The 72,089-nt window shown below is 42.1% G+C and overlaps 1 protein-coding gene and 1 long non-coding RNA gene across 4 annotated transcripts; both read left to right on the top strand.

Annotated features, from left to right (window-relative positions):
* Positions 1 to 40,359: 40,359 nt before the first annotated feature.
* On the top strand, positions 40,360 to 56,154 carry YPEL5 (yippee like 5). The gene is made up of 3 exons (XM_079720860.1): positions 40,360 to 40,435; positions 52,638 to 52,806; positions 54,248 to 56,154. Exons 2-3 carry the CDS (start codon positions 52,662 to 52,664, stop codon positions 54,466 to 54,468), a joined length of 366 nt encoding a protein of 121 aa, XP_079576986.1. The 5' UTR covers positions 40,360 to 40,435; positions 52,638 to 52,661; the 3' UTR covers positions 54,469 to 56,154.
* Positions 56,155 to 57,003: 849 nt separating this feature from the next.
* LOC307064190 lies at positions 57,004 to 68,458 on the top strand. 3 transcript variants are annotated; one of them, XR_013811280.1, is made up of 5 exons: positions 57,004 to 57,116; positions 60,735 to 60,880; positions 65,105 to 65,340; positions 68,073 to 68,303; positions 68,406 to 68,458. It is a non-coding gene; the product is annotated as an uncharacterized lncRNA (long non-coding RNA). The 3 variants fall into 3 exon arrangements; XR_013811281.1 differs by having other exon boundaries at positions 68,073 to 68,458; XR_013811279.1 differs by lacking the exon at positions 65,105 to 65,340 and having other exon boundaries at positions 68,073 to 68,458.
* The last annotated feature ends 3,631 nt before the right edge of the window (positions 68,459 to 72,089 follow it).

The raw sequence follows: 72,089 nt of genomic DNA, 5'->3' as shown, positions 1-72,089 counted from the left end.
AAGCAGCTATGATAAAAAACCCAGATAGTATTGGAGCTGAATTAGAATCTACCTCTGCTGCCTTTGCCTGAATAGGGAATCAAAACCAATGAAGAGCTTTCACACTGGGGAAAGAGCTGACTTACCAAAAGGCTATGGCTCTAATCCTTTATTTTGTTTTATGATAATAGAGGGAGGTTGAGAAGGAAGTAGTGATTTTTGTCCACAAGCTAATTTTACAAATATCCATGCAAGCTAAACTGGCACCCAGAACAATAAATTGCCTTAATCAAAGGTGTTGACTTGGAGTTAAAAAATAAAATAGGAAAATTTCATAGAAATGTTTCCCTTCTGGAAAAAAAATGTAAAGTGTCTTTGGCCTAATTCAATCTAAACTTTCTCCTGAATCATTAGGTTGTGAAACAGCTATGATTAAAATAGTAACTTTCTTTTTTTTTAAATGAATTTATTTATTTATGGCTGCATTGGGTCTTCGTTGCTGTGCGCAGGTTCTCATTGCGGTGGCTTCTGTTGTTGTGGAACATGGGCTCTAGGCGCGCAGGCTTCAGTAGCTGTGGTTCAAAGGCTCTAGGGCACAGGCTCAGTAGTTGTGGTGCACAGGCTTAGTTGCTCTGTGGCATGTGGGATCTTCCTGTACCAGGGATCGAACCCGTGTCTCCTGCATTGGCAGGCAGATTCTTAACCACTGCGCCACCAGGGAAGCCCAAAATAGTAACTTTCTTTAATCTGCTTCACTGCCTGAAGAATAGTCCCTTTCCCTCACAGTAAAACAGTATCCAAAAGACCAAATTTTAATACTTGCTTTAATGCAGTTTCACTTCCTTTAGATATATATTTGTAACTTAAGACAATTAAAAATGCAGGTACATACATTTTTAAAAACACAATAATTGCCTGATTTTTATCTAGCATAATTTAAAATATGACATTTTAAGGAACATGAAAGCATAAAATTATATTATAAATTGGAAGACTCTGATTTACCAATTCCCATTTCCAATCAGGTTGACCCCTGAGGAAATCTCTTCTGTGTTTCTGTCTCCCCATCTATAAAATGGAGAAAATAATTATTCTCTACTTTTCTCAAAAGGTTGTTGTTTCAAAGGAATGATGTGCATGAAGTGCAAGGTTAACAGAATGCTATGTTAACTTTATTTCATTTCCTTATTTATGCTCCTCTTATTCCACAAAGGAAGAATTAACTAATATTAAATATTTGCTGCTTCAAATTTTATTGAATAAATCTTCCTTCTTGAAGAAAGTCTATCAGAGAAAGTGTGGCAGTCAGTAAGCTGTTTTCTCTTGGCTTTAAACTCATCTTTCTTCCCTGCTTTGTGATGCTGCCACTGCAACCCTACTTTGCCATTAGGCTCTAGCAGTCAGGGACTCTAGAAGGAATCTGCAGGCTGGCAGAGGAAAAGAGGACTGCTCCTTCCTGGCTGCTTCCTGTTTCTGTGAGTATTGCCCAGCTGCACTACTTCACCCTGGCAGCAGCAGTTACTTGCAGCAGCAGCAGCTAAATGCAGCTTGCAGTTCTTCTAGCACTTGGAGAACCAGTCCTATCATGCTGCCTCAGAGACACCAGCACCAGTCCAGTACCAGCCAGTGGCTCTCCCCGCTCAGAGGTGTGGGTCCCAGATCCACTGGAACCCTCCTCCAAGCTCAGAGACTCCAGCACCAGTTGAGCAGTGCCCCTTCCTTTAGCTTCTAAATTTCAATCATCCCAATCTGCTAGAAAGGAGTAGGAGTTAAACAGGAGGGGTGGGATGGGCTCAGGGGGTGAGGTATGAAGTTTCAGTTATGAAAGGTGAATAAGTTCTGGAGATCTGCTGTACAGCATTGTACCTATAGTTAACGATGCTGTATTATACACTTAAAAATCAGTTTAAAGAGTAGCTCTCTCAATATCCTGTGATAAACCATAATGGAAAAGAATATGAAAAGAATGTATATATATGTATAACTGAATCACTTTGCTGTACAGCAGAAATTAACACAACATTGTAAATTCACCATACTCCAATAAAATACATTTTTTAAAAAAGAGTAGATCTCACATTAAGCGGTTTTATCACAATGAACTTAAAAAAAAAAAAAGGTAGAAACATATATATAAAAAGGAACAGTGACCTGAGCAGGGAGACCAGTTTGTGTGAACTTTCAGAAACTAAACACAACAGGTCCCAAAATGGCCAGAAGGGAATTCAGCCTGACCACCACCTATGCTGTGAGGGGAGAGTGGTGAGAGAAAAGCTGGAGTTACAAGAAAGGTCCAGATCTCACGCACCTTGGAAAGCCAGGTAAGAAGTTTGGACATTGGAATAATACAGTCAGATTTGCTTTTTAAAGCAGTTACTCTGCCTGCTGGGAGGAGAAATGACTAGAAGTGACTGGGTAGGAGACATAGATGCCAATTAGGAGAGTGATGATGGTGGCCTGATCTTGGATAGTAACACCTGGATGGAAAGAAGTGTTAACTAGGCAGTGGAGGTGGCAGGACTTGATCAGGTGACTGATTAGCTATATGGGTAAGGAAGAAGGAAGACCTAAGCATGATTCCCAGGTAGATAGTATTGCCAGTTGCTGAGTTGGAGAACCCAGAAGGAGGAGGAGGTTGGAGGTATAGACAATGCATTCTATTTTAGGTGGAAGTTCTAGCAAGATATCCAAGTGTTTCTATGGGTCTAGAGCTCGAGAGAGGGGTCTGGGCCCATTTAAACACTGCCCAGGACTTCCCTGGTGGTCCAGTGGTTAAGGCTCTGCACTTCCACTGCAGGAGACAGGTTCAGTCCCTGGTCGGGGAGCTAAGATCCTGCATGCGATGCAGCACAGCCAAAAAAATAGAAATAAAAGTAGAAAAAAAAAATACTGCCCAGGTGAGAAAGTGCCTAATTTAGGTAGAAACAAAATCCAGTTTGCTGTTATTGCAACTGTGGTTGTCTTAGGGCACCATAATGAAGGTGACTTAAACAACAGACATTTATTTCTCACAGTTCTGAAGGCTGGAAGTCCAAGATCAGGGTGCCAGCGTGGTCTGGTTCTGGTGAGAACTCTCTTCTTGGCCTGCAGATGGCCACTTTCTTGCTGTGTCCTCACATGGCAGAGAGAGAAAGAGATCTTCCTCTTTTTATAAGGCCATAGTCCTATTGGATTAGGGCCCCACCCTTATGACCTTGGTTAACCTTAATTGCTTCCTAAAGACTCTGTCTCCAGGTACAGTCACATTAGGGATTAAGGCTTCAACACATGAATGGTGGGGGGGCACAATTCAGCTCCTAGCAGTGGAGGAATAGGTGGGTTGGGTTATCTCAGCCTAATATCATTAAATATTCAAATGAGACAACTATTTCTCTGTGTCTGGAGTCCATGCTCTCCAGGCCACCTTCTAGTAATCTTGCTTCCAATGGTCTTTAAGGAAAGAAGGCACTGGTCTGGCCAGCACAAAAGCTTAGTATACTTGGTGCACATTAAGCACTATGGCATAATCAGTGTGGGTCAGAAAGCTTGAGACTGAAAAATTCTGGCTCAGCTTTGGACCTACAAAGCTGAGAACCAGATTCTGGACCTTGGTGAATTCATTACAATACGTATAACTGCATGAGGTTTCCTAATGGTCAGCCAGCCTCTCCCAGGAAATATTCTTCTGCACCAACAGCTTCTATCTTGCCTAGCTCATTTAAAAGGAGGAAACAACAAAGCGAAAGGGCTTTGCAGCAGGCCCTCGCAGTCCATGTGAATGAGATCCCCTGGAGTTGTGCAGTGCCCAACCTGTGCTGCTGTACACAGAGGCCCTGTTTGTAGTCACCAAAGCAAAGTTCAAGTGCCAGTGCTTCTACTTACCTACTGCAGAGCCCTAGGCAAGTCACTAACTTACCTACCTTGGAAAGAATATATTAAGAAAAAGTATCCACCTCAGAAAAGTGAATTGAGTGGAAAATGGTATGTGAGCCTTTACCCCAGTACCTCACACTTGGTAGGCAATCAAAACTTATGGCTCTTTTTATTTTTAGAGAGGAAGAAGAATAAGGAGTAATAAAAGTCACAGGTGAGGCATTGCACATTTTGTATCAACATATGATTTTCACTGCTGCCAACCTAATATTGCAATGAAATGGTTATTCAGAACCTTTCCCTAAAATCTGAAGGGGCTGTGGGGCATAAGGGGGACAGCGGTGAATGGAATTGCCCATGAAATGGCGTGGAGTCCACATTTCTGCCCAAAGGGGATCCATTTTCTATTCTGATCACCACTCCCCCAGCAGGAAGATACTCTTCCTGCAAAATGCAACTAAAAATGCCCCCTAATTGGCATGAGGAAACTTCCAGGAATCAGGTATATGTTCATTATCTTGATTGTGGTGATGGTTCTATATATATATATATATGTCAAAACATCAAATTATATGCTTTAAATAGACACAGTCTATTGTATATCAGTTATACTTTAATAAAGCTGTTGTGTTTTTTTTTAACACCCTCAAATCATTGCCACAGTTTGCCAAACACTGATCAAGGTAGAGAATGCCACACGTGGGGCAGGGGTGGGAGGGCAGGGTGTGGTGGGAGATTAGATGCAGGATAAAACGTGCACAGGTTAGAAAGAGATAGTCAGCATTTTGAAGGACGTAGTAAAAGGAATGAATCTCCTGGGAAAATGACTGATGAGGACTGCAGTTAAAATAAACCTGGAACTATTTTTATATGGGATTAAAGGCCTAAAAAGCAAAGTGCCATCTCCCCACAGAATGGGACAGAAATGACATGGGACATGGCAAATCCTTAAGAGGAGTCCTTTCACAGTCTCTCCTAACCCATCCTACATGCTTCTGTCAGAGTCATTTTTCTCAAAGATCATTTTCATGGTGAGCTCTTGCTCTCCCATTTCCCGTGGTCCCGCATGATTTACGTGGACAAGTACAATACCCATCTTTCCTTTCTCCAGCTTTTCTCCTTTACAGTGCAGTCTAATGGGCCCATGGCTCTCCCCGGCACTTCCTCAGCAATCCCCAGGTTACATGGTTCCTTTCCACCCCAAGGCCGCCCTTCCCCCTTTTCCCCTAGAATGCAAGCTGCCCATCCTTTTAGACCCAACTTAATTTCACATCCTCTGCAAATCCATTCTTGGCTCCACCACTAGATGATAATTTATCTTTCCTTTCATTAAAAAACCTATCTATAGAGACTATATTTCTGAACCCAAAATTGGGACACGTGGATGTAGAATTTTGTATGGTTGACAGATATGAAAGACAGTCTGGGAAATGTTGCTTGAATGCTCAAAAATTGAACTCTGGAGGACGTTTTTATAGTGTATGGGGCCAGGGAACAAAATATTTGAAATGGTGATTGTATAGGGCATCCGGAATGCATGGCCGTATCTGTCCTTTGGCTTTTGGCATGAGTTACATACAGTGCATTATTAAATTCTTTTATTCATAATGTTTTTCCAAAACTAAGCTTCAGTTAACTTGGGAAGAGGAACTGTGTCAATATCCAGATATGCTCTCAACACCTAGGCAGGGCTATAGAGCAAAAAAAAATGGTTATGAATAAATAATTTCAAGTCCATAATCTCTGTGGGAAAATTATTCCCATAGAGTATCACTATCATTCACACTTCCTTTTCCATTCTTCTGTGAACAGCACCTCACACCTGGGATACAGCTCATGAGTGATACAGTGGAGAGGTAGGGTGAGGAACTGACCTTTAAAACCCTATGTTGTTTGCATCATCCTATAACCAATACTTTAGGGAAGGTAAGAAGTAATAATAATAAAATAAGGCACTGCTAAAATGTAGAGTGAGTTTCTGAAACTTTAATATGTGTAAGAATCCCCTGAAGAGCTTGTTAAAATCTGATTCCCGGACCCCATCCCCACAGATTCAGTAGGTTTGGGATGGTGCCTGGAAATCTGCATTTTTCAGTCTCTCAGTCGAGGCTGATGTTGCTGATCTTTGCACCACACCTTGAGTAGAAATGATGTAGAATGCATGCTGAAGGAAACAAGTGTCCCTAAGACCTCTTCGTGAAAGTGGTGGTAGAAATCCAAATCAAGCTATCTTATGTAAGAAAACAGATTTGTTGAAAGGAAACTGGAAAAGGTAGCTCACAGTGTGAGTGGAAAAACTGCAGAAGTGGGTGAAAATCTGAGGACCTCAGGGACTGGCTCTGAGGACTCAATCATCATTGGAACGCAGTCTCTCTTTTTTTTTTTTTTCCACTTTAATCTGTTTGGCATTGTTCTCTCCTACTACCAGTTAATTATCTTCATATAGTAGACATGGCTGCTGGAAATTCCAAATTCTTATCAAGTTCCATATTTCAGTTATTTATTGCTGTATTACAAGCCACCCCAAACTTGGTGGTTTAATGCAACAACAATAATTTATTTTGCTCATGAATCTATAATAATTATTACTGTTACCTATTATTTGGTCAGGGCTCTCATCTTTAGTCTTTGTGGTGTCAGCTGGGGTTCAAAGTCTAGGGGTGACTTGACAGCTGGGATCTGGAACCACCTGAGGGATCCCTCACCCACTTGTCTGGTGATTGATGTTAGCTGTTGATGAGACCTCAGTGAGGCTATCAGCCAGAACACCTATTCATGACCTCTCCATGTGTCTGCTTAGGCATCCTCATATCATGGTGGCTGGGTTCCAAGAGTAAGCGTACCAAAAGAATCAGATGGAAAGCACTTTATCTTTTATTATATAGCCTCAGATATCAAACAACATTTTTTCCACCACAGTCCCAAACTTACCCAGATTCAAGGAGAGGGAACGTAAACCCCATTTCTCAATAGGAGGAGTGAAAAAGTCACATTGTAAAAAGAGCTGAAGTCTGGGAGACATTGTTGTGAGCATCTTTGAAAAATACAGTCTACCACATTTCATAACCTGAGATATCAGACTTTCTCAATTACTATATGAAAAATCCCAGGGGAGAAATTTGACTGACCTGGCCTTGTTCAGTGCTCATTCCATTAACCAATTATTGTGTACAATGAAGAGCCTAGCCTGCTCAATGCCCATTCTGTGCCTGGTTAGGGAAAACAGCCAAAAGACGTATGTTCACTATAAAATAGAGCTTCCCAGGTTTTGGTCATTCTGGACACAAGAGTCTTAGCTATAATAATCAAGAAGGGTTGGGCTTCCCTGGTGGCGCAGTGGTTGAGAGTCCGCCTGCCGGTGCAGGGGACACAGGTTCGTGCCCCGGTCCAGGAAGATCCCACATGCCGCGGAGCGGCTGGGCCCATGAGCCATGGCCACTGAGCCTGCGTGTCCGGAGCCTGTGCTCCTCAACGGGAGAGGCCACAGCAGTGAGAGGCCCGCGTACTGCAAAAAAAAAAAAAAAAAAAAAAAAAAAGAAGGGTTCACAGAGTTCAGGTATCTATACGTGAAAACATCTGGAGGAGATTGTTCTCAGAAATGTATAGGTGCTATGGTCTGAATGTGTCCCCACTCCCAAATTCATATGTTGAAATCTAATCCCCAGTGTGATGGTATTAGGAGGTGAGGCCTTTGGAAAGTAATTAGGTCATGAGGGTGGAGCCCTCATGAATGGGATTTGGCCCATGTAAGAAGAGACCAGAGAGCTAGCTCTCTCTCTTTCCATCATTCAAGGATACAATGAGAAGTTGGCAGGCTGCAACCCAGAAGAGGGCTCTCACCAGAACTAGACCCTAATCTCAGACTTCCAGCCTCCAGGACTGTGAGAGATAAACATTTGTTGTTTGTAGACCACCCAGCCTATGGTACTTTGTTATAGCAGCCTGAACTGACTAAAATAATTGCAACCAGAAAAACCAGTGAAGGAGGAACTATGACTAGGTGTTGGGTCAGTGAGAAGAGTTCTGGCAGTCCTGTAAGTCGGGTGAGTCAGGCCAAGTCCTGGAAGAGGCTACAGGACCAGGAAGAGTCAACCAAGATGGACAGGGCAGACACACAGGGATGGCAGGCAAGGTGCAGAGTCCAGAGAAGCCAGGAAGGGGAGGTTGGTAAGTTCTATGGTGGGGAAAGGGAGGCTCCATGGCAAGTGGGCACAGCGCAGCATACTTCTGCTTATATTATCTCATTAATTCTCACAACAACCGCGTGATATAGATATCATTTCCATTTTCAAAGGAGGAAATGGATGTTCTGAGAAATTAGAAATTCTCCCCAGGTCCTCCAAGAGGTAAGCAGTAGGGTTGTTTGAACAGGGACAATTCAAAGTTATAGGAGCAAATGGAATTCACACCAGTAAGCAAGAGGCCCAGGTGTGTGCTCGGGTCCTAGGGCAGCCCTTGACGGCTCTCATTCCAGCCCTGCTCATGGTGTGCAGTCTCCAGACCCACAGCAAACCCATGGGCCACAACGCAGACCTACTGAATCAGAATCTCTTGGAGTGTGGTCTATAGGCTTGTTAGCGACCTGCCAGCTGATGCTGAGCGCACTCAAGTCCAAGCAACTCTGCTCTACTCCGTTGTATACCCACTGTTTACTCCACATAGCCTGGATCCACCCATGTAAACTGTATCCAGAACATGACAGACCTTCAGGAAACCTGATTAAACAAGGACAAGATGTTTGGATGACCTATGATTTACTTTATATGTTGCCTTGAGGGTGACAAGAAATCAAATGTACGGACCTATAATGGCTTTACGAAAAGTCTTCCTGCCCTGACTCCTTGAACTTACTGCTCTCCTTACTCTCCATTCCTTAAAATATATAAAGTTTGGACCCCTTGTTTGTTACATTTTACAATTGCCTTCTATGTTTGTGATCTGCCCATGCTTATGTCTTACTTCCCAGTTAGGCTGTAAACACTTCAAGGCAGATGCAGGCACAATGCCTTATTAATGTTAACATACCCTAGTGACTAGGAGAGAAGCTCCCAGAAGCTCACATAAAAGGATCATCTTTGAGCCAATATTTTAGGCACTTGATGAGCATTTTGCTAAATGTTTTATATGCGTCATCTCATTTGATCCATACACGTACAATCCTGTAAGCTGGGTGTCACCTTGAGGAAACTGAAACCAGCCTCACATATAGGTGGGTAGTGTTAGAGGCAGGAAAAAACCCAGGCCTGTGTGATGCCAAAATCCCTGCTCTCAGCAAGTATAATGTAGGATGCCCACATTCATTATGTAAGGTGTCACTGCTTCTTAAAAGCCCTTCTGTGAGCACTGGCTGTGTCAAGTGTTTAATACAGTAAGTGCTCTAAAACTGTCAGCTATTTTCAGTATTCAACATTATGGTTTAAAACACCTGGTCATATATATCATTTGATTTGTTTCTCAAAACAACCCTTGGGGTATGTAGAACCCCTATCATTATCCTTAATGTTACAGGTGAAGAAACTGAGGCTCAGGGGTGTAAAGGGCCCAGGTCTCTTTTCCTGCTTGCATCGATCGCTGTTTCCACTCTACTGCTCCCACCACTTATGTCACATTTCTGTCCAGTCTGGAACATTCCCACCAGCCCTGCAGTTCTGGACTGTTCTCAGTTCGTGCCCTACCAGACTCCCACCTCCAGGGACAAGAGTGAAGACCTTCCTCCAGCTACAAAGAGTCTAAGAAAAAGCAGATACAACTTCTTGAGGCATCAAATTCCCAATCTCTGAAAGGCAGAGAGCAACTCCGGCATCTGAGCTGAAGCACCTAAGGTGATGCCTCCCCAGAGCTTTCTCCTCACAATCTCCTCATCTCCAACACTGCTGACTCCACTCCAGGCTCACACTTTGGAGACTTCTTCTGACTTGCTCCTCTGAGTTCAAAGGACTTGGGAGCCAATACAGGAAAAGAGTGTCTGCTGATTGGGCTCTGCCAGCAGCAGCCCTGTCCACTTGGGTTTAATCCCCCTGCATGATCAGCTCTAGGGAAAGGCCGCTATTTGACTTTACCACTCTGGGTCTGAAAAATTGATCCGTGGTGTTCAAACTTTTACCCTTAATAAGGAATTTTTTTTCAAACCAAATTTTTCCAGAGCCCATAATAAAAGAGATAAAAGTGGTAACAGTTTCTTTAGACATTTTAAAATTATTCCATGTGCAGAATCAAATATAACACTTTTTAGGGAAACTCTGGAGAGCTAGGACTCTCCAACAGTTTGAAAAGCCCCTGGACCACTGGGCCACTGAGGTCCTGTCCAGCTTCACCCAGCACGTCCTCTGGGTTAAGCAGTATGGCTTGTGAAGAACAGTGTGTTAATCCTTAACTGAAACAAAGTTTTGAAAGGGGAGGTGGTGTCAGTAGCATAATCTGTGGGCCTCACACATTCAGTGTTAGTATTTACTGAGATTTAAGGGGAGGGGACAGATGCTTAAAGAAAAAACCAGCGTTGTTCATATACTGCTTTCTCCATAAAGAAAATTCCTTGGGCTCACTCACAAAACCCTTATGTTGTGAATCCACTTAAAATCAGTTGCGACCCACCCCAAGATGATGCCACTCTCGCTTCCCATCTCCTCCTCTGCTCCCTCCTGCCAGCTTCAGCACCACTGTGTTCTTTTCTCAGTATATAAATTTAGCTTCGAGAAGGACGAGCAAGGCTCATGGCCAGTGTGCTCCCTGCAGGTGGAATGAGTCATCCAGCCTCCAGAGGGGCCTCTCCCCCAGCTTGCCAGCCTGTCTTCAACTACTCACTGGGGCCTGCTTACACACACCTGAAGGGATGTGTCCTGTATCGTGCTGCTCACTCACCCAGAGAACCAAAACTGTGATTAAATCAACCCAGAAGATGTTCTGTTCCCTGCATTTGGCTTCTCTAACTCCAGTTAGCTTTTTTCCCCCTTTATACAATTTATTCACAATGGGCATATTATTTGGATCAGATGGTCAAAGTAGACCCACTCTGCAGTAAAACACGCCTTTCATTTTTTCTTTTTTCTTTTTTTTACATATATACACCTATGAAACGACTAACATGAACAAACTTTTCCATTACCCCCAAAATTCTCTCTCCACCACTATCCCCATACAACCACTAATTTCATTCAGTCACTACATGTTAATTTTCATTTTCTAAAATTTATATATATGTGATCATACCGTATGCATTTTTACCTGCTTTTTCACTCACATAATTATTTTGAGATTCATTCATGTTGCATGAGTTGCTGAGTAATATTCCATTGTGTAGATATGCCACAATTTTTTTATCCATTCGCTTGTTGATGGACATTTTTGTTGTTTCCATTATTTGGCTGTTACAAATAAAACTGCTACATACATTTGTTTACAGGTCTTTGTGTGGACATAAACTTTCGATTTCTCTTGGATAAATAAGCAGAAGTTAAATATTGGCTTATATGGTAGGTGTATGTTTAAATTTTTAGGAAACTGTCAAATTGTTTTCCAAAGGGGTTAAATCATCTTATATTTTATATTCCCACCAGTATGACATGAGTATTCCAGTATATTCATATTCTCATAACACTTCGTAAGGGCAGTGTTTTGTTTTGTTTTAATTTTTAATTTTAGTGATTCTATTGGTCCTAGAGTGGTATCTCACTGTAGTTTTAATTTGCATTTCCCTGAAGACTAATACTGTTAGGCATATTTTCATGTGCTTATTGGCTATTGTATTTCTTTATTTGTGAGGTGTCTGTTCAGATATTTTCCTTACTTTATTAATAGTTTGTCTTTTGTTGTTGTTTTGTAAGAACTCTTTCAATCTTCTGAATACAAGGCCTTTATCTGATACGTTCATTGCAACTATTTTCTCATAGGCTGTGGCTTGCCTTTTTAATTTTCTTAATAGTTACCTTTTTAAAATTTTATTATTTATACAGCAGGTCCTTATTAGTTATCTATTTTATACATATTAGTGTATATATGTCAATCCCAATCTCCTAATTCATCCCACCACCACCGCCCCCACCATGCCTTTCTTCCCACCCTAAATTCTAAATGCTTGAAGGATTTTGAGCTGAATCGGATTATTTTTGCTTTTTACCACTTGCCATTTCACACTAATCTGCTTATTCCAGTCTGTCCCATAAACATAAATATATTTCACTTCTCTCTCTCTCTCTCTCTTTGGCCCATGGTTTTCCTGCAAGGCTAGGACTTCCCAAAGGCCTGTTAAGTGATAGACACAGTCTTTCTTTAGAAAAGGGGGAAAGGCTGCCATCTAGTGTCCAAAAGGGGTTTGCGGACATGAAAGAAGTCAGCCAACCATGTCTGCAAAAAAGTACATTGCGCTTTTTTTTTTTTTTTTTTTAGCTGTGTTGGGTCTTTGTTGCTGCGTGCGGGCTTTCTCTAGGTGCGGCGAGTGAAGGCTACTCTTCTTTGTGGTGCACGGGCTTCTCATTGCGGTGGCTTCTCTTGTTGCAGGGCATGGGCTCTAGGCGCGCGGGCTTCAGTAGTTGAGGCTCGCAAGCTCTAGAGCACAGGCTCAGTAGTTGTGGCACGCGGGCTTAGTTGCTCCGCGGCATGTGGGCTCTTCCCGGACAAGGACTCGAACCCATGTCCTCTGCATTGATAGGCGGATTCTTAACCACTGCGCCACCAGGGAAGCCCAAATACATTGCTCTTAACCTGCCAATTTCTGGGAACAAAGCTGAAAGTCTGTCACACAATCAGACAGCTGGTATACATTGAGAGCTAAAGAAATGGTGTGTGTGAGAAAAAAAACATTTCTCTGCCCTTTCCTGATACAGAATTATCAAACATCCCAATTTACTCAGAGACCTAGGACAGGAAATTTCAGTACTAAAACCAGGAAAGTCCTGGGCAAACAGGGACAAGTTGGTCACCCTATCTGGAGAGATGAAACGGCTCTGGAAGCAGAAACTGTAAGAAAGAAGAGACCTCGGGCATCTGACTGGGACATAAGACTCAGCTTGAGAAAGAGAATTTTTGCTTTTATAGGAGAGACTGGGCTTTATGGATGTCATAGGGAAGAGGTTTAACCAGGGAGCAGAGAAATTACTTGAAGCACTAGCCAAAAATATCTGGAATCAAGAGACCAGGCTGAGTTCAGGGGATTCTCTGGGGGTCTCCAGACTGAGAGGTCTCAGTTAAAATCATCTGTTTCCTACCTGGACAAAGGTGGGTCCTATACCTGCCCTTATACACTTGGACTTGCTGATCTGGGCAGTATATTGTTTGTATAAACCTCTAACACAGCCTCAATGCTTCAAGTAAATGCATTCAGCTAATTTAAGAAGTGAACCAGAACTTGGTGCTTCATTGACCATTTGGGAATCCCCCAGTGAGCACGTGGACTTCAGGGTTGTCACAGAACAAATGTTTGTGTCCCCCCAAGATTCATATGTGGAAGCCTAATCATTCTCAGTGAGATAGTATTCAGAGGTGAGGCCTTTAGGAGGTGAATATGTTTTGATGAGATCATGAGAGTAGAGTCGCCTTGATGGGACTAGTGTCCTTAAAGAAAAGGAAGAGACCAATGCAACCTCGCTCTATCCACCCTAACCCCCCAGGCCGTGTGAGGATACAGCAAGAAGGCAGTTGTCTGCAAGCCAGGAAAAAGGGCTATCACCACAACTTGACCATTCTGGCATCCTGATCTCAAACTTTCCAGCTGCCACAACTGTGAGAAATAAATGTCTGTTGTTTAAGCCCCCCAACCTATGGCATTTTGTTATACCAGCCAGAGCTGACTAAGACAGAAGTCAATCTGGGCTCAAGTAACAGCTCTGCCACTAACCAGCTGTATGACATTGCACAGGTGATGTAACTGTTCTGAAGCTCCTTTTCCTCAACGGGCTGTTTTGCAGATTGGATGAAGCGTGCACATAAAGCACTTAGCCCAGTGCCTAACATTTGGCCAGCACTGGGTAAACCCTGTCTATTGTCGACCAGGCAACCCAGAGTCACTTACCAGCCCTGAAGCCAGAGACTGGGGCCCCTTCCCTTTCTTCCAGCAGAGCCCAGATTGAGCCTGCTTTTCTTTCTATTTGAAGTTTTCAGCACCTTCTTTACATCTTGATTTTCTTCCCACCTAATATTCATCACCCCTCTCCCCCCACCCCACCCATACTGGCTGCAGAGTGGAGATAATAATAGCAATTGTGGGGATGAAATGAGATAATTCATGTAAAGAGCATAGAGCAGAGCCTGAGGTTCAGAGCTTAAAAATACTCCTCCCATTGTTACTGTTCTCTCGCCTTCCCCTTCCTAGCCAAAGGCCCTGTTCATTTCAACAATTGCCAGAAATTGAGAAAAAAAAGTTCAAGAGATTCCCTAAATTTCACCCTAAAATCTAAGCCATGCTAAAAAGCTTCAGAGGCCTTCCTGGTTAACTTGTTCATCCATTCAGCAAAGATTTTTGTCCTCTGTGCCAGACACTTGGTGAGACAGGAAGACTGCCATGTGAACAGGTCAGACAGAGTCCCTGTCCTCAGGGAGGTTGGGCATTAAAGGCAAATTACAATGAGATATGAGAGAGGGGGTTCCTTTGAGGGCTGTGGGGACTTGGAACAGAAGAACCTGTGTCCCAGGCAGGATCTCCCAGGGCAGTCATACTCAAACTGACACATGAGGGATGAGGATAAGAATGAGTTCAGGCCAAAGAAAGGGTCAGTGGGAAAGGTGAAGAGAATTCCCAGCCTTGGGAGAGAGGTCAGTATGGCCGATACCAGGACTCAGAGAAGGAGGAAAGACACACAGAATCGAATGGTGTGGGATGACACTGGCAGTGGGGAGAGGTAGGAGCAAGAACACACAGGACCTTAGAATTCTCCGTAAGGACATTGGACTTCCTTCTGAGGGTGATGGGAGCCCCAGGAGAGCTGGGAGTAAACGATCGGTTCTGACTTCGGAAAACTTGCTCTTTTGTTCCTAAGGATAAAGCTGAGCAAGCATCATCTACCCCTTCTTTTCACTGAATCTTTCAGAGAAGGTATAGTTAGGATGGGGCCACCAGTCTGAGTACAGGCTGTTCAGACAAGTAAATCTCATTCCAGAAGACTTGCAGACTAGGAAGCCAGACTTTCAAAGAGCCTGTCAGGCAAGGCAGCACATTTCTTCCCGGCAACTCACCCGAGTGAGGGAGAGGACTGCACCCAAGCCCCAGGTGGTGAGGGCTAGTTGGGAGCTAGCAGTGAGCCAGCTGCAGGGCCTACATATGCCTCCTTTTTCTTTTTATAGCCAATATTACTGTGAGTTTTTACAATCAGTCAGCAAAATCCAGCTTATTCTAACCCCTATGTATTTCTTAAACCCCACCTTCTATATCAGTTGATCTGTCATGATTTAACAAAAATGGCCTCTGCTTTTGAATGTGGGTGGATGGATGGGTTGGCGGTGTAGAGAAATTGTATATAAAAAAGAGACCTTGTTTCAGTCTTCACAGAATTTATAGTCTTGGGGGGGGATGAATTCGGTAGGAGAGGACAGTGATAATGATAGGGACAGAGTAAAGGGACAAAGTAGGTGATTAAATAGTTAATCCCACTAAGGGATCATAAGTAAAGAAAAAGGTATGGGAGACCCCTGTAAGTTAACGATCACTCAAGAAAGCAGGTTTCCTTAACCACAAAACCAAGCAGGCTTGCTTAGCAACAAAACCATACAACAGAAGCATGAGACATGCCCCCAAACAATAAAACAATTGTGGAATGAGACCCACATCCTCCCCAGTGGGGTCAGTAAGTAAATGATTCCTAGGACATGCTATTCTGTGCACACTAAAAACAAAAATATAAGGAAAAGGTGATATTATACTGAAACCTGAGATGATTTAACATATTTTAGTATATGTTACTGCCTTTTTACTAATTTCCATTGCACCATGACAGTCCTGGCTTGACCATGTAGATAGTGATACAAGAAAACTCCCCCTCCCGACGTGGAGGAGGAACTGATGATGGAAGCTTGACATCTACTCAAGAATGAGGAAGAAGGTGGTCTTCTGCCCCTCCCCACTCTTCCTTTGATTATAACTATAGCCCACTAAGTTCTCAGGTTGGCACCCTCTTTCCTGCCCACCTGCTTGTAAACCTCACAAGTGTCCTATTCTAATAAATCACTTCTTATCTATCACTTTGCCTCTCGCTGAATTTTTTCTGTGCTGAGACATAAAGAACTGGAGCTCCTCAGAGCACCTCCCCCCAGACACATTTCTGTGGTTTCAATAACCTCTCACTTCATGGGTGGGGAAACTGAGGCTGGGAATGCAGGGAGCCATGTGCCCAAGAATAGGGTGGAGTGAGTGCCAGGGCCAGGCCTGGAACCCACCAGACCTTGCTGGCTATCACTTACACAAAAGCCTCAGGGAAGAGCTGGCCCCGTTCCCTGCTCTGTGGAAGGCTGAAAGTCAGCCATGGGCCAGATTCTTAGCCATAGTCCACTGGCGCTGCAAGAGCCCCTAGTCCAGTCATACAGACCTTCCCTTGGTTCCAAACAAACCAAGTTCATGCCCACTACCTCAGAGAGTTTGCTCTTATGGCTTCCTCTTACTGGAGCGCTCTAACCTCCCAATCATTACTGGCTTCATCTTGCAGGTATAGCACAAATACCACCTCCTCTGAAAGAACCCCCAGAAAACCCTTCCTGAAGTGACCCTACACCCACACCCCAATGAGTCTCTCTCTACCCTAGCATCGGGCTTGGCGTCTTCATCATACTGAGCCACCATCTGACAATGCTCTTTCGTTAGTTTTCTCTCCCACGCCCCAAGCCCTGGCCCACAGACTCTAAATTCCAAGAGACTGGCATCTTGTCTGTTTCATGCCCTGCTGTGTCCTCAGTCAAGGGAAGAGGCCTAGCACATAGCAGGCACTCAAAAGCTTTAGAATGTATTAATGAAAGAAATGCTTTTAAAACAAATTCATGTCAAGTAGACATGGAAATCATTATTTGCAAGTAACTAAATTCAGGGCTGGTATAGTGGAAAGAAGACTTTGGACTTCCCTGGTAGCGCAGTGGTTGAGAGTCCGCCTGCCGACGCGGGGGATACGGGTTCGTGCCCCGGTCTGGGAAGATCCCACATGCCGCGGAGCGGCTAGGCCCGTGAGCCATGGCCGCTGAGCCTGCGCGTCCGTCCGTAGCCTGTACTCCGCAACGGGAGAGGCCACAACAGTGAGAGGCCCGTGTACCGAAAAAAAAAAAAAAGAAGACTAGGTTGAGCAGTCATAAGACATGAATTTTAGTCCTAGGTGGATTTTTTTTCTAGCCGTATGGGTCAACGCACTGAAAATTTTGAATCTCAGGCTGGTTTGTTGCCTGTTAAAGAAAGAAGACAATGCCTCACACATCAGTGTTGGAAGGGTAAAACTAGAAGTTTATTTTAAAATGCTTTGTAAACCATAAAGTGTGAATAAATATATTATCGTAACTTTTGTCAACTGAAAAAAATGTACAACCTAAAATTTGAGAATAATATTTTATTCGGTGGATGTACTAAGGAGTTAAGCCCAGGAGACACCCTCTCAGATAGCTCTGAGGGAACGTGTGGAACCGGAAAGGTAGGAGCGGGGATATATAGGAGTTTTTGCAAAAAAAACCCAATAGTTGGAACATCAAAAGATTACTGTTAATTAAAGAAAAACCAGACATCTCACATTAATGAATTTAGTGCTTTTCTATGTATGGGAAGATGCAATAGTCTAGGCTCATTGAAATCATTCCTTTGATATGCACCTTAACTATCTAGGGCCAGTATCCTGCTTTTCTCCATCCTGAGTCCCCTCAAGGTGCCCATGCGGTGTGGGTTCGGGGGAGGCCCACCGCTGCAGTGGCTGATGGCTTGATGGCCGCAACATCCTCTGTTTACTGATAATGGCAGGCAACATTTTTCATCCACACTTTACAAAGGAAATTACTACAGTATTTACTTATATAAGTACTTTCCCTATCCTAAAAATAAGCTCCAACTTAAAAAACACTGATCTAGAATCAACATTTCAGAAACTCATCTAGTACATAGCAGGAATCATTTCTACAAATGAGGACAGAGTATATAAATTGTGTCTATTCTTGGACCCTGTTGGGTTTTTTTCACAGTTTGCCCACTGACAGCTGGCTTCACTTTTTTTGTTGTTTAATAGATCTTTATTGGAGTATAATTGTTTAACAATACTGTTTTAGTTTCTGTTGCACAACAAAGCGAATCAGCCATATGGATACACCTGTCCCCATATACCCTCCCTCTTGAGCCTCCCTCCCACCCTCCCTATCCCACCCCTCTACTAGGTCATCACAAAGCACTGAGCCAATCTCCCTGTGCTATGCTGCTGCTTCCCATCAGCCAACTGTTTTACATTCGGTAGTGTATACATGTCGATGCAACTCTCACTTTGCCCCAGCTTCGCCCTCCCACCCCACGTCCTCAATTCCATTCTCTATGTCTACATCTTTATTCCTGTCCTACAACTAAGTTCATCAGTACCATTTTTAATTTTTTTAGATTCCATATATATGCATTAGCATATGGTATTTGTTTTTCTCTTTCTGACTTACTTCACTGTGTATGACAGACTCCAGGTCCATCCACCTCACTAAAGATACCTCAATTTCATTTCTTTTTATAGCTGAGTAATATTCCATTGTATATATGTGCCATATCTTCTTTATCCATTCATCTATTGATGGACATTTAGGTTGCTTCCGTATCCTGGCTATTGTAAATAGTGCTGCAATGAACAATGAGCTACATGTCTCTTTTTGAATTACGGTTTTCTCAGGGTATATGCCCAGTAGTGGGATTGCTGGGTCATGTGGTAGTTCTATTTTTAGTTTTTTAAGGAACCTCCATACTGTTCTCCATAGTGGCTGTATCAATTTACATCCCCCCCAACAGTGTAGGAGGTTTCCCTTTACACCACACCCTTTCCGGCATTTACTGTTTCTAGATTTTTTGATAATGGCCATTCTGATTGGCATTAGTTGATACCTCATTGTAGTTTGATTTGCATTTCTCTAATAATTAGTGACATTGAGCATCTTTTCATGTGCCTCTTGGCCATCTGTATGTCTTCCTTGGTGAAATGTCTATTTAGGTCTTCCACCCATTTTTTAACTGGATTGTTTTTTTGATATTGAGCTCCCTGAGCTATTTGTATATTTTGGAGATTAATTCTTTGTCTGTTGTTTCATTTGCAAATATTTTCTCCCATTCTGAGGGTTGTCTTTTTGTCTTGTTTATGGTTTCATTTGCTGTGCAAAAGCTTTTAACTTTAATTAAGTCCCATTTGTTTATTTTTGTTTTTATTTCTGATCCTCTAGGAGGTAGTCAAAAAAGATCTTGCTGTGGTTTATGTCAAAGAGTGTTTTTCCTATGTTTTTCTCTAAGAGTTTTATAGTGTCTGATCTTACATTTAAGTCTTTAAACCATTTGGAGTTTATTTTTGTGTATGGTGGTAGGTAGTGTTGTAACTTCATTCTTTTATATGTAGCTGTCCAGTTTTCCCAGCACCACTTATTGAAGAGACTGTCTTTTCTCCATTGTATGTTCTTGCCTCCTTTGTTGTAAATTAGGTGCCCATATGTGCGTGGGTTTATCTCTGGGCATTCTATCCTGTACCATTGATCTATATTTCTGTTTTAGTGCCAGTGCCATACTGTCTTGATTACGGTAGCTTTATGGTATATTTGAAGTCGGGGAGCCTGATTCCTCCAACTCCATTTTTCTTTCTCAAGATTGCTTTGGCTATTTGGGGACTTTTGTGTTTCCATAGGAATTGTAAGATTTTTTGTTCTCATTCTGTTAAGAATGCCATTGGTAGTTTGATAGGGATTGCACTGAATCTGTAGATTGCTTTGGGTAGTGTAGTCATTTTCACAATATTGATCCTTCCAGTCCAAGAACATGGTATATTTCTCCATCTGTTTATGTCATCTTTGATTTCTTTCATCAGTGCTTCATAGTTTTCTGAGTACAAGTCTTTCGTCTCCTTAGGCAGGTTTATTCCTAGGTATTTTATTCTTTTTGTTGCAATGGTAAATGAGAGTGTTTCCTTCATTTCTCTTTCTGATTTTTCATTGTTGGTATATAGGAATGCCAGAGATTTCTGTGCATTAATTTTGTATCCTGCAACCTTACCAAATTCATTGATTAGTTCTAGTAGTTTTCTGGTGGCATCTTTAGGATTTTGTATGCATAGTATCATGTTGTTGGCAAACAGTGGCAGTTTTACTTCTTCTTTCCCAATTTGTATTCCTTTTATTTCTTTTTCTTCTCTGATTGCTATGGCTAGGACTTCCAAAACTATGTTGAATAAGAGTGGCGAGTGTGGACATACTTGTCTTGTTCCTGATCTTAGTGGAAATGCTTTCAGTTTTTCACCTTTGACTATGATGCTTGCTGTGGGTTGTCATATGTGGCCTTTATTATGTTGAGGTAGGTTCCCTCTATGCCCATTTTCTGGAGAGTTCTTATCATAAATGGGTGTTGAATTTTGTCAAAAGCTTTTTCTGCATTTATTGAGATAATCATATGGTTTTTATTCCTTAATTTGTTAATGTGTTATATCACATTGATTGATTTGCATATATTGAAGAATCCTTGCCTCCCTGGGATAAATCCCACTTGATCATGGGGTATGATCCTTTTAATGTGCTGTTGGATTCTGTTTGCTAGTATTTTGTTCAGTATTTTTTGCATATATGTGCATTAGTGATATTGATCTATAATTTTCTTTTTTGTGATATATTTTTCTGGTTTTGTATCACGGTGATGGTGGCTTTGTAGAATGAATTTGGGAGTGTTTCTCCCTCTGCAATTCTTTGGAAGAGTTTGAGAAGGATCAGTGTTAGCTCCCCTATAAATGTTTGATGGAATTTGCCTGTGAAGCCATCTGGTCCTGGACTTTTGTTTGCTGGAAGATTTTTAATTATGGTTTCAATTTCATTACATGTGATAGGTCTGTTTATATTTTCTAATTCTTCATGGTTCAGTCTTGGAAAATTGTAGCTTTCCAAGAAATGTCCGTTTCTTCGTGGTTGTCCATTTTATTGGCATATAGTTGTTTGTAGTAGTCTCTTACAATCCTTTGTATTTCTGCAGTGTCAGTTGTGATTTCTCCTTTTTCATTTCTAATTTTATTGATTTGTGTCCTCTCCCTTTTTTTCTTGATGAGTGTGGCTAGGGGTTCATCAATTTTGTTTATCTTCTCAAAGAGCCAGTGTTTAGTTTTATGGATCTTTGCTATTGTTTTCTTCATTTCTATTCATTTATTTCTGCTCTGATCTTTACAATTTCTTTCCTTCTACTGACTTTGGGTTTTCTTTGTTCTTCTTTCTCTAGTTGTTTTAAGTGTAGGGTTAGATTGTTTATTTGAGATTTTTCTTGTTTCTTGAGGTGAGATTGAATTGCTATAAACTTTCCTCTTAAAACTGCTGTGTCCCGTAGGTTTTGGGTCATCGTGTTTTTGTTGTCATTTATTTCTATGTATTTTTTTATTTCTTCTTTGATTTCTTCAGTGATCTCTTCGTTATTTAGTAGTGCACTGTTTGGCCTCCATGTATTTGTGTTTTTTACAGTTTTTTTTCCTGTAATTGATTTCCAATCTCATAGTGCTGTGGTCAGAAAAGATGCTTGGTAAGATTTCAATTTTCTTCAATTTTCCAAGGCTTGATTTGTGACCCAAGATGTGATCTATCCTGGAGAATGTTCCATAAGCTCTTGATAAGAAAGTGTATTCTGCCACTTTTGGGTGGAATGCCCTATAAATATCAATTAAATCTATCTGGTCTATTGTGTCATTTAAAGTTTGTGTTTCCTTATTTATCTTCTGTTTGGATGATCTGTCCATTGGTGTAAGTGAGGTGTTAATGTCCCCTACTATTATTGTGTTACTGTTGATTTCTCCTTTCATGGTTGTTAGCATTTGCCTTATGTATTGAGGTGCTCCTATGTTGGGTGCATAAACATTTATAACTGTTATATCTTCGTCTTAGATTGATCCTTTGATCATTATGTAGTGTCCCTCCTTATCTCTTGTAACAGTCTTTATTTTAAAGTCTATTTTATCTGATACGAGTATTGCTACTCCAGCTTTCTTTTGATTTCCACTTACATGGAATATCTTTTTCCATCCGTTCACTTTCAGTCTATATGTGTCCCTCAGTCTGAAGTGGGTCTCTTGTAGACAGCATATATATGGGTCTTGTTTTTGTATCCATTCAGCCAGTCTGTGTCTTTTGGTTGGGGCATTTAATCCATTTATATGCAAGGTTATTATCAATATTTATGTTCCTATTACCATTTTCTTAACTGTTTTGGATTTGTTTTTGTGGGTCTTTTTCTTCTCTTGTGTTTCCTGCCTTGAGAAGTTTCTTTAGCATTTGTCGTAAAACTGGTTTGGTGGTGCTGAATTCTCTTAGCTTTTGCTTGTCTGAAAAGCTTTTGACTTCTCCACCGAATCTGAATGAGATCCTTGCCTGGGGCTTCCTGAGGAAACAAAAGACTAGGCTGACACTAGATTTCATTCTTACACTTTACCTTTTTAAAAATGTTAAATTAGGGCTTCTGCTTCCAGAAGGATGGAGCAAGCATACTTTTCCCTATTCGTCCTGCTAAATATAACCAAAAACCCTGGACATTCAATATAGTACAAACAAAAGAAGACTCTGAAGGTGGAGAGAAGGAAGACAAGCTAAGGAACTTGGGACCCAAAGAATGACACTGTGATTAGTGTCTTGAGTTTCCTTTTTGCCTCATATACCCCAGACCTGGAGCTGAAGAAGCCAGCAACTCAGAAATAGAAACAGGCACTCATAAAGTCTGCTTTCTCCAGCCAAAAAACCAAGAAAAATATAGTCTAGCAGAAGAGAAACTTTCAGACAATAACTACTCAACTCCAGTCAAATGCCACAGGAAAAAAAAAAAACTATGGTCCCATCCCCACCCTCACCAGCAAAAGGATCCTAGATCTCTATCCTCATCAGACTGTAATAGGGTTCCCAAGCCCCCTGGCAGGATGTTGTCAGAAAAGACCAAGTGGGACCTAAAACTTTCCTTCTCCCCTTCCCCCACAACCATCTAGACATGTGGTGTCGTTGGAGGCCACATGGGGAGCCTGGACTTCCACCCCCATCCTGCAGTAATGAGGCATCCCTATCTCTCCTCACAGGGCTGGTGTCAGAGGCTCAGGGGAGGCCTAGTGGAGAGTCAGGACTTTCACCACTGCCCAGTAATAAGGAAGCCACCTCCTCCTGTGGTGCAGTAGAAGCCACATGGGGAGCAGAAACACTCCTATCCCTCCCTGCAGGGTGTGTAGTATAGGCCAATAGGGGATCAAGAATACTCACCTCCAGGGATTTCCCTGGTGGCGCAGTGGTTAAGAATTCGCCAATGCAGGGAACATGGGTTTGAGCCATGGTCCAGGAAGATCCCACATGCCGCGGAGCAACTAAGTCCATGTACCACAACTACTGAGCCTGCGCTCTAGAGCCCGCAAGCTACAACTACTGAGCCCACGTGCCCCAGTTACTGAAGCCCGCACACCTAGAGCCCATACTCTGCAACAGGAGAAGCCACTGCAATAAGAAGCCCGCACACTGCAGCGAAGAGTAGCCCCAGCTTAACGCAATTAGAGAAAGCCTGCCTGCAGCAACAAAGACCCAACGCAGCCATAAATTAATTAATTAATTAATTAATTAAAAAAGAATACCCACCTCTACCCAGCAGTACTGAGGAATCCTCCCCCTCAGGTGTCAACGGAGGTTGGCTGAATGGAAAATCTGGGCTTCTAACCCCACCCCTGGGAAAATGAGGTTGGCTGAATGGAAAATCTGGGCTTCTAACCCCACCCCTGGGAAAATGAGGCAGCAACTCCCCCTTCATCCGCTGGGCTCACACTAGATTTTATCTGACACCTGCCGGAGTGGTGTCAGCAGAAGCCAGCTAAAATGGAAAGTTTAAACAAGATTCAGAGTCTCATAATATAAAAGCCCAAAGTAAACAACTTTCAACAGAAAATTATTCATCACAGCAAGAACCAGGCAGACCTCAAACTAAATGAAAAAAGCGATCAATAGATGCCAATACCAGGAAGACAAAGATATTAGAATTTTCTGGAAAAGATTTTAAAGCAGCCACAATAAAAATGCTTCAGTGAGCAATTATAAGCACATTTGAAACAAATTAAAAGATTTTTTTTTAAAAAGCAAAGAAAGAGGGAACAATGGAAATTTTAGAACTGAAAATCACAGTAACTGAAATAAAATAAACCCCAATTGGTGGGCTTACAGAAGAATATAAGAGACAAGAAAAAATCAGGGAGCCTGAAGATAGGACAATAGAAATTACTCAATCTGAACAGCAGAGACATAATAAATTGAAAAATAAAAATGAACTGAGCCTTAGGGATCTATGGGACTAAAACCAAATATCTAACATTAGTGTCCTGGAAGAAGAGGAGAAAGAGGACTGGGCTGGAAAAGTCCCTTAATATATAATGACTGAAAACTTTTCCAAGTTGGCAAAAGACATAACCCTACAGATTCAGAAAGCTGAGCAAACTCTAAACAGTTAAACCCAAAGGAATTCACACTAAGGCCTACCATGGTCAAACTTCTGAAAACTAAAGACAAAGAAAAAATCCTAATAAGAAACAACATCCCCTTATAGGGGAAAACAATTTGAAAGACAGCAAATTTCACAAAATAAGACATGGAATCCAAAAGGAAAGTAGAACAACATTTTTCAAGTGCTGAAAGAAAAGACTTGTCAACCCAGAATTTTCTATCCAGAGAAAATATCCTCCAGGAATGAAGGATAAATCAAGATATTCTCAGATGAAAGAAAACTAAGAGAATTTTTTGCTCGCAGACAAAACTACACTAAAAGAATGGCTAAGAAAATTATCTAAACAGTAAGAAAATGTTTTTAAAGGAATCTTGGAACATCAGGAAGGAAGAAAGCACACACAAGCAAAAATATGGAAAAATACAATAGTTTTTCCTTCTCTTCTTGAGTTTTCAAAATTAAGTTTTATTGTTAAAGCAAAAATCATAATACTGTCTGATGTGGTTCTCCATGTAGAGGAAATATTTAAGACATTTATATTATTGGTGGGGAGGGCAAGGGATTTAAGTTTCGATATTTCATTTGAACTGGTAAAGTGTTGACAACAATAGACAGTAATAAGTTAGGTATATATAATGTACTACCTAGAGAAACCACTTAAAAAGATAACAAGGACATATACTCAAAAAGCACTATAGAGGAAAAGGTGTTCTAAAAGAAAAGTTCAAGCAATTCAAAGGAAGGGGGGAAAAAGAAAACTAAGAAATGAAAAACACAGAAAACAAATATAGAGAGAACAAAAGATAAGACACAAACTGAAGTCCTAACATACCGATAATTACACTAAATGCAAATGATCTAGATACACTAACTTAAAAATGGAGATTGACAGAGGGATTGAAACATTATCACCTAACTATATGCTTAACACAACTATGTGAAAATTTAAATTTGACAAATTACATCAAGATCAAAAGTCCTGAAGGCTTTGCAGAGGTTTTCTATGACATGCAAAGAGTGGGTACAATTCACAAAGTGTCTGAGAGCTCTAGGGAGTGTAATGTGGCCAGATCATCAGGTACCAGTAGGGGAAGGAGATGGTGGGGAAAGTGTCTACAGTGGAAGGAGCTGCAGGAAGATGATGGGTACAGGAAACAGAAAGAGTATGATGGTCATAGACGTGTGCCGCTTGGACCTCCCACCAAAAATAAACTACTGCAGGGAGCACAGCTTCCAGTGGCCACAACTTTGGATCCACCAAAGAGCATGCCTCAGCTTCACTTGCCTGGCCTCTCCCAGCCTGAGCCCACAGGGGCTACTGCAGCTGGGCCATTTCTGCCCGATGCAGAATTCCGCTAACAGGCTCTCTTTTCTTGGAGATGCCCCATGGCCCTAAGCTCTTGCTCTCCAATCTCCCTTTCCTCTTTCCTTTCACAGTCTGATGCTCTCACTTGCTTTAGCCTCACCTCTTCAGGTGTTTCTTCCGTTATCCATCTTGCACATTAATTCTCTGATTTGATCTTGGCATCTGCCTCTTGGAGGACCTGAACAGACCCACAGAGAGAGTCTGTGACTATGTGACGGAGAGAAAAGCTGACTGGGGCTCAGCACGTGTGATTACTAGACCCATGCCCTCTCCTGTGGGCTGGGGAGATTCAATGCTTCCCCAGCAGAGCTTAGATAAGACATCCCCCACACCAGGCCCCTGTTGTTGCTATTATGTTCTGGTGAGGAATTCAGCTACCATGATACCTTGGTGATGAGAAGACTGTGGGGATCTGACTGATTACAAAGTGGCAGTGTGCTGCATTAGACTGTGCTACCACCCTAATAACCCACCAGGGATGGCAACAAAATCACTCTCCCGCAGAACCTTGATTTCTTCATCTGTAAGATGAGAGAGTTAGGTGACATAATCTCCAGGCTCCTTCAGCTCTACAGTTCCATAAACTGAGTTTGTTAAGATTTCAAATTTGTGAATGTGGTCTTTACTATCAAAGAGAAAGATGGCTTTTCTTTATTAACCAATAGAGTTAAACAGAGGCATGAGTTTTTCTTGTGAACAGTGCAGTTAATCCCAGGCAGAGGAGAGCAGGAACAAAATGGATAGGGAAGAGGGGACACTGAGACCTTGGGGTGCTCTTGGGCTCCTGCCAGAAGCAGAGGTGGTACAGAGACCATAACCTGCCCTTACTTGCATTGACTTCTTTTTTGAAACTACAAAGGTTTTACAGGCTCTTTATTTAATTTAAAAAAAAAAAGATCAATATATAGTGTAAAAGCTAAACTGCTTAACGGTTATCATTGTTCACAGTTTGATGTTTCTCTTTCCAGGTCTTTCTCTCTTTTGCACAAACTCATAAAGTTCCACTTATACACATCTTCTCTTTTGAATTTTAAAAACTATCAGAGAAACAGAAGCTTACTGTAAACAAAACAAAATAAAACAAAAAAAGAAAAGGAAAAAGGTTTTTTTAGAAGACCCAGAAGCTTATGAAGAAAAAGTATAAGTCCTGACTCATCTCTGTCTAATTCCAGTCAACTCCCAGGAAGTAACACACATAGGAATATACAATCACTGAATTGATATCTCTACTTGTATTCCAAATAAGCAGCTCAAATTTAAGTCCAAAATGGGCTTAAATGATTCTTGCCCCACTCCATGCCCCAAATCCATTCTTTGAGGCCCCATCACTAAAGGATCCCAACATTTATCTCGTTGCTCAGGCTAAAATCTGGGAGTCAGTCTTGGTTCCTCTCTTTCCCTCACACCCCACATCTACTGCATCAGTAAGTCCCGTTGAGATGAATGGATAAAGAAGATGTGGCACATATATACAATGGAATATTACTCAGCCATAAAAAGAAACGAAACTGAGTTATTTGCAGTGAGGCAGATGTACCTAGAGACTGTCATACAGAGTGAAGTAAGTCAGAAACAGAAAAACAAATACCGTATGCTAACACATATGTATGGAATCTTAAAAAAAAAAAAAAGGTTCCGAAGAACCTAGGGGCAGGACAGGAATAAAGATGCAGACGTAGAGAATGGACTTGAGGACACGGGGAGAGGGAAGGGTAAGCTGGGACGAAGTGAGAGAGTGGCATGGACATATATACACTACCAAACGTAAAATAGATAGCTAGTGGGAAGCAGCCGCATAGCACAGGGAGATCAGGTCGGTGCTTTGTGACCACCTAGAGGGGTGGGATAGGGAGGGTGGGAGGGAGACGCAAGAGGGAGGAGATATGGGGACGTATGTATATGTATAGCTGATTCACGCTGTTATAAAGCAGAAACTAACACACCATTGTAAAGCAATTATACTCCAATAAAGATGTTAAAATAAGTCCTGTTTACTCTGTTTTCAAAATATCCTAAATTTTGCCATTTCTCATAGTGTCTATTATCACGGCCCTGTTGTAAGCCACTGTCTACTCTCACCTAGATTATAGTATTCGATTTTTGACTGATCTCCATGCTTCCAAGAGCAATCAGAGGAATTGTTTTAAAATGCAAAATGAAAGTGAAGTTTAAATGACTGCAATGACTTTCCATTACACTTGGAGTAAAATCCTACCCATTTGGCTCTATGTGATCTTCCCCACTTTTAAGCCCCTATGCCCCACGCTCACTGGCCTTTCTAGGCTACATGCAGCGCCTTCCATGCAGGGACCTTCAATCTTCTGACCCTTCTGTCTGGGACACTCTCCTTTGGCATCTTCACTTGGTGCTCCTTCTCAAATATCCCTTCCTACAGGACCTCAAATAGCTGTCCCACACTTACCCTACACACTGCTGAGTTCTCTTCAAGATACAATAACCTGCAAGTATTTAATCACTTACTTGTTTAGTTGCCCTCTCACTAGAGTCCATCACCCATGAGGGGCACAGACTCAATTGTAATCAGCACTGCATCTCCAGTTTCTAAAGCAATGCTTGGTAAGGACTTCCCTGGCGGTCCAGTGGTTAAGACTCTGCGCTTCCAATGCAGGGGCCACGGGTTTCATTCCTAGTTGGGGAACTAAGATCCCACATGCTGCACAGAGTGGCCAAAAAAAATTTTTTTAATAAAAAAATACTAAAAAGTAAATAAATAAAGCAGTGCTTGGTACACAGTAAGTGCTCAGTAAATATTTATTGAATGAAGGAATGAAAACATACATATGTGTCCAGAATTTTTTTAAATAATGGTTTTATGCTATATTTACTCTTTTCATGTTGTTCTTTTCACTTAAAAAATATCACACAAACACCATTCTATGTCAGTGCATATAAACCCACATCCTAACACAAGATAGCATACCATGTTTATATCATAATTTATTGAACCATTTCCCTACTGATAGATATTTATATCATTTCCAAGGTGGTTTTTTGTTTCTCCTTTTTTTGGTATTACAAATAGTGCTTGAAAGAACTCTCTTTTACATATATTCTTGCACCCTTGGATAAGTGTTTTCACAGACTAAGTTCCAAAAGTGAAATTGTTGGTTTAGAGTCTTTCCTGACTTTAAAGAGAGAACTGTGGGTTGGGAGAATGAGTGTGGACTTCATTTCACAAGGTCTGTATTTGAATCCAGGCTTTGCCACGTGCTTAGCATTCTGTGACATTCAGGGTTTATACATAAGAGGTAATGAGTGTATAAGTATCTTCTAGAATACAAAGTTGTGTACAAATGGAAAAATTATTATTAATCAGGTTGTGTGGCTTGGCAGTTAAGAGCATGGGCTCTGGAGCCCTACTGCCTGAGTGCTCATGTAAGCCCCACTGTTTACTATATGCTTTGGGCAGATAGGTTAACCTTTCTATGCCTCAGTATTGTTATATTTTTATAAGATGAGGATAACAATATTAGCCATCCCATAGCATTATTTTATTAGATAAATTAAAATATGGGTAAAATATTTAAAATACTGAGTAGCACATAGTAAAAACTATTTAAATATACTATCATTGTTATTATTACTGTGACTTATTTGGGACCATATAAAGTATTACTTCATGAAGAACAGAGCTAACTAAATACTTCCTGATACTTCTTTTGGTTTAGAAAAATGTCCTCACATCTTCATAAATTATAAAAATCTCTCTTACCATCTCCTTCCCCTTAGCTGAGCTTTCTCACTCGTTATTAAAGTTGTCACCCTTTTCAACTTCTTCATGTGTCACACAGAATACTACATATGACCTACTCTGCATTCTACATATGTCATTCAAAAACTGGATTTAGAAAAAAAGGAAAACTGTAATACTTCCCAATGATTTCTAAGGGAAAAAAACACAACGACATAGTGCTGCTCCGAGAAAATTAAGAACTCACCATCTGGGGATGGACCATGGCAGTGTATTTTACTGCCATGTACCATCACCACAAGGCACTGGTTATTATTCATGGTGTGTTCTTCTTGAAATTCAGATGGCACATCCACGAAAGACAAAGCTCAGCCCTGCTTGAAGTCTTTGTGCAGAATTCCTACTGAGCTAAACTGTGCTATTGAAACAGCTGTCACAGTGGGTACAGTTAACCCTATTTGCCTGGTACAGGTTAAACGACATGAGGTTTTGTTACCAAGTCCAAGCTCGTACTGCTCGCCACACGACAGGCCAATGAATCAGAGACGATGGTTGAGGCAAGGAAGACTTCATTCAGAAAGCCGGCAGACCAAGAAGATGGAGACTAGTGTCTCTGAAAAACCATCTTATCGGGCTCTGGATGCCCGTATCCTTTATAGAATCAGAGAGGGAGAGGCGGTGAGGAAGTAAAAGGGCCATGATTCTTGCAAAACATCTGGAATGAGCAGTCTCTCTGAGGGGGTGTGTTAGTTTCTTCCTTCTTGCAGCCATTCGCAGGTGGACGGGGTCAGATTGTCTCCCAGTGAGCTGAACACCAGAGGGGCAGGGTTACCTGAGGCAGCCCATTATGTATGATTAGAATAACAAAAGCAACGAAAAGCAAAGGTTAAAGTCAAAGAAACAGATCCAACGTGGAGTCCGATTTAGTTCTTCCCTGTTACAGTTTCCCAGGAACACAATGGCCATGGCATTGGGGAAAGACAAGGCTATTTATAATCTGATAAACAAGCACTGATTTATGTTTCTATCTACTGTGTGGTCATTATATTTGTATCTTTGAATCCTTTATCTCTCTGTGTGCCTCTCTTTTCTTTCCTTTTCTTTTTCCAAGAAGTGATCAGTTTGCCCATTCTCCAAAGTCCATTTTGGAGCCAGGGAACACATCTGCAGTAGTCGAAAGTTTGCTAGGCATAAGCCACCTCCAAGATTACTGATATAATTACAACCTTTGTCAAAACAAAGGGATTTCTATGAACTCCATGGGATGAAATCTTTTCAGATCAAAGCGTATTCAGCTGGCACTGGTTAAAATTCAGAATTACAGTAAGGATGTAAAGGTATTGTGATAGTTCATTTACGTGTCAACTTGCCTAGATCATGGGATGCCCAGATGTCTGGTTAAACATTATTTCTGGATGTGTCTGAGAAGGTGTTTCTGGAAGAGATTAGCATTTGAATCCATAGACTGAGTAAAGCAGATGGTCCTTCCCAATGTGGGTGGGCCTCATCCAATTCACCGAGGGCCTGAATAAAACAAAAAGGCAGAGGAAGGATTCAACCTTTGAGCTGGGACATCAATAATCTTCTGCCCTTGGCACTGCTGGTTCTCAGGGCTTCAGACTCAGACTGGAATCTGTACCATCAGCAATCTGGCTTTCAGGACTTTGAACTACACCACTGGATTTCCTGGATCTCTAGCTTGCAGATGGCAAATGTAGTACTTCTCAGCCTCCATAATTCTGTGAGCCAATACCTTATAATAAATCTATCTATCTATCTATCTATCTATATTATATTCATTCTGTTTCTCTGGAGAACCCTAACTAATACATACTTCTTGATAGAACACCTAAATTCATCAGTCCTGTCACCAATATATGTCTAACAGACTCATTTTTAAATATGCATATAAGCATTCCCTTTCCAACAGTGAGGCTCTGTTCCTAAAAACCTAGGTTTTGAAACTTTTAAAATTGAGGCTCTCAAGACCTTAAAGACTTTGGGATTAAAAACAAACTTACCTGTAATTATACTCTAAAAGAAATGTATTGGTCCAGCCAAATTTCTTAGACTAGCCCTTATGGTCTCTTTACCATCTATTGTCAGCCTCGGTTTCTAACCTTGTCCCTGGCTATTGCTCATTACAGACATTATTCTGTTAAACAGAGTCCCTCAGTCTCCCATCTTCCCCAAGCATGCTGACGCTTCCTGTCTCTGAGCCTTAGTTTAAGGGCAAATTGATCACCAAGGAACTTTTACAACAGATGCTAGAATGCATCCTGGCAATGTCTTCAGCAATAAAAATATATGGCTCCATCTGCCTGGAACAGGACCGCCCTTCTTTTGGGAAATGCCATTGTTATGGGCTGAATGCTTGTGTTCTCCTATCAAAATTCGTATGTTGAAGCCCTAACCCCTAATGTGATGGTATTTGGATATGAGGCCTTTGGGTGGTAATTAGGTCATGAAGGTGGGCCCTTATGAATGGGATTACTGTCCTTAAAAGAAGAGGCCAGAGAGCTAACTCACTCTCTTTCCGCTGTGTGAGGATACAAGATGTTGGCAGTCTGCAGCCTGGAAGAGGGCTGTCACCAGAACCTTGACCATGCTGGCACCCTGGCATGGGACTTGCAGCCTCCAGGACTGTGAGGAACAAATATCTGTTGTTTATAAGCCATCTAGTCTATGGAGCTTTGTTATGTACTACAACAGCCATTTCCCCAACTCCAACCCCATGGAACTGGGGAGGTATAGGGGATGCCAATCACAAGACCTCACACATCTGGCCATGGTGACTGGTCCCTGATCCAGCCAAGCCAATCAAAATCCTTCTCTAGAACTTTCCTAACTGGAGATTGCAGGGAAAAGACTTTCCTCTCTTGTCAGGAAGCCGTGATAATGTAAGCATAGAGCTGCATGAGGCCATGGCAGGGAAGTGCAAGGAGAAACAGAAGTGGAGACAGAATCAGCCATTCTTGGCCACATCTAAATTCTCTCGGGCCAGATCAGACCACCCTTCCTGTCCTTCGGTGATGTGTGCCAATACATTTCCTTCTTATGCTTAGTTACTTCAGGCTGGATTGCTGGATTACTGGTATGCACTGATACAGGCAGTTTTGCAGAAGATGCAAATTCTTCACATGATCATTTTTTTGTATCATTCCTCAATAAAAGTTGAGGGCCCACTAAACTTAAAAGTGTTTGTGGCAATAAAATTTATCAGTTTTCTGGTTGCTAAAGTTAAACATACACATTTAAAATATGTTTATGAAAACTAGGACAGTGTAGAAAGTGAATATTTCAGAATTTTGTCTGTATGTATATAAATACATATAATGGTATCTTTGTAAAAAATTGGATCAGACTATGCATTTAATCAATCCTATAGCTTACATCTTTCACTTAATAATGTATTTTGGATATCATGATATATCAGTTCATATAGATCTGCTTGGTGCTTGGTGGTGTTTTAAATGTTTATGGTCAAAGTGTGTCCTCCTAAATGACTACCACTGGTAATGGTGGTCAGTAAGAGTGTGTGTTATCTCAGTGATGGAATTCTAGCTTAGAGCCAGGAGACCTGTGCAGTTGACTTTTTGTGTGCAGACAGGTTTTGCAAAAAGTTGAATGGCTCATTTCTTTCTTTTCTTTTTAATTTATTTTTTGGCTGCGTTGGGTCGTCATTGCTGCGCACGGGCTTTCTCTAGCCGTGGCGAGTGGGGGGTACTCTTCGTTGCAGTGCGCGGGCTTCTCATTGCAGTGGCTTCTCTTGTTGTGGAACACGGGTTCTAGGTGCGTGGGCTTTAGTAGTGGTGGCATGCAGGCTCAGTAGTTGTGGCTCATGGGCTCTAGAGCACAGGCTCAGTAGTTGCGGTGCACAGGCTTAGCTGCTTCATGGCATGTGGGATCTTCCCAAACCAGGGCGCGAACCCGCATCCCCTGCATTGGCAGCTGGATTCTTAACTACTGTGCCACCACGGAAGTCCCTGAATGGCTCATTTCTTACCTCCGTGTCAGGCTATTGGCAGTATTTCAAGTACTCTTTGAATCAGGGTTGAACCATGGGAGAGAACTATCAGGTATTTGCCTGGCAATATGCAAGGTGACCTTATAATGTGGACAGTACAGGGAAAACAGCAAAACCTTCTCACTCTGGACTCAGCTTCATAATCAAGAGTCATGGAAATAATAACAAGAACTAACACAACAGCAACTTTTACTGAGTACTTAATAGGTACCAGGGGCACTGGCTAAGCATTTGACAACAGATGCATTATTTAATGCTCACAGTAACTCTAAAATTATCACTATTTTCAGTAATTAAATTGAAGCTCTTGCCTATGGTCAGACAGGTAGAAAGTGGCAGTGCTGGTATTTGAACTCGAGCTAAATAACTCTAAAGCCTGTGTTCCTCACCACCATTTATCCTGTCTGCTCTCCAATTCCCCAGCCCCTTCCCCTGCCACCACCGACTTGGGACATTTATCTATCCTTACCTCAAGACTCAGATTTTGAGATGTAAACATTTTTATTGTTGGGAAACTCTGTGGAAATTTTACTAATGCTTTTGTTGTTGGTTTTAAAATAAATTTAGAGGAGGATATTACAATATCCTCTTGGTTGACACAACCTGATGCTAGTAAGGGTTGGAGGTTTATTGACTGAGGTTCTGCTCCCTGACCACTTCAACATTTGCTAGGTCAGACTTATGGAAATAATATACATTAGAAGGAATATAGTTATGTGCAGTAACAAAATTAAAACTAATTATAAATAGCACCAAGTAATTCATAAGGAAACTCAGTATAAAATACAACTTTAGGAAACAGGTGAAGTATTAGTTTCCTATTGCTAATGTAACAAATGATCACAAACCTAGTGGCTTAAAACAACACAAATGTATCATCTTATATTCTGAAAGACACAAGTCCAAAATGGGTCTTATGCAGCTAAAATCAAGGTATCAGCAGAGTGGTGGTCCTTTGGGAGGCTCTAGGGGAGAATCTGTTTCCTTGCCTTTGCTTGTTTCTAGAGGCTGCCTGCATTCCTGGCTCATGGTCCAACATCACTCCCATCTCTGCTTCCATCTTTACATCTACTTCTCTGACTCTGACTCTCCTACCTCCCTTTTCTTTCTTTCCTTTGTTTTCTTTCTTTTCTTTCCCTTCCTTCCTTCCTTCCCTTCTTCCTTTCTTTCTTTGTTGTTAGAAAACCTAGTTTATTTTTTTAATGGTGGTAAAATGCACATTTATCATCTTAACCATTTTTAAAGGTACAGTTCAGTATTATTAAATTCATTCACATTGTTGTGCAACCAATTTCCAGAACTTTTTCAACCTGTAGAACTGAAACTCTACACTCCTTAAACAACTTCTCATATCCTCTTCCCCCTAACCTCTGGCAACCACAATGCTACTTTCTGTTTCTATGAATCGACTACACTAGATACCTCATATAAATGAAATCATACAATGTTTGTCCTTCTGTGTCTGGTTTATTTCACTTAGCGTAATGTCTTGAAGGTTCATCTATGTCATAACATGTGTCAGAATTTCTTTCCTTTTTAAAACTAAATTATTTCCACTGTATGGGTAGACACATTTTGTTTAAACATTAAATTGTTGGACACTCATGTTACTTCCACCTGTTGGCTATTGTAAATAATGCTGCTATGAACGTGGGTATACAAACATCTCTTCAAGACCGTACTTTCAGTTCTTTGGGGTATATACCCAGAAGTGGAATTGTTGGATCATATGGTAATTCTATTTTTTACTTTTTGAGGAAACTCCACACTGTTTTCCATAGAAGCTGTACCATTTTATATTCCCCAAAACAGAGCACCAGGCTTCCAATTTCTCCACATTCTTGCCAACACTTTTTGTTTTCTGTTTTGTTTGGTTTTTGTTTTTTTAGGAGTAGCAATCCTGATGGGTATGAAGTGATATCTCATTGTGGTTTTGATTTACATTTATCTAATGATTAGTGATATTGAGCATCTTTTCATATGATTGTTGGCCATCCTATCTCCCTTTTATAAAGACCCTTGTCATTATATTGGGCCCACCTGAAAAATCCAGAATAGTCTCTCCGTTTTAAGATCCTTAACTTAATCCCATCTGCAACGTCCCTTTTGCTATATAAGGTAACATACACAGGTTCCACACATTAGAACACAGATAACTCTGTGGGGCAAAAGGTGTCATTATTCTGTCTACCATAGGTGACTACTTTACTGCCAAAGCCAAAAGAATAAAAATTCTGAAGAATGGGTGTTTGGCTGATGATTTCAAATACAAAAAAGAAGAATTTTATGATCAGTGACATTTGAGACAGCTTTTAGTAAAGTGGCAGGACTGTAACTCAGAATAAGTTATATTTTTTATGTTAACTACTAATCTGAAATTGTATTTACATATATCTGTTTCTTCCCAAAGGAGCTATTTTGTTTAAATTACCCAGAGTTCTCATAAGTTTAGGTTAAAGTGAAAACCATCCCAGGCTAGTATGTCAGCTCTACTCTACACAGCATTCAGGATCCAGGTTCCTTTCCCTAGGATGGAATCCTGGTCCTTGTGGTCCAGGCAACAACCACTTTGCAGGAAGCAGGATGGGGGTGGGGGGTGGGTGGCAAATGCATGTCATGTCAATATAAAGCAAGGGAAAATATAAAGGGGTTACTGTAAGAAGTTACATGGGTCTAAACTATAGTGTTAGGTGTCGGGACAGGTCACCTGTATGTAGAGTCCAAAGAATACTTGCAGCAATTGACAAAGTTGTGGGGGATTGTGGGATTGTGGTCCATTAACAGACACGAGAAGGGAGTGACAATCTAGGCCTAAGGAAATTGTTGTTTGTCTCTGCTGTTGAGAGAGGAAATGTGGGTTCTGTTTAGGACAAACTGAGCTTCAAGATTCAGAGTTTTATCCAAGTATAGGTGTCCATCAGACTCTGGAAGAGAAGAAAGGTTGTTTTTCATCCAACACAGGAGAAAGTGCCAAGAAAATAGGTGATGTAGGAAAAAACATCAAGTAGAGAAACTTTGAAGTAGCTCATTTCCAACAGTCTTCATCTGACTTTAAATTATGAGACATGAGTACCTGCAGAGTGAGACAGGTGGGTGGAGGCCCACATGTTTCAAGCTTGGGAAGCAAGGAGGTTTCCTAGGCCATGGGAAGTGTGGGGAGGCTCATAGCTGATTGCGCATGAAGCACACACTTGAAAGGTGGTCTTACCTCTAAAGCAGCAGCGCCAGTGTGAGAGTCCTTTAAAGCAAGAGAAGGCAAATCAGCACAGAGGAGGGGTCCAAGGAAACAGCAACAGAAGGGCATTCTGAAAGCCTGACCCAGGGTTTGTAGTTATATTGAATCACCCATCTGGGGGGATATCAGACAGTTTAGGCCAGAAAGTATAATCAGCAACCAGAATAAAGCACCATGGTATGTTGTTGTATGTTGGTATATTCCTGTTTCTTATTTTATGGACTTGAAGAATGTCAGAGTTAGCATATGTCAAGTGATGAAGGAACTTTTATTCAAGAAATGTAAATCTGGTTTAATGTTGGAGATGGGTTATTATAATACATCACATAAGGGAATAAAGGAGGAAATGTTTATCTCAAAAGACACTAAAAAGGTATTTGATAAAATTGCATACCCATTTTAAAAAAAGAAACTTTACAAACTATCGATAACTTCTAGGAATTTGTTTGACAGAAATATTCATGCATGTACTCAAAGATACATGTACAAGGATATTTAAACAGAAATAAAAGGCAAGATGACTAGAAAGACGTAGGCAAAATTATGATCATTTGCAGGCAGAGGAATTTTCTCTCCAGAAAATTCAGGAAAGTAAACTATAAAATCGTTATCTTTCCTACAAAATAACAAACAACCAGTTAGAGTTATATGATAGGAGAAGTTTCTATTCACAGTAACCCCCTGTATTCGTTTGCTAGGGCTGCCACAATGAAGTACCACAGACTGGGTGGCTTAAGTAACAGAAATTCATCTCTCACAGTTCTGGAGGCTGGAATTCCAAGATCAAGGAGTCAGCAGGTTTGGTTTCTAGCGAGGCCTCTCTCCTTGGTTTGCAGGTGGCCATCTTCTCTCTGTGCACACACATCCCTTGTATATCCCAATCTCCTCTTTTTACAAGGATGCCAGTCAGATTGTTCTAGGGCCCAACCCTAAGAACCTCATTTCAATTTAATCACCTCTTTAAAAGCCTTATCTCAATATACAGTCACATTCTGAGGTACTGGGGCTTAGGACTGCAACATACGAATCAGGGGGGCATAACTCAGACCATAATATCCCCAGAAAATATACAATACCTAAATATAACTCTAAGAAGATAGGAGCAACCTAAAGGACGACAGATATATCATGACATTTCACTGGAAGACATAAAAGAACACTTGAATAAATGGAGAAACATACCATATTCTTGGTGGGAAAGTCTCAATATTATAAAGTACAAATTTATTCCAAATTAAATTAATCAGTACAACACAAATCAAACAAGATACAGTATCAAATCTCTCAAACTTTCTTTTTATTTCTCTTCCATATTTGTTATATTATCTTCAACAGTAAATTCTTTATTTCTAATGGGCATGCCACCATCAGCCCAGACCCATCAGCTTTCACCCCAAATCAACTTTCTCAACCACCCTATACCTAGCAATAGGAAGTTGTCACCCTACCAATCACCTAGGATAAAACCTCTGGTTTATCTTTGAAAATTCTCTCTTCTTAGTCCACCTACATACAATCAGTAAGTTCTGTATAGCCATTCTTGTTAATGTTAAACCTACCCCTTCCATTCCATTCCTATCTGCCCACCTTTCCTCATATGTGGATCCTAACTCTGCACAACACCAACACCTAGATTTATCTTTCTAAAATATGGTTTTAATCATTCTTTTACAAGTTTACAAATGTTGTATTCAATACCTCTATTGGGTGATCTTGGACAAGTTAGTTAATCAATATGCCTCTGTTTATTGAGCTGTAAAATGGGAATGATAGCAGTACTTACCTCATTGGGTTATTATGAAAAGTGAGTTAATAATTTTAAAGCACTTGGAACAGTAAGCGCTTTATATGTATTTGTTAAATGAATAAGTATCTTTCCCATTGTTTTTTGCTGGTACTTAAAGTGTTCACTTTGAGAAAAACTCATTCCTTGGGGTTTAGGCATTGTACGCCCTTTTCAAACGATTATATTCAGAAATATTTGACCAATATTTTATCAACGAATACAAGTTTCTAAAAATACATTTTTAATAGCAAAAGATTGAAGGCAACCTCATGTCTGTTAGTAGAAAAAGTAATGTTTAATAAAAGATGAAGTCCTACTATAAAAAACTATGGAGACAAAGGTAAATTTGTAGATAAAAGATATATTTGACATGGAAGGATGGCCATAACATATTGAGTGAAAAAAGCAAATTGAGGAATAAGAGATGCACATTCTTTTCAGGAAGAATAGGAAAAAACACATGAAGCTGTAAGCAGAGGACAGTCTCTGTTATGAAATGAGACTGTATGACCTTCCTACAATGAACATGTGTTGATTTTGTAATTAAAACTAAGTAAAAACAAATGAATAATGAGAAAAAAAACTTTTAAGAAGTTTAATATTTCCTCATCTCTTGGAAAACTCACTTATCAAAAGATAATCCAGGTTTTTATCTGCCCTGAATGAAAATACTGGTGAGTTTGGGGTTGGTGAGGAGTCAAATGCTACGATTTGCTCTGAAACCTCTATCCCACTAAAGACAGCTTTAAGCACCTTGCAGGTTAGTCTCAAATGTTAGTCTTTATTTTTTACCTGAGAAAGAGGCATCGTCAAACATTTCTACTTTATCGTCAAACATTTCTACTTTATCCATTAATCCAAAGACCATTAATGTAATTACCTGGGAAATTCTAATTTAATGAGACGCAAAATCTTCCATTTTAAGCGTTGATGAGGATTAAGGGAATAGCTACCCTTTTCAACAAACAAATCTCAGATTCTCTTGAGGCAAAAAAATCTTCATGTAGAAGGCTCTGAATTTTCTCATCTTTTTGATAAACACTTCCACTACCAAGAAAGAACTCAGGCAGTTGTAAATAAAGTTCGGCCACACCCGAAAAATCCTTTCTTTAGTTGTTCCTATATGCCCAGACTCAAAGGGCTTGGGGTTTGTAAATAAAAGTTGGCCTACCGTAAGGAGGGGCAAGAGTAAACAATCTCAAAGAAATTAATTACACGGTGCATTGAAACTATCCAGGCACCTGCTTTGCCTAGAAAAACTGTCTATTGTTGTCATCACTGGGCCTCAGGAAACTAGGCCCTAGCCAGCACCTGGCGACGCTGATGACGCGCATTGTCTCTCAGCTGCAACAATTAGAAAGGCCGGGCAGTCTCCTTTAAGAAGCTGACTCACGTGGACGCTGTGTTGTGTGCTCTCAGCTGGGAAGGGGGTGGATCTCAGGTCTCTCCACATTGGCTGCGTCTGGAGAGGGGGCAGAGTTAGCCTCTTTGATTGGCTTTCCGAGTCCCGGGCGTTGGGTCAGGGGCGGGGCGAGCTGGAGGGAGATTGCCCTGGGTCTGCGGCTTCTGGGAGGGGTGGGCCGCGACGCAAAGGGGAGCGGGAGTGGGGGAGGGTGAGCCAGAGAAGGGGCGGGGCCCAGCGGAAAGGGCAGGGTGCCGGGGAGAGGGCGGGGTCTAGAAATGATGAGCGTTCTGGGCCAACCAGGAGAGCCGACTGTTCGAAGGGCGGGGCTACGACGGGTGATTGACGCTGAGGCCCAACCAGGGAGAGGCGGGGCCAAGGCCAGGGCCTGACTAAACCTGGAGACTCCGCTGGCTGAGGGGGCTTCATTTCAGCTGAGGACCAAAGAGCCGCTGGCGGCCGTGGATCTTACAGCCGCTCGGGGTGAGTGCGGCGGTCGGGGGCTGGATTCGGGGCCCGAGGGGGGCTGAGGCGCCCCTCCGGGTCAGCGGCTTCGAAACACTCGGGATCGGCCCGGGTCGGGGGGCCCAGGCAGGAAGTGCCTTTTCCTCCCCGCGCTCCCTCTGGGGTCCCAGCGCGGCCGACCCCCGCCCCTCTGGGCGGGCTCCGGTGCCGGGGCTGCGGGCTGACGAGCTGGCCTGTTTCTTTCCTCTTTGTGAGGCCCAGGCGCGGCGGCTGCCGTCAGCCCGCCCCCGCCGCGCAACCGGGGCAACCGGCGCAACCGCAACAGACGCGACCTCCATCTCGGCGCCCGCGCCCTCCCGCCCCGGCGCAGCCTCGAAGGCCCTGCACGTCGCGGCCGGGGCTTCCGGCGCCCCTCCGCGGGCAGTTTGGCCGGCGACCCCGTCGCCTGGGCTGCCCCGCCCCCATGGGCCGCGTCCCCGCCGCAGTGTCGGGGGCGCGCCCCGGACTCCGCGCCGCCGCGGTCTCCGCCGGGGCCTGCGCCCACGGCACCGAGGTGAAGTCCGAACTCCGCTCCGAGATGTGCGGCGTTAATAACGCCACGGCGTGGCCTGTCCTTCAAAAGGGCCACATCCCCTTTCGGCTGGCAGTGGCCATGGGTGGGGGTCGGCGTTGGCTTTTGTTTGCTGCCCCCCAAAGGCTGGATGCCCGCCACCCTGCCCTCCTGCACCCCAGGAGACCCCCGGGCCGAGGGAGGGGTACGCTTGACGGAGGGCGTGGCGCAACTGCTGGGCGGCCGTCGGGCGGCCGAGGCCGCCGGGCCGCCCGCTCAGCTGTTTCCGGCCCGTGTTTGTTGTGCCTGAGGAGGCCCGGCCGCGCCGCGCTCGGGCCCCGGCCCCTCCCGATTGGCCCGCGGCGTCACGTGCCCGCAATCAGCTGGGGCCAGCCGGGGCTGCGGGGCGTGGGCTGCTGCGGCGGTGGTCACCGGCGCGGGGGGTCGTGCGGCCGCCTGCTGCCCCACGGCGAACAGCATCCTTGATTTCCTTGTCGGTGGGGCGTATGCGCGCCCTGGCCACCGCTTTATTCTGCACTCGTAGGTAGGACAATGAGTATTCCGGACAGTGGGAGTTGGAAAATTGGAATACTACACAGATCTGTTTAATCCCGACACCGATTAATCTCCTCTTGCGCGGAAAGTCTGGGAAGGTGTACAGCTCATTTATTTTTAAATTTTTTCTGTTTACAGAGCCCTGTTGGTAATCTGAGGATTTTTATTTCAGATCTCCTTGACAGATGGAAAACCAGAAGTAACCTCAGGCTAACCTTGTGTTTTGGGGAAATTAGACTTGCTGAAGTAACTGGGGGTAATAGGGTATTAGCTAATCTTGCACAGTCGCGAATGCAGTGTTGCAGCTGTGTTCCAACAAAAGACGAACCAAAATGCATGAAGTGTGTCCAGGGTACATATTTGTGCCAGATGTGAAGTGTCTTGGTGGAATCTTCCCCTAAAAGTTTATTGCATACTCGCGCTATGTTAGGTAGGAAGGAAATTGCAAAGATTTTAAGATCTTTTCTCTAGAAACGCACAGTTTTTAGTAAAAAGGCATAGGCAAATGAAATTGGGTAACAGCACGCAGTTAAATATTAGTAAGTTATGAAATGATGTTGTAGGAGTTCAAAAATGGGGCAGTGAGAAGTAAGAGTGAAGCGTCCGAGTGGATTGATATTAATTAGACCTAGAAAATGAAGAGGCTTTGGGATGCTATTGGGCAAACAGAGGCCTAGGAGGAAAAAAAAGAGGCCCAGAGCCTTTATAGATAGTGAGAAGGTAGAGCTTGTGGAATTTGGCACACATAGTATTTTCCACATATGCCATTATCTTTCTGGCTTTGTACTGGAATACCAGGTAAAATGTCATGCTCCTTGGAAAGGACCAATGTCTGCCTTTATCACATTCTCACCCCGCTCAGTGCCCAATACAGGCTTACTGTTTGGCTTTTTTTTTTTTTTTTTCTTTTTTAAGTTTATTTCTGGCAGCCATCTTATCTATAGGAGAGGGTGTTGATGAAATGTGCTTAAGTAAGTTATTTAACTCTATACAGGGACACTAAATTGGATTTTAACGACATGTAAAATACATGTTGCTGCTTCTAAAATAATCTGGCTGGATAGGCTGGATCATTGAGGACCTTTCCCTAGACTTAGTTGCCTTTTCTTTTGCTCTATTTAAGTGGTAGGAAAGAAAAAAGTTTAGAAAATAAAAAAGGAAGGGAAATAAGGCCAAAATTAAGTCTAAAAACGAGATTAAATTAGCTACTACCCTCCAAAAAAACAGTCCATGAGACATAAAGCTAATCCTAAATATCAAGATGTGAAGATAGTCCTACTAAGTATAATCCTGTCCAGATTATCACTTTAGGTTTCATAGTGCCTAAATGGCTATATAAACCAATATCAGTTTCTCTGATAATCCTGTGTAGTAATGTCTTGGTGGTGTAGGAACTGAACCTTAGCTGTGACATGAAACTTTCTACTTGACACCTGAATCAGGAAACCAGAGAGTTAAATTGTACTCCAGTCCATCCAATTAGAGGCTTTTTTGACTCATGGTATTGCATCACAGCAAATGAGAGATCTTGAATTTGTCTTGCCAAAAGCTGTTTTGGGGAGATTACCAACTCAGATTGTTTAGCTGACTCACTGAGTTACATGACTAGTCTTATTTTCTAGAGATGACTGAACAATAAGAATTATAGAAACATAGTGAACTTGGAAAACGTTTAACAACAGCAAAGGCATTATTTGCAGGGCAAGAACAAAAATATAAAACTTACTGTCAAATGAAGACCTGATTCCACAACCAGAATATCATTTGAAACAGCAAAGTAAACTGGTCAGGTATTGCAAGAGAGCAAGAGGAAAGCATAGCTTTCTTGTGTCACTGAAACCTTGGCTTGGTGAACATTTTGTAAAAAAAAAAAAATTGGAAAATTGGTTTTATGGATCAAATTCAATTTATTATTTTCTCTTGTAGGTTTTCAATAGAACTTCATCACAAATTGGTATGAAATAGTTGATGAGATAACAGTAGCGTTAGATGTTAATTATAGTAATCAACCCAGCACTGTTGAAAGTCCTTAGAGTTTTGTTCCTTCCCTTTTTGGAGAGGGAAGAGACTGAAAACCAGATATACAAGCTTGCTCCCGCATGTTTCCATTTTAGCCAAACCATTGCAAAACACAGCCTTTCCTGGAAGGGCAGATTCCTTTAACCCTTTCTGCACTAGGCTGCTGCACACTCAGTTCCCTGCAGGAGAGAGTTTTTGTGTCTTGCATTTGCCCACCACCTCCTAGTGCAGTGGAAAAGCCCCTCTTACCTGTCCAATGATAGATAGAGTTGGGTGGAGTGTGTGTTTTGTGGTCTGTGGAAGTGCCCTGAGGAAATAATTCTTTTACAAAGGAAAAGTCTATCTGTGGACTGGGTGTTTTCCCACCAGAGGGTTCTTAGAGATGCCTCCCTGGTATTTTTAGGTCTGGGAAGTGTGATTCCTCCTTCTGTGAATTCTAATTGCCAGGGTTGAGTCCGAACTGGATTATTAGTTACAGGGAGGGCAAGTGCCTATTTTAAGACCTAGAATTATGATACTGAGAATTTGAGGTGCTTCACAGGGTTTCTAACTTTCCTCCTGCATGTAATTTCTATCACCTGGTCACTTAGCTTTGCAGTGATTAACAGGAAATGAAGCCAGTTAATTATTATTGTTTGTTTCATATCCTTTCTGAGCTTTGCTTTCTTCATCTGTAATTGGAGGGGGAAGTTCAGGTGGAGAATGTTGAAGAAGATAATCTAATTTTACTAGATTTGTCTTTATTCAGCATTTATTGTGTGCCAGGCACTGTTCTCAAAATGTATTATCGCCATTTAATTTTCACAACTCAGAGATGGGTACTGCTGTCACCGTTTTATAGATGAAGAAACTGAGGTGAGGATACCTTACCCAAAGTTTATGCAGCTTTTAAGCGGCAGAGCTGAGATTTGAACACCGAGTTCAAGTATTTGGGCTACATTGTTTAAATCCTAGGGGTGGAGAGAGAAGGAGGCAGCAGCTGGGTATACTGTCTATTTTTATAATCTTTGTATTGTTGATCTTCAACATACTGAATTTACTACAGAAAGTTAAGGACTTTAGTTAGAAAATCCATGAAGAAAAGGGGAGTGGGATTAAATTGATTTTGTTGGATACTCCTGTTGATCCTTAAACCTGAATGCCAGTCAAGTTTCCTTTTTTTCTGAGAAAGACTGCTTTCTAAATGAAAAACTCTTCTGCTCTCCAAACAGTTTTTTCAGCAAGGGTCAGCACACTTTCTGTCAAGGGCCAGATAGTGAATATTGTGAACTTTGCAGCCCATAAGGTTTAAGTAGCAAATACTCAAATTCTGCCATTATAGTAAGAGAGCAGCTAAGTATAAACAAATGGGTATGGCTCTGTCCCAATAAAACTTTATTTATGGTCACTGAAATTTGAATTTCATGTAATTTTCATGTCACAAATATTCTTTCAGTGTTTTTTTCCCAACCATTTTAAAGTGTAAAAAGCATTCTTAGCTTGTGGGTCATACGAAAATAGGTGGTGAGCTGAATTTTGTCCGTAGGTCTTCGTTTGCTGACCCCTGCTTTTAAAGAATATATTCAGCAATGAACCAGACTAATGAACAGGATATTTGTTAGTGTGTATGTGTGTGTGGTGTGTATAAATCAGTACCAGTGGTGAACAAGTGGAATTTGAAATTAACACAGTACCATTTACATTAGCACGCCCGCCCCCCCAAAGAAATACTTAGGTACATATCTAACAATGTGTATACAATCTATATGAGGAAAAACACAAAACGCTGATGAATGAAATCAACAAGAACCAAATGAATGGAGAGAGATTCCGTGTTCATGGATAGGAAGACTCAATGTTGTCAAGATGTCAGTTCTTCTCAACTTGTTCTGTAGATTCAATGCAGTCTCAGTTGAAATTCGAACAAGTTATTTTGTGAATATTAACAAATTGTTTTTAAAGTTTCTATAAAGAGGCAAAAGACCCAGAATAGCCAACACAGTATTGAAGGAGGAGAATAAAGTCAGAAGACTGACACTACCCAACTTCAAGACTTAATATATATCTACAGTAATCAAGACAGTATGGTATTGGTGAAAGAATAAACAAATAGATCAGTGGAATAGAATAGAGAGCCCAGAAATAGGTCCACATAAATGTGGTCAACTGATCTTTAACAGAGGACCAAAGGCAGTACAGTGGAGCAAAGATAATCTTAAATGTGCTGGAACAACTGGACATTCACATGCAAAAAATGAATCTAGACCTTACACCCCCACTCACAAAAATTAAAAGTGGATCACAGACCTAAATGTAAAATGCAAAACTATAGAACTCTTAGAAGATAATATAGGAGAAAATCTAGATGACCTTGAGTATGGCAATGACTTTTTAAATACAACACCAAAGGCATGACCCATGAAAATACATAATTGATAAACTGGACTTCATTAATATGAAAAAGTCTGCTCTGTGAAAGACAATGTTAAGAGAATGAAAAGACAAGCCACAGACTGAAAGAAATTTGTGGAAGACATACCTGATAAAGGACTGTTACCCAAAATATACAAAGGACTCTTAAAACTCAACAATAACAAAACAACCCAATTAAAAACTGGGCCAAGGGCTTCCCTGGTGGTGCAGTGGTTGAGAGTCTGCCTGCCGATGCAGGGGACACGGGTTCATGCCCCGGTCCAGAAAGATCCCACATGCCGCGGAGCGGCTGGTCCCGTGAGCCATGGCCGCTGAGCCTGCATGTCTGGAGCCTGTGCTCCACAACGGGAGAGACCACAACAGTGAGAGGCCCGCATACAGGGAAAAAAAAAAAAACTGGGCCAAGGACCTTAACAGATGCTTCACCAAAGAAGATACACAGATGGCAAGTAGCACATGAAAAGATGCTCCACATCATATGTCATCAGGGAAATGTAAATTAAAACAGTGAGATGCCACTACACACCTTTTAGAATGGCCAAAATCCAGAATACTGACACCACCAAATGCTGGTGAGGTTGTAGAGCTCGTTCATTCCTAGTGGGAATGCAAAATGGTACAGCCACTTTGGAAGACAGTGTGGTGGTTTTTTAAAAAACGAAACATAGCATATAATCCAGCAGTGACACTCTTCGGTGTTTACCCAATGGAAAACTTAGGTCCACACAAAAACCTGCATGGGGATATTTATAGCAGCTTTAGTCATAATTGTCAAAACTTTGAAGCAACCACAGTGTCCTTCAGTAGGTGAATGGTTAAATACACTGGTACATCCAGACGGTTGAATAGTATTCAACATTGAAAAGAAATGAGCCATCAAGCCATGGAAAGACTTGGAGGAACCTCAAATACATATTAGTAAGAAAAAGAAGCCAATCTGAAAAGGCTATATACTGTATGATTCCAACTGTATGACATTCTGGAAAAGGAAGAACTATGGAGAGAGTAAGAAGATCAGGGGTTGGTGGGGGAGGGAGGGATGAATAGAGCCCAGAGAATTTTTAAAGCAGTGATAACATAATGATGGATACATGCCATTATACATTCGTTTAAACCCATAAGATATACAACACTGAGGGCGAGCCCTAATAAACTATGGACCTTGGGTGGTTATGATGTGTCATAGGTTCATCAGTTGTCACAAATGTACCACTCTGGTGAAGGATGTTGATAATGAGGGAGGGTATGCATTTGTGGGGGCAGGGAGCATGTGGAAAATCTCTGCCTTATTTTGCTGTGAACCTAAAACTGCTCTAAAATACTAAATCTCAAAAAACTACCCCCCCCCCCCCCCCCGATACGCGGGCCTCTCACCACTGTGGCCTCTCCCATTGCGGAGCACAGGCTCCGGACGCGCAGGCCCAGCAGCCATGGCTCACGGGCCCAGCCGCTCCGCGGCACGTGGGATCCTCCCGGACCGGGGCACGAACCCGCGTCCCCTGCATCGGCAGGCGGACTCTCAACCACTGTGCCACCAGGGAAGCCCAAAAAACCTTTTTTTAGAAAATTGTTTTATTGACCTGGACTCAAACTAGGAAATTATATAGTCCATAATGTCTTAATTTTTAAAATAATACATTCCTGGAGACTATCTTTCATGGATTTCTGAAAGAGAAAAACCGTTTTTTCTCTTAGATTCTATAAATCCTATAAATTAAAAAAAAAATCTGTAAAAAGGTAAAGGTCTTAATGTATTGCTTCACTGGAGTCTCCTATTAAAATAGAAATTGAAAATTCTAGGTAGCTAAATGCTATTTATTGAAGAGGGAGGAAATTGAAATCAATTACTAAAATATCAACATATCATGTGTGAATTTCACTTATATTTTCAACCTGACACCTCACTGTTTCCAGTAATTTCAAATGAACTGATGTTAGGCTTCCAGTTAAACACTCAAATTTGATAATTTTCTTACTTCCACCTTTTAAGGGTTTTAATAACATAGAGCAAAGAAAATCTAGTACCCAAGAGACCTTATTTATTAAATTATTTGGGGAATGGCACTTATAAAAATTAAGATTATTAGATTCTTTTTTGCTTGAAATGCTAAAAAGGAAGAGAGCGTCTTAAAGCTTTAATTAATGATGAGTTTGGTGCTAATTTTGGTTATAAACTTGAACTTCAACACTGATACCGTAACACATTTTATTACTTAGGGACACAGTAAGTGCCCCCAGAATCAACACAGAGAACATTAGTCATCTGTGAAAGTAATTCATTCTTAAGATATTTTAGAGATATGTGACTGAAGATATTTGGTACTCTTCTAAATTCAAGCAAGGTGATTAGCATACCTGGGAAATAATTTAGATGTAAAAACAGTCAGAAGGTAGATCATTGGTTGCCTGTGGCTGGAGATTGACTGAAGAAGGGTTTGTGGGGATTTGGGGGAGGTGATGGAAGTATTCTAAAGCTAAAGGGTTTGTGGTGATGGTAGCACAACTGTAAATTTACTAAAAGTCATTCATTTGTACACTTAAAATGGCCAAATTTTATGTTACATAAATTATTCCTTTAAGAAGATTGTTTTTGAAGAATCAGCTATATTCTATCCTGTCAGATAAAAAGTTTCAAAGTTTGTAGAGGAGTGGTCTGTATAAGCTCTTAGAAAGGGGTGGCTGAAGTCCATGTCTTTTGTAAGTAAGTAAGGCTGAAGTACCTTTTGTAGCACTATCTAATTTAGCATAAATGAAGTGGCACCTGTGAATGTATGTTGCATTTACTAATGCACACTCCCTGACCACAAGAGGTTTATCTAGAAGTGATGAGAATTTGAACTAAGACATTGATGAGGGAGGGGGAGTAAAGACCTCGAAAAGTGATTGAGGAGGTATTGTCAATTTTGCAGTTTCTTAAAGAAGTTGCCAGGGTTTCTAGTTTAGGAGAGTGATTGGAGTTGCCATCAACAAAGTTAGGGAATATAGGAGGTTCAGCATGGAGACGGGAGGGGTGCATGATAAATAGGGAGAAAGACTGAATCTGGCTGTTTCTTCTGATCACTAGAGAGTTAGTGGGGTGAAAAGAACTGGAGCAGAATTTAGTTCAGATCCCAGTTTGGCTGATTTCATAAAGTCACAGTCTTTATTTCTTCCTCTACAAAATTAGGATAATACATATCTACTTTAGAAATTGTCAAGATTAAATGTGATATGTAAAGTACCAAATGCAGTGTCCCATATACAGTGTAGACACTAAATTATTAAGTCTAAGGCAGAGTTCAATATATTGTCCAGGTCCAGAGAAACCTGATTCAGGTGTTATGTTTTAGCTTTTTAATGACCTTCCCCCTTCTGTAATGAAGTGGCAGTCTGCTTGACGTCAGTCCTCCCGAGTGTGCACAGGGGAAGTGAGCACTCCTAGCCCAGCGAAGCTAAAGCCTAACACTTGGGACCCAGTGGCCTGCAGAGGTTTTTCTACGTCCCAGAGACCTTCAACAGCAAGTGGTGTTTTGCTTGCTTCTGCTAGATTCCATGGCAGTCTAGCTTATCTCTTTTGGCAAATAAGAACTACATTTTACAGTTTTATATACATATATAGAACTCTCCAAATGGCAACTGCAATTGGGAATAGTGATTCTATACAGATATTTTTAGTCTTGGTAATGAATCATGTAACTGAATCTGGTAAAAAAATAGCTGGGTAAAAGTTAAAAATAGTCTGAATTTGAAGCAGGGAAGAGAAGGCATGTTAAATCTATTTACCCCATTTAGAAATAGTTTGCCTGTATCCAGTAGCAAGCAGATGGCCACAGCTATGTTGTAATACTGAACCAAAGATCGAGATGTACGTGGAAGGTATAGGGAGAGTTCATTTTGAAGTTGAACATTTTTCTCAATAGTATTGTATATGTCACAGTCAATTCAAAAATATCTAGTTATTCTTGCATTATGGTTGAAATAACTTACAAGATGAATATTGTATTTAAAAGTTTGAAGGAAAATTGGCTTGAAAGTAACAGTTCCCAGAAGCCCAAGCTGGTGGCTAAATTACTGCACAAATACTAATTTTCAGAGAAATATAGATTCTGAGGACTGTGTCTTCAGAGGTGAGACTATAAAACCCTGATGTTGATCCTTTCTGCAATTGACTGGTATTAAGAAACATGACCAAAATCAACTACTCACAGGGTCGTTGAATGCTTAATTTATATCAAGAGTCATAAACTTAAATGTCTTAACAGGTGAAGTAATTTTGTGGCACAGAATGGACACAAAGCAAATGAAATGGCCTAGCTGGGGGAGTCGCGGCCACCACTCAGCTCTAGCCAGTAGTTGCCCTATGAGAATATATTCCCTGTGTTGCCAGCTATCCCCATTGTTTTTTTTTTTTGTTTTTTTTTTTGCTTTTTTTTTTAAAAAGGCCCAATACAGGCTCTTAATGTAATCTCTCAAACTTTAAATGATTCTCAGAGGTTTTTTATTAAAAGTAAAAAACTGTGGGCCAGATTAAACATGTCCACTAATGTTTTGTGAGGGAAGGGTTGTTTTGTTCACTGCTGTATCGCTCTGCCACCAAATGAATTCAGCCAGCAGGCCTCAGATTTGCAACCTTTGACCTCTGCATAACAAATAATGTGTTCTTAGGCATCTGGGAAAAGTAATGCTGTTCTAGAGACTAAAACAATAGGCAGCAAGCCTTACCTTCTGTTGTCATTTTGCAGAAATATAATCAGAAAGCTAAATGCCATTTCTTAAGTCTTGTGTTTTTACACAGGGTTTACTCATTGACACTTTTGTTAGTGCACTGGCTTTCCTTTTACAAGCTATAAATTGTAATTATAGTCACTATTTGTTTTTTTTTTTTTTGCGGTACACGGGCCTCTCACTGTTGTGGCCTCTCCCGTTGCGGAGCACAGGCTCCGAACGTGCAGGCTCGGCAGCCATGGCTCACAGGCCTAGCCGCTCCGCGGCATGTGGGGTCTTCCCAGACCGGGGCACGAACCTGCATTGGCAGGCGGACTCTCAACCACTGCGCCACCAGGGAAGCCCTGTTTTTCATTCTTTATTGAACTTCCATATCATAGTGTGTAATGGGAGTCATAATTATCTTTGTGACAGTGACATTTCTGATGACATTAGAACTGCCTAATGGCTGAGGAAGTTGATAGATGTTAGAAGGAATGGAATTTTCTTTTTAATTTGTAATGGAATTTCCCCAAGTTTAAGATGACAGTGGATTACACATGGCTTCTAGATTTTTCTTTTCCATAGTGGTAGCTGTGTTAGCTCTGCGTGCCATTTTAAAGACATATAATGTTAAATATTTAAAACATAGGAGCTGATCACTACACGCAGGAATAAATGCTTTTTAAAATGAAAAGCTATAGTGTATTCTTGACTATGTCTAGATCTTAAAAATACTGTTTTAGGGGATTAATTGCAGTGAATTTAAGGGGTTGCATATATTAACTCTCCTAAGTTTTAAAATATTGGAGTGTGATTATCCCTGTTTCAGAAGTTGGATTCAGAGATTTTTTTGCAATGTTTCAGAACTTCTGTGATTTGTTGAATTGGAAGGATTTCTTAAAAATAGTAAGCTATATAACGACAGCTCATCTTTCCCTTCTTCTCTGTTCTTGTTTTCCTAGCCTTACACCAGCCTAGACCATCTTTTTTTTTTTTTTTTTTTTTTTGCGGTATGCGGGCCTCTCACTGCTGTGGCCTCTCCCGTTGCGGAGCACAGGCTCCGGATGCGCAGGCTCAGCGGCCATGGCTCACGGGCCCAGCCACTCCGCGGCATATGGGATCCTCCCGGACCGGGGCACGAACCCGTATCCCCTGCATCGGCAGGCGGACTCTCAACCACTGCGCCACCAGGGAGGCCCCCTAGACCATCTTGTGTGCCCTCCTCTTGTGTTAGAGTAATGGAAAAATTTTGGCTTTGACTTGGGTGAGCCGTATTCCCGTCACAATTTTCTGGACTTGAAAGCTGTGTAACCTTTGACCAGTTAGTAACCTTGGGTAATCTTTGAAATGGGGGCGATAACTTCACAGAGTTGTCGTGATGATTTTGAAATAAGTAAAGCATCCTAGTACAGTGCTCCACAGACTCAAACTTAACTACTGTCAGTGCCATCACCCCTTCGTGGTTGTTGACGCACCTGATGACCAGAGAGCCAGGCCCCCCATGCTCTCGAACCAGACTACCCTCTTCTTGTTTTCTGATCGCCCCTTTTTCTACTTTCATCTGATCATCCCACTCTCGTCCCACAAGTCTTTTCTCAAATTACACATACTCAGAATGTATACTTAACCCTGTGCTAAACCTCTTTTCTCACGGCTCTCTGCTTGTGCTTCTCATCATTCAGTTTGATATTCCACTGTCTTCCTGTTTTTTTCATACCGATCAAAAGAGAAGTGATACCATTCTTTGGCCTTCCTAAGCATGTTTACTTCCTTGACCTATTGCTTCTAAAATGTTCTTAGTTTGGGTATGACTATTTGTTTCCTCAGTGTGTGAACTTTGTATCCTTTTGTTCAGAGTCAGTTATTTCATGTATTTAGTACTATAAAGAGATCACATATGTGTATATAAATGGTTCTCTATGACACCACCAAGTAGATACTAGCAAATTTTTTCAAAAAATCATAATGTGTTTCTTGTCCTTCTCCATTTGCTCCTAGGTTTTTAGAACTTCAGCTATAAAAATGGGCAGGATTTTCCTTGATCATATTGGTGGTACCCGTCTGTTTTCCTGTGCAAACTGCGATACGATCCTGACCAACCGCTCGGAACTCATCTCCACTCGATTCACAGGCGCCACTGGCAGAGCATTTCTTTTTAACAAGGTTGGTGGGGAAAACCAGTTTCATTTCCTAAGTGAGTTCAGTGGATATATTTGATAGCAGTACCAGAATACCCCTCAGAGCATGGAGATGCCAGGAAGAGTCAGAATGAGAGCTGTGCTCTACAGAACTGATTGTTGAGAGTTTAAAGATTGTATTATAATAAGAAGGGTGGTCTCCATTGCTTCAGAAATTCAGTGTAAGAATTTGGTAGTTACTTCACAGACTATTGAAGGGGCCAAGACACCCCCATATCACTGATTTATCCTTATAGGGAGGTAGCTGCATTAAACTGTCATAGTTTGACAGTGCAAGTGAATAAGGATCATCTAACCAACTTCCCTTGCTTTAATTTATGCCTACCAGTCATCCTTCTGATTATGATTTGGCTAAGAGGTTTGCTAACAGGAAGAGCACTTCCTGACTTAAACATTAATGTATAGTCTGCCTGCTTCTCTAATTTCTGGCTGGCTTTGAAATGGGTTGATGTGATTCTGCCTCCTGGAATCTAATGTGTACCAGCAAACTTGAATTTCCAAATACTTTACGCTAAGGAACAGAACTAGTCCAAGGTCTTGTTCTTAGAAGTTCAACTTAAACCTCTCCAGTGAACACTCCTCTGTTCCACTTAGAAACAAGTTTTTTCTCTCAAAGAATTGATAGCGTATATACCCCTTGGTCTTTATTTCAGTATAGAGCAGGGGTTGGCACACCATGGCAGGCCAGCTGCCTGTTTTTGTAAGTAAAGTTTAATGAAGCACAACCGTATTTATTCTTCTATTTATTATCTGTGGTTGCTTTTGTGCTACAACAGCAGAGCTAAATAACTATAACAAAGACTATATAGCCCTCAAAGCCAAAAATATTTACTATCTGGCTCTTTACAGAAAAGTAAAGCGTAGAAGATTATTGGGTGTTAAGAATCATTGGAAATTCTTCACAGATTCTCTGAACCCACTTGAAAACTATGTATTGCAATCTACCCCAGTCTCTTTGTAGATAAAATGTAATTTCAGAAACAAATCTGCCAAATTTCTTTTTATGGAGTACCTGTTGCGTACTAGGTTCTTTTGCATTGGTAGCCTTAGTTGTACTCATCACTGAGTGGTGAATTATATAACAGTTGGACCCAGACCTACGTTTTATGACTCCAAGTTAAGGACTCTTCACTATAACACAGAAGTGTAACTAACGTGTATAATAGTGTGACTTAGACTAATACAATAATGCATGATTACATTAGATGTCCAGTTGAGTACAGATGCTTACCTATCCCAGCCGTTTGTAAAAATAGCTCTTGGGAAGTGTATTGCAGGTTTGACTAAAGTAACAACTGCTATTCGCTTTTCTGAAGTTGCTGTTCTTGCACCAACAAAAATATTGTGTACCATTTTTGGCAGATAACTTACATGGCTTTGCAATTTTGTTTTCACATGTTTCTTAGGTAGTTAACCTGCAGTACAGTGAAGTTCAAGACCGGGTCATGCTCACTGGCCGCCACATGGTTCGAGATGTGAGCTGCAAAAACTGCAATAGCAAACTGGGATGGATCTATGAGTTTGCCACTGAAGACAGCCAGCGTTATAAGGAAGGCCGTGTGATCCTAGAACGTGCGCTAGTTCGAGAAAGTGAGGGCTTTGAGGAGCACGTACCATCTGATAACTCTTGAAGAAAAAGAGATAAATCCATCTTTTTCCCAGGTCTTCTTCACTGAAAACAAAAATCTACTTACATACACTGTCACCTTAGCATCAGAGTCGGATTCATGAACTGTGGAACAAGAGGTTGTGAGAATCTATGATGGAACCTTTCTTTCCTTCTTTCTTTTTTTTTTTTTTTTAATTTTCTATTTCCATCCAACAGCAGTGTGTAGAGAGAATATTATGCGGATGCCGTTAATTTTTTTCCCCCTATGTTTACATCTTGAGGCAGAATAGTCTATCTGCAGCTACATGGTGGGCTATGTGAGGAAAAATATCTGGGCCATTAGAGTGAAAAAGTGTTTTATGTAAATTTTGAAAGGAAAATGTGTCAAGAGCATGGTTCTTAAATTTATTTGGGCTTCATTTTAAAACTTTTTTTTAAACCCAGTTATTTCACTTGATTTGCTAGCTTCAGAGAAGAGATCCGAATTTGTGACCAGCGCTAAAGGTTCAGTGTTAGTATGGCTTGTGCTGGCCATTGTGCCATATTCTTGTTGGAGATGAACCGTAGCATCAGAGCCCATTCTTCCTTGTCAGTCTTGACCCAAAGATGTCACCATTCCTAGTTACTTGTCACCACATAATTGGTGTTGATTGGAAACTTTTCCTGATATGGGGCAGAACTGCTTGGTTGTCTTTTCCATGTAACTTAAGCATAGTAATATAAATAAAGTAATAGTTGGATGTTTTTGGTCCTGTGTTGCTTTTAAAATCACCTTTTAAAAGAGCAGAGTATTTGATAAGTAATTTTCATAGTAGTGTTTCTTTTCATCTCTTAAGCTAAATTGTGTATAAGATTCTGCTTTGTTTAAATTAAAGCATACTGTTTAAATCCACAGTATTGCATTTAGAAAACAGTTGAACAGAATGTCAGTGTGCATTCATGCAGAAAGCATTTCATCTGCATCTGTTTTAAAGGGAGGGAAGTGAAGCAGCCTATCTAAAACTACTGCTTTGCAAAGTGTTTCAGCCTCTCCTCAGTTTTGCATTGATTTTGACAAGTCTGTGGAGCCTGATAGTTACATCAAAGGACTAGATCTTCTAGCATTATTTTCTCAGATCTTCCCTCAAAAGTTTAGCTGTTGAAATTGAAACTCTACTTGGCCCCTTCAAATAGAAAGGGATCAAATTTGACTCAGGGGGTTATTTTAGCCCAAAATTTACAACATTATGAAGTATTAAAATGTAAATGTTTCTCTATCCAAACTATTTCTAGATATTCTAGTATTTGTTTCTGGAATAAATGGCGTTAAAATTGGCTAAATACTTGAATGAATGGATGTTTGCTCAATTTCTAGGTCTTTGTCTAGAGATGAAATTTGCCTCAAATTAATTAGCAATATCTTTCTGTTATTGATATTAGAAGTGATTTCTGAGTGCAGTTAGGATTAAGTTTTTCTTATTTGCCTTTGGGCTCTTGGTTAGAGGCATAGGCCTCTGATTTGGTAGGTGTATAATATTGGATTTGAGATATGTGGACACAAATTCTTCTCTTTCCTTCACCATGGACTAAATCTTCAAGCATTGAGACACAACACTGATTCCCATTCATTTCCATACCAGCCTTTGATTATATGCAGATTCCTAGTAGCATGCCTTACCTATAGCACTATGTGCATTTGCTGTCACAATAAAGTATATTTTGTCTTGCATTGGTGCAAAACTGCTACTTATTTTCCACTGATCCTTGTCTAGTAATCATCTTAGTTTTTATCTATGAACACATACATCTTACCTTTGAGTAGCTATAGCTTTTTCAGTTGGCTGTGATAAAGTGAAATTCTGGTTTAGGTAACTCTACCTAATTTCCACTTGGAGATACTGAATTTACAAATATTAACTTCTCTGAGATGACTCTTGCCTCAGACACTGACACCTATAATTCAGTATATATGAACAAATAAAATGTCATAGCACTAGGTTTAGGTGGCTGTGCCAGGTACCATAGCAGCAAGTTCCTCTACACCCTTCTGCTTAAAAACTTCCATTTGCAAAAAAACAAAAACAAATAGCAATATGGAGGATCCAGTCAGATTGGATTGTTTACAGAAAAGCAAACACAGTGTGCACTTGAGACGGGAAACCACTAGTGGAAATGATTTTGCTGTGGGAAGGAAAAGTTAACCAAATACAGGTGAATATACTGTGTAATGAGTGGCTTATTGAAATGTGTACAGAGACTGTCCTAAAGTGAATATTCTGAGTTAAATATTTGTTAGTAATTATGTAATGATTTAAGTTACAATTGTGAGTGGCTACTTTGGAATTGGAGGATAAAAATAGCAATACCATAACTGTTTTCTATTTTCAGTTTTCAATACCTATTCATAAAAGTCATATATGGGGTGTTTAAATGTAGAGTCTGGGCCCTAGCCCAGGCCTAAATCAGTCCACAGGTAATTTTTTTTTTTTTTTTTGTGGTACGCGGGCCTCTCACTGTTGTGGCCTCTCCCGTTGCGGAGCACCGGCTCCGGACGCGCAGGCTCAGTGGCCATGGCTCACGGGCTTAGCCGCTCCACGGCATGTGGGATCTTCCCGGACCGCGACACGAACCCGTGTCCCCTGCATCGGCAGGCGGACTCTCAACCACTGCGCCACCAGGGAAGCCCCACAGGTAATTTTTGATCAGGCAGGATTTGGAAACTACCAACTGTAAAATATTCAGAGACAGGTTTATGGGTTTCATTTTTACAAGAGTTAAAAATACCTCACAGTTCAAACAGATCCACTGATTAATTGCATGTCTCTTTTTAACACTGGTTTCCCACCAGGAGCCATATAAAACTAAAACCCTTAATCTAGAAAAGGTGTGAATTGGGAATAGAGCAAGATTAAACTGAAAAACTCCTGTTAAGGTAGCACATTGCAATGGTAAGATATCTGTTATAGAAGTAAAGCAGAACTAAAAGGAGAAATTAGCATGGATACTCATCCTAAATTGGATATGAATTGTATGGCTTCTTTATTTTAAAATATTGGTACTTTCCAAATTGAAACTTTTCTACATTAAAGCAAAAAAATATACATTTCAAAGCACCATTAAGGGTTTTGTGATCCTGGGCATTGCTTTACTTACTTACTTACTTACTTACTTACTTACTTATTTTTGGCTGTGTTGGGCTTCGTTGCTGCGTGTGGGCTTTCTCTAGTTGTGACGAGTGGGGCTGCTCTTTATCGTGGTGCATGGGCTTCTCATTGCGGTGGCTTCTCCTGTTGTGGCGCACGGGCTCTAGGCATGCGGGCTTCAGTAGTTGTGGCACACGGGTTCAGTAGTTGTGGCTCGCGGCTCTAGAGCGCAGGCTCAGTAGTTGTGGTGCACGGGCTTAGTTGCTCTGCGGCATGTGGGATCTTCCTGGGCCAGGGCTCAAACCCGTGTCCCCTGCGTTGGCAGGTGGATTCTTAACCACTGTGCCACCAGGGAAGGCCCATATTTATGTTTTTTTAAATCATCCGCAATTTGACCATTTTGGGAGGCTTGTTAACAGTGAATTATGTCTCCATTCCCTCCCACTATACTGGATTGGTCCCTGAGGTGGAGCCAAATCAGATTTTTTACAAAACTGCGAAGATATCCTATCGCTAAGACGTGAGAATCACTATTCAAAGGGTTGTTCAAACAAAATAATGTATAGTTTTGGTGTGTTACCACCTGGTAAAAGCAGTTGTTTATCACAGGAGGCCCACAGGCTTAGAAGTATGACTAAGAAAAAGCAGATTAATTTCCACCTGCTTTTTAAAAACAGTGGCTCTTTAGAAGAGTTAAGTACAGTAGTCAGATAAACTGATGTTTAAAGAGAGGGGAAGTCTCGGGAAGAGTTTCTAGAAAGATCACTAGACTTTATAAAGACCTGTCTTCAATGCTGTGATTTATCGGCTGTGTGACTTTGGGAAGTATGTGACTTAACCTCGGAACCTTAGTTTTCTCCAAGTATGAATTATGAAAACAAGCCTTATCTTAAATGATTCTGGTTAGAATATAGTGAAATATATGGCCTAAAAACCTGTTAAGTATCATGCAAATGTTTGAAATCACTACTGTTTTTTTTCAATAATCCTGAACAACCCTTCACAACTTAATTTTGCTCTAAATTAAAGAATGACCAGAATGCTTTCAGAGTTTTATAAATCTTTCCTGGTCTTGATATGTACTGCTAAATCTTTAAGGGAATTAGGGCATGAAATCTGCTGTTTATCAAATGTTACTGTCTTGACCTTTGACCATAAGAAAGCTTTCATCATCTGCTACAATAGACATTTTACTTTGCTTTCAAAAATTGTCAGAGCTCCTATTTTTGTCCTACCATGGAGCAGAAGGAAGGGAAGGTTAAAAGTTCATTAAATACAACCTCAGTGATAAAGAAAGAAAAAAGAAAAATTAAAAGCATACAGTTTTTCTCCCCAGACAAATTTACTTTTTGAAAAGAATCCTGCAAGAATGTCCACTAAAATTCCACTAGTTACTTTTCACATCCAATTTTCTTTCTCCCGTGTTTGCCTCAGCCTATTTCACACTACTGCTATAATAGTGTTAGTTCAATTTTTAAAGAACCCTAAAATTATGAGAAACCATTTATATACCAGATCATCTCATTTTAATCCTACTCTGGTAATTTGCCCTAAAGATGAACAAGTCATCTCTCAGCCCTGGATTTCTAGTAAAGTACATAGACAGATTTTGTGTAATAATTAAACTTGTATCCAGAGCAAAGCCCAGCTTTGAAAAAAGATATTGACCAGAGATTTTCAGGGATTGGTGCAGTTTGAGAAACTTCACTGGTGTGCCCCTGAGTCAGGACGTTGGCTTCAGTTGTCCCCCAGAATTTCATTCCTCTTCCACTAACTGTTGGGGTGCCATGGAGTAAGCTGTCAGCATCTGGCACACTACTTTCTCAGCGGACCCGCTCTCTACCTGTAGCCCTCCCAGAAAATACTGGGCAAAGTGGAGGCAATATTACGAAAGCCTGAAATCCGTGAGTATTCTCTGTCCCTAGCTAAGTCACCTACCTCCCTTCCCCCAGCCTCTAAGCCAACTGGAAGGTGCTCAGAGACATTTCTGAAACCTGCCAGTATGCCAAAAGGAGTCAAAAGTATTTCCACCCCTTTCCTAAGAAAGTCTTAGGTCCTGTTTCAGAGTAGGCTCCTTAGAAATTGAGTTTCAAAGATGGGAGGGGCGGGGTCTTTTTAAGGACTTGAGTAATAAGGAGTAAAAGAGTCGAGTGGTCCCACTGAAGAAAAAATGTTTGTTAATATAAAATTAGCTGAAACCCATGCTACCAGAAAAGCACCAGAAGGTGGCAGGAGCATGCAGGATATTCAGTTCTTAAGTGCCAGTCTGGCCTGCCTTGGAAAAGAGTTAATATCTGGGGCAGTCTGTTACTGTTGTTAATAGTCAGCTAACCTGAAGCCAGAGGAGATTTCACCCCACTGGAGTAGAATTGCTGAAATCGTCCGTGAGAAAATGCCCTAGAAACTGTGAATTACTATACAAGTAATAGTACTATTTCCAGACTTTTGTGGTAAGTGATTTTTTTCCGCCATGTTTGTTTTAGTATCTAAAGCTTTAGCTTGCACAACTTCAAACATTTTTTTCAACAACTATTTTTTGATATTGTCTTTTGACAATGACAGCCTGAGGTCACAGGAACATCACAGTGTGACTTTGAAGTTAGTTAACCTCTTGAAGCCTCATTTCCTCAACTTGAAAAAAATATGGAAACTAATTTCTAGAAAACACGTGCAAACTATAAGCCATACAGTATTCTAAAAATAAAACATTTCTATAAATTGAGTGAGGTTCAATGAGTTATTTAATTAGCTTAGGCTCCAGTTGCTAGAAAGTATTTGCTCATTCATTTATCCATATTCAGCAATATTTGAGTGCCTATTACGTGTGTCAGGCAATATGCTACTCATTAGTCAGCAACACCTGACACCTACTTCCCAGCAGCCTTATGAAGGATGTTTGCAAAGCCCAGTAAAAATCCTCAAAGCCACTGTATCAATACTGACTGTATTCCTGCTACAGGAAATGAAGACATTCAACACAGGGGTGCACAAGCTCATAAAGCAGAATAAAAGGCCTTCGTTCTTCCAGCAATTAAGTTCTAAGTGTGAAAAGAGGAAACCTACCAGTTTAAATGGAAATAACAGAAATCATCTTCCCATGTGCAATGGACTCTGAAATTTGATTAACCTTACATTCTAAAATGAGCTTCCTCTGTCTCCCTTCCAGAAGCAAATGTAAATCAGCATTTTCAGGGCACATGGAAAAAAGAAGGAACACCAGCTCACCTCCAACAGACATGCCAAGTAGAGGACTTCCGTAACAGTGAAAGGCAGGGGCCAAGGCTCAGAGCCTTTGCACGAGAAACGGCCCAGGTAAAGTGTTCTTTAAGTTGGATTGGGGGAGAAGAAAGGTGAAGGTGAAAGAATTGTAAACTCATAGATTTAGGCATTGTCGGATTAGTGACCTCAAACTCAGATGCCTTTAGATGCCAGACAGTTCACTAAAATAAGGCAATTGGGCCTGGTGTAAGACTACTGAAAGGGGTGGTTATAGAGTGAAGAGGGGGAGCATATACCAGTTAAAGACAGACCCTTGGTTTAAGTCAAATAAACAAAATAGCTGGCCACACACAGCTTATTCTTTACACCTTAGGGGCTCCTGCTTACATCCCTCACCTAGTCCAACCTCTCATTTTAAACATATGGAAACTAAGACCAGGAGGGGTGAAGTGACCAAGGCACGTTCTCTGTAAGTAGCAGAGAGAAGAGTGTTTTAGGTGAGGCGTTTCAACACAACAGAGAGCACCACAGAGTATGCTAGAGGTCGGATGCGTTATTCATATTTCAGAGGAGACTTGGGAGGCGGACTGCCTAAGAGCATGGACTCCGTGGCCAGAGGGCCTGTTCCTGAATCTCAGCTCTAACGCTTAAGAACTCTGTGCCCTCGAGCAAGTTTATTAACCTTTCTGTGCCTTGGCTTCCTTGTGTCTAAAATGGGGATAATAATTGTACTAACTCCGTAGGGCTGTGGTGAGGATAAAATGCTTCAATATGTGGAAAGTACTTAGACCTGTGACTGGCCCATAGGTATTATCAATTCCGTTTCCAGATGAGGAAACACATGCTTAGAGGTCAAGGTCACACAGCTTTACTCGAGGTCAAAAATCTGCACGGGCACACACACACACACACACACACAGCTGACATGGAACTCCCTCTCAGACATACTGACTTCAAAGCCTGGCCTCCTGAGCCTCACATCTGCAATGACCAATGAGAAGGAAAGGGGGGGCCAGAGCAGAGGCTGGCGCTCTGTGGCCGGTTTGATTGTTCTACGTTTTAGGAGTAATGTAGGTTTCCAGAAAAGCAAGCACAGGGATGAGGCAGTTACATCAGTGTTTCTCAAACTTCAGCATGTATTAGAACTAACTGCAGGGTGTGTGAAAATACAGAATGCTGGCATCTTGCACAGGGTTTCTGAGTCAGCAGGTCTGGGATGGGGCCCAAGAATTTGCATTTCCAACAAGTTCCCAGGTAATGCTGAGGCTGATGGTCCAAGGACCATACTGTGAAAAACACTGATGAATTTCTTCTGCTCCTCAGTGTCATCTCATGAGCTTGGCATTTTCTCCATTTTATAGTGGAGAAAACCAAGATCAGAGAACATGGCTGACTCACCCAATATCATACCGCTGGAGCTGGGTCTTGAATCAAGTTGGTCTGACACCGAAGCCTATGCTTTCTCTACCTCACCATGTGACATGAGGTGTGGGCAGTTATTCTCTGCCAGGCACAGAGCTACGGGCCAGAGGCATAAGGAAGGTTAGGGCTCTGTCGTGGGCTGGAGTGTGCAGGTGCAGAAGCTGTGAGGGAGACTTCCCTGGAGAAGAGAAGGCCCTCCTACTGGTTCCTACCATCTTCTCTCCTAGTTCACCAAGTGCCCTACCTGCCCTGCATTCACAGCCACTGAGTCTGACTAGGTCACATCCCTGACACTGCCTTCATTAGCTCTCCAGTACCTGCTCCCTGTAAGGCCCCATCAGCCTCCACACGCTCACTGCCCCCCAAGCTTCAGTCACATTAAGTGTTTGTCCACCCCCAAAAGTGACATGCTTTCTTCAGCTTGCTGTGCTGTGTTCAGGTTTCCATCCAACTGGGATGCCCACCCCCTCCTTGTCCTGGAAGACTCGGCAGCCCTGACCACCACCATCCCATAGTGCCACCACTGTGGGTTATTTGCTCCTGTACCTTCCTGAGAATACCTGGCTTACCTCTTTCATAGCACTTGTGTACATTGTTGGGTAATTATATATTTACCAATCTATTTCTCCTTCTACACTAAATTTCTAGTCTAAACCAACTTTTATCTCTAAGTTCCTCAGGGGCTATTACAGTATATGGTACAGAGTGGTGGGGCAGTGGTCCCAAAACTTAGCTGCACATTAGGATCACCTGGGGATCTTTTTAAAATTCTGAAGCCCAGGCCACACTTCAGACCAATTAAATCACAGTCTCTGAAGATGAGATAGGATATCAGCATTTTTTTCAACTCTCCCCAGGTGATTCCAACGTGCAGACAAGCTTGGGAAGCACTGAAGTAGAGTTTCAGGATGGATGGATGGATGGATGAATGGGTGGATAATCAAGTTGAAGTTTGAATAGGAGAGTACCAGGCAGAGAGAGGTAGAAGATTTTCAATAAAAAGTAACAGCATAAGCAAAAGTTCAGGAATTTGAATTTTATGCCATAGGTAGATGGAAATCATTGCAAGATTATAAGTGGAAGGGTGAAACAAACATGTTTTTTAGGCCAGTTGGCAACTGTGAGATGTTATTGGAGTCGGGAGAGGCTGGAGGCAGAAAAAAAGTGAGTTTTCTGCTTCACCCTCCTTCTAGAGACTGGCCTCTGGGAGGCTGCTGAACTTTCCAGAGAGGTAGCCCAAGTGAAGCTTGATTGTGGGAGCACTCGTGGCTACTGGGGTGGGGGTGGCGGCTTGTCATCTCCAGCTTCTGTGAAACTAGGACTCAAATCCAGGTTTTTCTGCCTCTGAGTCTCATAACTCTTTATACTTCAAATTATCAGCCCCTCCAGGTGGCTTCTGACTCCATAACCTGTGAAAGTAAAACTTGACAAACTCAAACGCAAAAGCGAGCAGACATTAGATCATCAGCGGCCACTAATAATCAAAGCTGAACCTGCCAGTTAAACAATTAGCTCTGGAGATCAAACTGCAAAGAAAAGCAATGATGAAGCCATCAATTATACTCTCCCGTTTTATCTTCTAGTTAATCGATCCATCCATCAGCTCTCTGATACTCTAGTGGTTATCCTCTGCATTGGGTTTCCCTGGGTCCCCCAGGAGGCTGCCCACCCTGCTGCACCCCATTTTACCTGAAAGCAGGTTGTCCTCTGGCCAGTGTCTTTCCTTCTCCCCATTCCCCAGGCTAGTGATGGAGGTGGGGAGGAATGTGTGAACTGGAGTCGAAGGACTTCACACACTTGGTCTTCTGCTTTCACAGCCACACGTAGAGAAGGTGCCAAGCATTCACCTGGGAGGACTAATCAGGCCCCATGCATCTGGTCTGTTTTTTATCTTTTTTCCCTGTTCTTCCCCTCCTCGTAAAATTTTCTCTCTCCCTTCTCCTTTTTTGTTTATTATTCCTCCCACCCCCTTTCCTTTTCCCCTGCCACCACCCTCTTAAGCTTATGACCACTTCTCTCCCATTTGTCTACCTGTTAGCTTCCTACTCCAGGGGTACCACACTCAGATTTTGCCCTGGGCAGGAGCACCTAGCCCTGGAGGAAAGTGAGGACTGAGCTTGCTAAGTCCAGCACCTGCAGAACTACAGCCTCCCAGAGGGTGTGTCTTCTGATAGATACAAAGGCACTGGATGGGCTGGCTACCTCAGAGTTCTTTGTATTCTTCTTTCTGTATCTTTCTGCTCTGTTCAGGAGCAATGCGGTGGGGTGGACAGAGGATGGGCTCTGGAGTCACCTCTGTTCAAATCCTGGCTGTGCCGTTTACTGGTTCTGTAAACTTGACTATATGTTATTTGACTTCTCTGAGCTTCAGTTTCCTCATCTGTGCCCACCTCCTTGGTTGTTTGCTTTAAATGCCTAGAAAGGCATTCAGCATAGTGAACACAGAGCAAAGTCTTGAATGTTGACTCAACCACTTATCAGCTATGTGACCTCACTATCTAACCTCCCTAAGTCCCAATTTCCTAACCTCTTCCATGGGTGGTGATAACAGGACCAAACTGGTAGCATTGTGAAGATAAACGAGATAACTCAGGGAAAGTACTTAGCACCTGGACACATAGTAAGCATGCAGTAATTGCAAATTGTATGCTCTGTTTGATGTTATATATTATTCGCACACTACCTAGTACATGGTAGGTGCTTGCTGTAGCTAGCCTCCAAGATGGCACCAGGGATCCTCACCTTCTGGAATTCGTATCCTCATGTAGTTTACTCCCACACTGAATCACAGCTGGTTTGTGTGACTGTCGTGCAAGTGACAGTGTGTGACTTCCAGGGCCAAGTGGTAAAAACCACCTGAGCTTCCACTTCACCTTCTTGAATCACTTGCTCCAGGGGATGTCAGTCTCCAATGACATGAGATCAGGCAAGCAGCTGTGGAGAGGCCCCCATGGAGAGGCACTGAGGCCCCCTGCGAACAGCCAGCACAAACTTGCCAGCCGTTTTAATGCACCACCTCTGAAGTGAGTCCCTGAGATGGCTGCAGGCCTGGCTGACATCTCATGGCCACGCGATGGGAGACCTGGAGCCAGAACTGCCCAGCCACACCAAGTTCCTGACCCATACAAACGGTAGTGTTTTTTTAAGCCACTCATTTGTTCTGCAGCAACAGTTACCTAATACAGTGCTTTTAAAAAAAAGTCAGTCTCCTCTCCCAAGTGAGAAACAGCAGGTTGGCATGTCCTTCGGCAAAGCCACGCAGTCTCGCATGTGACCAGCAGGGAGCGCCATTGGACCATTTTCTTATCTGGCATTTTTTTTCCCTCAAGCAGTGGGCGCACCTGGGTCTGGCCAGAGGAAATGCCAGACCTCTCAGGAAACAGGCCAGCCACCTCAGGCCCCTGCTCCCCATGGACAGAGCTGATGGCAGTCCCTGGGGAACAACCAGGCCCAAGAATCGGCTCAGAGTAGGTCCCTTGCCCGTGTAGCTAGGAAGCCCAGAGAACGGCTCAGAACCCTGCTTCTCCCGCTTCACAGCTTTAAAGCAAGTTCTGGGCAGGCTTGAATACAACTCCCCAGTGGCCAGAGAAGCTCCCATTCTTGGGCTTGAGCAAAGACCCTGATCACGGGTGCTGTGGCCACAAGGCACCACTGGGGAAGGGTTTGTATGTCTTGTCCAAGTGACTCATTCGCCCCTGAGAAGAAAGGGCCAAAGAGAGCCTAGCCTAAGTGACAGGCCTTGCTCCCTCTGCTGTGCTGGTGCACCGCAGCCCCCCACCCTGCCAGTGAGCACACCTCATGGTCAGCCTATGAGAAAGTCCTGCTGAAGGAGGGCAGTTGACACTGTCCTTGTGCCTGAGGTTTTGGGACACCTCATCACATATTTGCAGACCCAGGCCCAGCCTCAAGGAGTGCGGGCCTGTCAGCTGGGTCTGCCCCAGCCATAGAAGAGCTGGAAACCAGGGACCAGCCAGCCAGCCAGCCTGAGAGAGGGCCCGCAAGCTGGAGACAGCTGGGGTCAGAGTGCAGCACCCTAGTTCCTGCTAGGAGGTGAGAGATGGGTCGGACAGCTAAGCACCCCTCCTTGCTCTCCTCATCCTTCAGAAAGAACAGAGAGCCCTGATGGCCCTCATCTCCTCTGAGGCTGAGACTCGGGGTATCAAAGGCCTTCCTGGTTCTTCTGCTACACATCTTCCTGGCCCTGGAGAGGCAGAGCTTTGTGGGGGAGGGTAGAAAGGGCTAGAACATATCCTGGATGCTTTGCCTCATTCCTTGTTGGTGATGGGGTCAAGGTAGGGGGTGAGAGGGTGAAGATTAGTGTACCAGGAGTTGACTGATCCCTGATACCTACTCCCCCTGCCCTTAGAACTGGATAGGAGGCAGAACCACGTGGGCTCCAGGGGGCTTGTGAAAATGTCAGGAAGGCACCTTTTTTCTTCTGAAGTAGTGTGCTTAAGCATTTACACATTTGAGCTACATACATATAAGTAATATTATACATTGCTTTTATTTCTCCTTTTTATTGCAGGGTGTTATTTTTAATTCTTTGAAATTATGCACATAGATAGGTGTTAATAATTATGAGCTTCAACACTGTAAAGGGGCACATGATGGTTAATTTTATGTGTCAACTTGACAGGGCTAAGGGATGCCTAGATAGCTGGTTTCTGGTTGTGTCCCTGAGGGTGTTTCTGGAAGAGATTAACGTTTGAATCAGTAGATCAGTAGTAGACTGAGTAAAGAAGATCCCTCACCAATGTGGGTGGGCATCATCCAATCCCTTGCGGGCCTGAATAGAACAAAAAAGGCGAAGGAAGGGCAATTCCCTTTCTCTCCTTGAGCTGGGACATCCATCTTCTGTCCTCAGACATCAGAGCTCCTGGTTCTCAGGCCTTTAGACTTGGACTGAATGATACCACCAGCTGCCCTGGCTCTCCAGCTTGCAGATGGCATATCTCAGCCTCCATAATCACATGATCCAATTCCCATAACAAATCTCCTCTTGTATATCTACATATATCCTATTGGTTCTGTTTCTCTGGAGAACCTTGACTGATACAAAGCATTAAAATGGTTATAAAAGAGAGGCATTGGGTTTGATTGTGTTGAGAAGCACTGCTGTAGAGGGATTGATGATTGCCTCACCTCGTCCCTTGACAATTCAGTTCTATAAGAGGCACTCATTTCTTAGGCTCCAAAATTATGCTCTCAGTTAGCCTTATGCAGCTCTGATTAGAAAAGGTAGAGATAGTACTTTAACCTTTAGCCAGATACACATTTTGAGCCTATCCTTGTATCAGCCCCATTGTCAAGACACTGTGATAGCTGTTCCTTATTAGGTGTCTACTAGGTTTAGGTGCCTTCATTCTGCAGGTGAAATAGCTACAGCTCAGAGAGGTGAAACAACTTGCCCTAGGAAGCTCAGCTAGCAAGTAATGGAAGAGATCATCCTGCTTGATCTGAAGACTGTGTTTATCACACCAAGCCCTGGTGCTTCTAAGAACAAACTTGCACTTGACAGGTGCTATAGGTTGCATATTTGTACCCCTCCAAAATTCATATATGAAACCTAATCCCCAATATGATGGTGTTAGGAGGTAAGGCCTTTGGGATGAGCATAGGTCATGAGGGTGGAGTCCACGTGAATGGGATTAGTGCCTTATAAAAGAGATCCCAGAGAGCTCCTTTGCCCCTTCCACCTTGTGAGGACACAGCAAGAAGACAGCCATCTATGAGCCAGAAGCAGGCTCTCGCCAGACACCAGACCTGCCGGCTCCTTGATCTTGGATTTTCCAGCTTCCAGAAGTGTGAGAAATAAAATTTTATTGTTTAAGCTACCCACTCTATGGTATTCTTGTTATAGGAGCCCAGATGGACTAAGAAGACACCAGGTTCCAACTTGTTTGGGGAAGCCCCCAGTTGACAAGAAGTGTGGTTCCGTAGTTATTGTTACAAACCATCCCAAAGCTGATCTTCTCCATCCTGGATGTTGCACTGGGACCCTCACCCTCGCCAGATCTCAGTCCCAGCAGTGAGAGAAAGTCCAGTCCCTGTGAAGAACTGTGATTAGATGACTGAACCTGCTCTCTGCCCAGTGAGTTGCTTTCCCTCTCCAGATATGCCACATTGTTATTGTACAAGAGCATATGTTGTAATATTTGATAGAGCTAATCATGTTCGTTCCTTTCATTTTCAGAATTTTCCTGTCACACAGCAGACACTCAATAAATTTAAAAAAATTATATTTAAGTATAGTTGATTTACATTGTGTTAGTTTCAAGTGTACAGCAAAGTGATTCAGTTACACATATACATATTATATATCTATTCCTTTTCAGATTCTTTTCCTCTATAGGTTATTACAGAGTATTGAGAAGAATTCCCTGTGCTATACAGTAGGTCCTTATCAGTTATCTATTTTATATATAGTAGTGTGTATATGTTAATCCCAACCTCCTAATTTATCCCTCCCCCGCACCTTTCCCCTTTGGTAACCATAAGTTTGTTTTCTAAGTCTGTGAGTCTGTTTCTGTTTTGTAAATAAGTTCATTTGTAACACTTTTTAGATTCCATATATAAGCAATATCATATGATATTTGTCTTTCTCTGACTTCACTTAGTATGATAATCTCTAGGCCCATCCACGTTGCTGCAAATGGTACTATTTCATTCCTTTTTTATGGCTGAGTAATATTCCATTGTATATATATACCACATCTTCTGTCAGTGGACATTTAGGTTGCTTCCATGTCTTGGTTGTTGTAAATAGTGCTGCAGTGAGCATAGGGGTGCATGTCTCTTTTCGAATTATGGTTTTCTTCAGATATATGCCCAGGAGTGGGATTGCTGGATCATATGGTAGTTCTATTTTCACTTTTTTAAGGAACTTCCATACTGTTCTCCATAGTGGCTGTACCAGTTTACATTCCCACCAACAGTGTAGAAGTGTTCCCTTTTCTCCACACACTCTCCAGCATTTATTGTTTATAGACTTTTTTTTTCCCCCTTTTTTTGCGGTACGCGGACCTCTCACTGCTGCGGCCTCTCCCTTTGCGGAGCACAGGCTCCAGACGCGCAGGCTCAGCAGCCATGGCTCATGGGCCCAGCCGCTCCGCAGCATGTGGGATCCTCCCGGACCGGGCCAGGAACCGGGGTCCCCTTCATTGTCAGGCGGATCTCAACCACTGTGCCACCAGGGAAGCCCTGTTTATAGACTTTTTGATGATGGCCATTCTGACCGGTGTGAGGTGATAATTCATTGTAGTTTTTTTTTTAAAATAAATATATTTATTTATTTATTTATTTATTTTTGACTGTGTTGGGTCTTCATTGCTGTGCACAGGCTTTCTTTAGTTGCGGTGAGTGAAGGCTACTCTTCGTTGCAGTGCGAGGGTTTCTCATTGCAGTGGCTTCTTTTGTTGCAGAGCATGGGTTCTAGGTGTGTGGGCTTCAGTAGTTGTGGCACTTGGGCTCAGTAGTTGTGGCTTGTGGGCTCTAGAGCACAGGCTCAGTAGTTGTGGCGCACAGGCTTAGTTGCTCTGCGGCATGTGGGATCTTCCTGGATCAGGGCTCAAACCTGTGTCCCCTGCATTGGCAGGCAGATTCTTAACCACTGCGCCACCAAGGAAGTCCCTCATTGTAGTTTTGATTTGCATTTCTCTAATAATTAGCGATGTTGAGCATCTTTTCATGTGAATATATATTTTTTTAATTTATTTATTCTTGGCTGCATTGGGTCTTCGTTGCTGCGTGCGGGCTTTCTCTAGTTGCGGTGAGCGGGGGCTACTCTTCGTTTTTGTGTGCGGGCTTCTCATTGCGGTGGCTTCTCTTCTTGCAGAGCATGGGCTCTAGGCATGCGGGCTTCAGTAGTTGTGGCTCGCGGGGTCTAGAGTGCAGGCTCAGTAGTTGTGGTGCACAGGCTTAGTTGCTCCGCAGCATGTGGGATCTTCCCGGACCAGGGCTCGAACCCATGTCCCCTGCGTTAGCAGGCAGGTTCTTAACCACTGTGCTACCAGGGAAGCCCCAAAGTGAATATTTTTATAAATGAATGCTTCAAGGATGTTATGGTCGTGGTGGCATGATAAAACTAAATAGATAAAAACAAATGGTGCCATAGGAGTATATTCATTCAACAAATAATGACTGAGCACCTGCTACATGTAAGGCATTGTGCTAAGTGCTGTGGAAGATCCTAAAGTAAGTGAGCAACAGATACCCTCCCCAGGTACCAAATGTAAAATACTTTATAAAACAACCCCTGTCTTTATCTCCACTTTCAAGGCACATAGAATGAAGTAGACACCTGCGTCGACCAGCTGGACGAGGCATATAGAAACTGAAGCTCAGTACAATTCTAGGTTGTTAATTCAGGTAGAAATGCACAGCAGCATGCAAAATGGAGAGTGTTCTGAAACCATGGAGACGTTGGGGTGCTACCTTCTGCCCTAGGGAAGAAAGTGGGGAGCTGTGAGAATCAGAGTGGTAGGCTTTGAGGAGAAGCTGGACACATGTTTTTAGGAAAATGACCCAAAAAGGAGCCCCCAAGATTATCCACGTGAGGTTGATGAATGCCTCCACCCCAGGGACACTCACCTCACCTTTCCAATCCCTAGTCTCTTCAGGGTGCTCTTACCTGCAGTAGGTAAGCGCAAAGGCAATCAGCGGAGGCTCCATCAGCCTGCGATGAAGAGGACCCCCAAAGAAAAATGTTTAGAAAACCATATGGGCCCCCTCTGTGTGAACAGTCTGTCAGAAATGTCTGCCTCCTTACAAAGAAACAAACTAGTCCCAACGTATCTTAATAGCTTCACGAGCTTCTGCGCAGTCAGGAAATTGATTTTCTGTTCTCTCCTGACTCCTTCTGGACAGTGGAACTCAGTTATCAAGCTTTACTTCCTGGTCTCCCAGTAACCCTACTTGGTGAAATTAGAGTTCGGAGTTTAATTCAATGTAGTACAAAGCCCATGAGATTGGCTTTATGGTTTCAAGACCTCTGCTAGGAAACAGAATCCTGCGATCTCTATTCGTCTTCCAAAAATTGACAGAAAGGTGGGGCGGGGCGGTGGAGTGGGCTGGGGTGGGGATCAGCCTGGGGGTCGGCACAGCTCTCCTGAGTTTTGTGCCCCCTCCACCCTGAACTGCTATGCTTTGAGCCCTTTCAGGGCTAGATATCTATCAGCCTATTCTGTGAAGCTTGACTGGCACCTATCTTCCAAAAAAAAAAAAAAAAAAAAGAGTGACTATTAGATTTCTTTTCCACGCTGTATAAAAATAAAGTGACGAACTGAGCCAAAACACAAATAGCTGACATTCTTCAGGCACCTCCCAAGTGGGATGCAGTTCACATGCGGCATTTAATATAATCCTACCCTCGGCCAGCTGCATGGGTACATGACCCACGTAGTTCACAGGGGCCCACTCTTAGGAGGGCCCCTGCACTTGGCTTACTGCTCTGCTGTTGTTGTCATCTTGAGATTCTTAATGTCTTCTGAGCAAGGAATTTTCATTTTGCACTGTACCCTGAAAATTATATAACCAGTTCTATCCTCACCATAACTCTGTTGTTTGGTAGGTATTGTTGATCCTAGGGAAACCAACGTTCATAGTGGGTTCAGAACCTCACCCAAGTTCATACAGATGGAAAATGGCAGAGCTGGGATTTGAGGCCAGGTCCCTGCTGCCAACCCCAAATCCATGCTCTGTTGATTCAGTGGTGCTGCCCTCCTGACTTGGTTGTCTAATTCAAGTGAGCCCATCTCTCTGAATTAGGATATTAATTCTGGACACTACAGGTTAAAGTGCATTAACAGGTGGGTTTTTCCCCTTAATCATCAAGATAATTACTTTAGAACTCTAAATAGTTCTGAATGTGTAGTATTTA

This window comes from Hyperoodon ampullatus (assembly GCF_949752795.1).
Source record: "Hyperoodon ampullatus genome assembly, chromosome: 15".
Taxonomy (NCBI): Eukaryota; Metazoa; Chordata; class Mammalia; order Artiodactyla; family Ziphiidae; genus Hyperoodon; species Hyperoodon ampullatus.
This window is presented reverse-complemented; position numbering and strand designations above follow the sequence as displayed.

Coding starts and splice junctions, on each gene's coding strand:
- YPEL5 (XM_079720860.1), top strand. CDS start 52,662: ATGGGCAGGATTTTCCTTGATCATATTGGTGGTACCCGTCTGTTTTCC. Junction 52,807..54,247: donor ATTTCTTTTTAACAAGGTTG/GTGGGGAAAACC, acceptor TTTCTTAGGTAG/TTAACCTGCAGTACAGTGAA.